Raw genomic sequence first — 72,089 nt, forward strand, 5'->3', positions numbered from 1 at the left:
GGAGTGTGTATGTGTCAAGGAATTTATCCATTTCTTCTAGATTTTCTAGTTTATTTGCATAGAGGTGTTTGTAGTATTCTCTGATGGTAGGTAGTATTTCTGTGGGATCACTGGTGATATCCCCTTTATCGCTTTTTACTGCGTCTACTGCATTCTTCTTCCTTCTCTTCTTTTTTAGTCTTGATAGTGGTCTATCTATTTTGCTGTTCTTTTTAAAAAACCAGCTCCTGGATTCAATGATTTTTTGAAGGGTTTTTTGTGTCTCTATTTCCTTCAGTTCTGCTCTGATCTTAGAAATTTCTTGCCTTCTGCTAGCTTTTGAATGTGTTTGCTCTTGCTTCTCTAGTTCTTTTACTTGTGATGTTATGGTGTCAATTTTGGATCTTTCCTGCTTTCTCTTGTGGGCATTTAGTGCTATAAATTTCCCTTTACACACTGCTTTAAATGTGTCCCAGAGATTCTGGTACGTTGTGTCTTTGTTCTCACTGGTTTCAAAGAACATCTTTATTTCTGCCTTCATTTCATTACATACCCAGTAGTCATTCAGGAGCAGGTGTTCAGTTTCCATGTAGTTGAATGGTTTTGAGTGAGTTTCTTAATCCTGAGTTCTAGTTTGATTGCATTGTGGTCTGGGAGGCAGTTTGTTATAATTTCTGTTCTTTTACATTTGCTGAGGAGTGCTTTACTTCCAACTATGTGATCAATTTTGCAATAGGTGTGGTGTGGTGCTGAAAAAAATATATATTTTGGCTGCATAGATAAGTTAATGGGTGCTGCAAACCAACATGGCACATGTGGCACATATATACACATTTAGCTAATCTGCACATTGTGCACATGTACCTGAAAACTTAAAGTATAATAAATAAAAAAGACTGTATATTCTATTGATTTGGGGTGGAGGGCTCTGTTGATGTCTTTTAGGTCTGTGTGGTGCAGAGCTGAGTTCAATTCCTGTATATCTTTGTTAGCTTTCTGTCCCTTTGATCTGTCTAATGTTGACAGTGTGGTGTTAAAATCTCCCATTATTATTGTGTGGGAGTCTAAGTCTCTTTGTAGTTTTGTAAAGACTTGCTTTATGAATCTGCGTGCCCCTGTATTGGGTGCATATATATTTAGGATAGTTAGTTCTTCTTGTTGAAATGATCCCTTTACCATTATGTAATGGCCTTCTTTGTCTCTTTTGATCTTTGTTGGTTTGAAGTCTGTTTTATCAGAGACTAGGATTGCAACCCCTGCCTTTTTTGTTTTGCATTTGCTGGTAGATCCTCCTCCATCCCTTTATTTTGAGCCTATATGTGTCTCTGCACATGAGATGGGTTTCCTGAATACAGCACACTGATGGGTCTTGAATCATTATCCAATTTGCCAGTCTCTGTCTCTTAATTGGAGCATTTACCCCATTTACGCTTTAGGTTAATATTCTTATGTGTGAATATGATCCTGTCATTATGACGTTAGCTGGTTATTTTGCTCTTTAGTTGATGCAGTTTCTTCCTAGCCTAGATGTTCTTTACAATTTGGCATGTATTTGCAGTGGCTGGTCCTGGTTGTTCCTTTCCATTTTTAGTGCTTCCTTCAGGAGCTCTTTTAGGGCAATCCTGGTGGTAACAAAATCTCTCAGCATTTGCTTGTCTGTAAAGTATTTTATTTCTACTTCACTTATGAAGCTTCGTTTGGCTAGATATGAAATTCTGTGTTGAAAATTATTTTCTTTAAGAATGTTGAATATTGGCCCCCACTCTCTTCTAGCTTGTAGAGTTTCTGCCGACAGATCTGCTGTTAGTCTGATGGGCTTCCCTTTGTGGGTAACCCAACCCTTCTCTCTTGCTGCCCTTAACATTTTTTCCTTCATTTCAACTTTGGTGAATCTGACAATTATGTATCTTGGAGTTGCTTTTCTCGAGGAGTGTCTTTGTGGCCTTCTCTGTGTTTCCTGAATTTGAATGTTGGCCTGCCTTGCTAGATTTGGGAAGTTCTCCTGGATAATATCCTGCAGAGTGTTTTCCAACTTGGTTCCATTCTCCCCGTCACTTTCAGGTACAGCAATGAGATGTAGGTTTGGTCTTTCCACATAGTCCCGTATTTCTTGGAAGCTTTGTTTATTTCTTTTTATTCTCTTTTCTCTAAACTTCTCTTCTGACTTCATTTTATTCATCTGATCTTCCATCACTGTTACCCTTTCTTCCAGATGATCGAATCAGTGACTGAGGCTTGTGCATTCAACACGTCGTTATTGTGCTGTGGTTTTCAGCTTCATCAGGTCCTTTAAGGACTTCTCAGCATTGGTTATTCTAGTTAGCCATTCGTCTAATTTTCTTTCAAGGGTTTTAACTTCTTTGCCATGGGTTCAAACTTCCTCCTTTAGCTTGGAAAAGTTTGATCATCTGAAGCCTTCTTCTCTCAACTCGTCAAAGTCATTCTCTGTCCAGGTTTGTTTTGTTGTTAGTGAGGAACTCTTTTCCTTTGGAGGAGGAGAGGAGCTCTGATTTTTAGAGTTTCCAGTTTTTCTTCTCTGTCTTTTCCCCATCTTTCTGGTTTTTATCTACCTTTGGTCTTTGATGATGGTGACGTACAGATGGGGTTTTGGTGTGGACGTCCTTTCTGCTTGTTAGTTTTCCTCCTAACAGTCAGGACCCTCAGCTGCAGGTCTGTTGGAGTTTGCTGGAGGTCCACACCAGAACCTGTTTGCCTGAGTATCAGCATTGGAGGCTGCAGAACAGTGGATATTGGTAAACAGTTAATGTTTCTGCCTCATCATTCCTCTCGAAGTTTTGTCTCAGAGGAGTACCCAGCCGTGGGAACTGTCGTTCTGCCCCTACAGTGGGGTGCCTCCCAGTTCGGCTACTTGGGGGCCAGGGATCCACTTGAGGAAGCAGTCTGTCTGTTTTCAGATCTCCAGCTGCGTGTTGGGAAAAGCACTACTCTCTTCTGGGCTGTCAGACAGGGACATTTAAGTCTGCAGAGGTTTCTGCTGTCTTTTGTTTGGCTATGCCTTGCCCCCAGATGTGGAGTCTACAGAGCCAGGCAAGCCTCCTTGAGCTGTGGTGAGCTCCACCCAGTTCGAGGTTCCTGGCTTCTTTGTTTCCCTACTCAAGCATCAGCAATGGTGGGCACCCCTCCCCCAGCCTTGCTGCCTCCTTGCAATTTGTCCTCACACTGTTGTTCTAGCAATGAGTGAGGCTCTGTGGGCTTAGGTCCCTCCAAGCCAGGTGCGGGTTATAATCTCTTGGTGTGCCGTTTGCTAAAACCTTTGGAAAAGTGCAGTATTAGTTTGGGAGTGACCCAATTTTCCAGATGCCGTCTGTCACCCCTTTATTTGTCTTTCCTTATAGGCATTAACCAGATTTCAAATGTCCAGTGGCAGATTCTACCAAAAGTCTGTTTCCAAACTGCTGAATCAAAAGAAAGGTTTAACTTTGTGAAATGAATGCACACATGACAAAGCGCTTATGCGGATAGTTTCTTTCTAGTTTTTCTCAGAAAATATAAAGTTTTTTCACTATATGCTTCACTGGGCTTTCAAATATCCTTTCGCAGATTAAAAAAAAATACTGTTTCAAACAAACTGAATCAAAAGAAACGTTTAACTCTGTGAGACAAGTGCACACATCACAAAGGGGATTCATAGATAGCTTCTTTCTGTTTTTTATCATGGATATTCAGTTTTTCACTATAGGCTTCACATGGCTCCCAGGATCCCTTTGCAGTTTTACAAAAAGACTCTTTCCAACCTGCTCAATCGAAATAATTTTTTAACTCTATGAGATGAATTCACTCATCAAAAAGTCCTTTCATGGATAGTTTCTTTCTAGTCTTTCTCTGGAGATATTCAGTTTTTCCTTATAGGACTTCAAGGCCTTTAATATGTCCCTTCACACATTCTTCAAAATAACTCTTTCAAACCTGCTAAAGAAATATTGAACCCTGTGGAATGAATGCACACATCACAAAACAGTATCACAGACAGCTTCTTTTTATTATTTCTCTGGAGATATTTAGTTTCTCACTTTAGTCTTCACTGGGCTCCTAAATGTCTCCTTGGAGATATTACAAAAAGACTGTTTCCAACCTTCTTAATCAAAAGGTATGTTTAACACTATGAGATAAATGCACATATTGCAAAGCTGATTCACAAATAGCTTCTTTCTGGTTTTTATCAGAGATATTCAGTTTTTCATTATAGGCTTCACTGAACTCCCAATGTGCCTTTTCAATTTCTTCAAAAGGACTGTTTCCAACCTGCTGAGGCAAAAGAAAAGTGTACCTCTCTCAGATGAATGCAGGCATCACTAAGTGGTTTCACATATATCTTCTTTCTAGTTTTTATCTGTGAATATTCGCTTTTTCACTATATGCTTCAATAAGCTCCATAATGTCCCCACTCAGATTCTACAAAAAGTGTGTTTTCAACCTGCTGAATGATCAGGAAGGTTTAACACTGTGAGATAAATGCACACATCACAAAGTCGTTTCTCAGATAGCTTCTTTCTAGTTTTTATCAGGGGATATTCCGTTTTTCACTACAGGCTTCACTGGGCTCCCAAATGTCCCTTTTCTGTTTCTACAAAAAGGCTGTTTTTAATCTGCTGAATCAGAAGAAAAATTTAGTTCTGTGAGTTGAATGCACACATCACAAAGAGTTTTCACAGATAGCTTCTTTCTAGTTTTTATCTAAGGATAAAAACTTTTTAATCCTTTTTATCTTTTTCAGTATAGGCTTCAATGGGCTCCCAAATGTCTTTTTGCAGAATCTACAAAAAAAGTGTTTCCAACCTGCTGAATGATAAGAAAGGTTTAGCGCTGTGACATAAATGCACACATCACAAAGCAGTTTCTCTGATTGCTTGTTTCTAGTTTTTTTCAGAAGATATCTGGTTTTTCACCACAGTCTTCTCTGTGTTCCAAATGTCCCTTTTCAATTTCTAGAAAAAGACTGTTTACAACCTGCTGAAGTGAAAGAAAGGAATAACTCTGTCTGATGAATGCACACATCACTAAGTGGTTTCACAGATAGATTCTTTCTAGTTTTTAACTGGGGATATTCTCGTTTTCCTTATTTGCCACAAAGGGCTTACAAATATCCTATCTCAGATTCTACAAAAAGATGTCTCCATCCTGCTGAATCAAAAGAAAGGATTAACTCTGTGAGAGGAATGCACACATCACAAAGTGGTTTCACAGCGAGCTTCTTTTTAGTTTTTATCAGGAGATATTTTGTTTTTCACTGTCGGCTTCACTGGGCACCCAAATGTCCCTTTGCAGATTCTACAAATAGACTTTTTCCAACCTGTTGAATCAAAAGAAAGGTTTAACTGTGTAAGAGAAATACACACATTGCAAAGCCATTTCACACATACCTTATTTGTAGATTTTATCTGGAGATATTCACTTTGTCCTTATAGGCCTCAAAAGGCTTACAAATGTTCCTTCACAGATTCTACAAAAAGAGTCTATCCAACCTGCTGAATAAAACAATGGTTTAACTCTGTGAGATATATGTACACAATGCAAAGCAGTTTCACAGATAGCTTCTTTCTATTTTTTATCAGGAGATAGTCCGTTTTTCACTATAGGCTTCACTGGGCTCCCAAATGTCCGTTTTCAATTTCTAGATAAAGACTGTTTCCAACATGCTGAAGCAAAAGAAAGGAAAAACTCTGTCAGATGAATGCACACATCACTAAGTGGTTTCACAGATAGATTCTTTCTAGTTTTATCTGGGAATATTCACTTTTTCACTATTGGTTTCACAGGCTCCAAAACGTCCCTTCCCAGATTCTACAAAAAAAGTGTTTCCAACCTCCTGAATGATGAGAAAGGTTTAAACCTGTGAGATAAATGCACTCATTGCAAAGTGGTTTCACAGATGGCTTCTTTCCAGTATTTTTCAGGTAATATTTGGTTTTTCACTAGAGCCTTCACTTGGCTCCCAAATGGCCCATTTCAATTTCCACAAAAATACTGTTGCCAACCTGCTGAATCAAAAGAAAAATTTAACTCTGTGAGATGAATACACACATTGCCAAGCAAATTCAGTTTCTTTCTAGTTTTTATGTGGGGATATTCACTTTTTCACTACAGGCATAACTAGGCTCTCAAATATCACCTCACAGATTCTACACAAAGGTCGTTTCCAATCTGCTGAAACAAAAGAGATGTTTAATGCTGTGAGATTAATGCACACATCACAAAGTGGTTTCACAGATAGCTTTTTCTAGATTTTCTCAGGAAATATTCGTGTTTTCACTATAGGCTTCACTGAACTCCCAAATGACCCTTGGAGATTTTACAAAAAGACTGTTTCCAACCTGCTGAATCAAAAGAAATATTTAACTCTGTGATTTGAATGCACGTATCACAAAACGGCTTCACAGATAGTTTTTTGTAGTTTTTATCTGGAAATATTTGCTTTTTCCTTATAGGTTTCTATAAGTTTCCAAATGTCCTGTCAGAGATTCCACAAAAAGGCTGTCTCCAGCCTGGGGAAATCAAAAGAAAACTTTAACTCTGTGAGAGTAATGCACATATCTCAAAGCAGTTTCACAGAGAGCATCTTTCTTGTTTTTCTCAGGCAATATTCAGTTTTTCATGTAGGCTTCATACACTCCCAAAAGTCTTTTCTCAGTTTCTACAAAAAGATTGTTTTTAACCTGCTGAATCAAAGGAATTGTTTAACTCCATAAGATGAATGCGCAGATCACAAAGTGCTCTCACAGATAGCTTCTTTCTAGTTTTTATCAGGAAATATTCAGTTTTTCACTATAAGCTTCCGTGGGCTTCCAAATGTCCCTTTGCAGATTTAACAAAAAGATTGTTTCCAACCTGCCAAATCAAAAGAAAGGTTTAACTCTTTGAGTTAAATTCACTCATCATTAAGCAGTTTCACGGATAGCTTCTTTCTACTTTTTATCATGATGTGTTCAGTTTTTCACTGTGGGCTTCACTGGCCTCCCAAATGTCCCTTCTCACTTCCTACAAAAAGAGTCTTTCCAAGCTGCTGAATCAAAAGAAGGGTTTATCCCTTGTGTTGAATGCACACATCTCATAGCAGTTTCTGAATCAAAAGACTTGTTTAACTCTGTGAGATGAATGCACATATCATGAAGCCGTTTCACAGATATCTTCTTTCTAGTTTTTATCTGTGGATTTTCACTTTTTTCTTATAGATATTAAAGGACTTTCAGATGTCCCTCACAGATTCTGCAAAGAGACTGTTTCCAACTTGCTGAATCAAAAAATCATATTTAACTCTTGAGATAGATGCACACATCATAAAGTGGTTTCACTAATAGCTTCTTTCTATTTTTTATTGCAGGATATTTCTTTTTTCACTATAGGCTTCACTGGGCTCCCTAATGTCCCTTCACAGTTTCTACAAATAGGATGTTTCCAATATGCTGAGTAAAAACAATAGCTCTGTGAGATGAATGCACATATCTCAAAGTGGTTGCACAGGTAGCTTTTTTCTATTTCTTACATGGGGATATTTGATTTTTCCTTGCAGGCCTCAAAGGTCTTACAAATGTCTCTGCAGATTCCACAAAAATTCTGTTTCCAACCTGCTGAATCAAAAGAAACGTTTAACTCTGTGAAATAAATGCACACATTGCAAAGTGGTTTTACAGGTTGCTTCTTTCTAGTTTTTATCAGAGTATATTCTGTTTTTCACTATAGGATTCACTGGGCTCCCAAATGTCCCTTCAGATTTTTCACAAAAAGACTGTTTCCAACCTGCTGAGTCAAAAAAAAGATTTAATTTTTGGAATTGAATGCACACATCACAAAGCAGCTTCACAGATAGCTTCTTTTTTAGTTTTTATCTTGAAATATTTGCTTTTTTCTCATAGGTCTCAAAGGGCTTTCAGATATCCCTTCCCAGATTCTACAAAAGGAATGTTTTATACTGTCTGAATGAAAAGAAAGCTTTAATTCTGTGAGATGACTGAACACATGGCAAAGTGCTTTTACAAATAGCATCTTTCTAGATTTTATCTGCAAGTACTCACGTTTTCTTTATAGGCCTCGAAAGGCTTTCAGATGCCCCTTTGCAGATTCACTATAGGCTTCACTGGGCTCCCAAATGTCCCTTCCAAGTTTACAGCCTGCTGAATCAAAAGAATTGTTTAACTCTGTGATATGAATGCACATATCATGAAGCAGTTTCACGGATAGCTTCTTTCTAGTTTTTATCTGTGGATATTCAGTTTTTCACTGTAGGCTTCACTGGGCTCCCAAATGTCCCTTCGCAGATTTTACAAAAAGACTGCTTCCAACCTGCTGGATAAAAAGGAAATTTTAACTCTGTGAGATTAATGCACACATCACAAAGTAGTTTCACGATAGCTTCTTTTTAGTTTTTATCATGGGATATTTTTTTTTCACCATAGGCTTCACTGGGCTCCCAAATATCCCTTCGCAGATACTACAAGGAGACTGTTTCCAAACTGCTGAATCACAACAAATGTTTATCTCTATGAGAGAAATGCACATATCACAAAGCAGTTTAACAGATAACCTTTTACTGGTTTATATTAGGATGCAATCAGTTTTTCACTGTAGGCTTCACTGGGCTCCCAAATGTCCCTTATCAATTTCTACAAATAGACTGTTTTCAACCTGCTAAGTCAAAATGAAAATTTAACTCTGGGAGGTTAATGCACACATGGCAAAGCAGTTTCACAGATAGTTTTTTCTAGTTTGTATCAGGAAATATTTGCTTTTTCCTTATAGGCCTCAATGGGCTTTAAAATGTCCCTTCGTAGATTCTACAAAAAGACTGTTTCCAACCTGCCGAGTCAACAGATAGGTTTAACTCTGTGAGATGAATGCAGACATTGCAAAGCGGTTTCACAGATAGCTTCTTTCTTGTTTTTATCTGGGGATATTCAATTATTTTTTATAGGCCTCAAATAGATTTCAGACATCCCTTCACAGATTCTACAAAAAAACTGTTTCCAACTTACTGAACAAAAACACACATTTAACTCTGTGAGTTCAATGCACACATTGCAAAGCAGTTTCATAGATACCTTTTTCTAGTTTTTCAGAGGGGATTTTTTTTTCATTATATAAATCATTGGGTACCCAAATGTCTTTTCACAGATTCTACAAAAAGACTGTTTCCAACCTGCTGAATCAAAATAAAGGTTTAACTCTGAAAGATGATTTCTCACATCACAATTCGGTTTCACAGATAGCTTCTTTCTAGTTTTTATCTGGGGATATTTGGTTTTACACCATAGGCTTCAATGAGATCCCAAATGTCCCTTTGCAGATTCTACAGAAAGACTGTTTCCAATGTGTTAAATCAAGAGAAAGGTTTTCATCTGTGAGATAAATGCACACATCACAAAGTGGTTTCACCAATATTGTTATACTAGTTTTTATCTACAGATATTCAGTTTTTCCTTATAGGAATTAATGGGCTCCAAAATGGTCCTTCATAGATTCTACTGTATGCAACCTGCTGAATCAAAAAACAGGTTACCATTGTGGGATGAATGAATACATCAAAAATCAGTTTCAAAGATATCTTCTTTCTATGTTTATCAGGGGATATTCAGCTTTTCCCTATAGGCTTCTCTGGGCTCCCAAATTTTCTTTTTGAGTTTCTACAAAAAGGCTGTTTCCAACATGCTGACTCAAAAGAAAAATTTATCTCTATCAGTTGAATGCACACATCACAAAGTGGTTTCACAGATAGCTTTTCTGTTTTTTATCAGGGGATATTTCATTGTTCTCTATAGGTTTCACTGTGCCCCCAAATGTAGCTTTGCAGTTTCTACCTAGAGACTGTTTCCAATCTACTGAATCAATAGAAAAATTTAACTCTGTGAGATGAATGCATACATCACAAGACGGTTCCATGCATAGCTTCTTTCTAGTTTTTATCTTGGAATATTCACTTTTTCCTTACGGGACTCAAAAAGCTTTCAAATGTTTCTTTGCAGATTCTATAAAGACTGTTTCCAACCTGCTGAATCAAATGAAAGTTTTAACTCTGTGAGATGAATGCACTCATCCCAAAGCAGTTTCACGAATAGCTGTTTTCTAATTTTTATCATGGAATATTCAGTTTTTCACTATAAGGTTCACTTGGCTCCCAAATTTCCCTTTGGAAATTTTACAGAGAGACTGTTTTCAAACTGCTAAATCAAAAGAAAGGTTTAACTCTATGTGAGAAATGCGCACATCACAAAGCAGTTTCACGGATAGCTTCTTTCTAGTTTATATTAGAGGATATTCTCTCTTTTTTTATGCCTCCAAGGGCTTTCAAATGTCCCTTCTCAGATTCTACAAAAAGACTATTTCCAACCTGCTGAATCAAAAAAAAATTTAACTCTTGAGATGAGTGCACACATCACAAAGTGGTTTCACAGATAGCTTCCTTCTACTTTATATCTAGGGATATTTGGTTTTTCACTATAGCTTCCACTGGACTCTCAAATGTCCCTTCACAGTTTCTACAAAAAGTCTTTTTCCAACCCACTGAGTGAAAAAAAATTTTACTCTGTGAGATGAATGCACATACCACAAAGTAGTTTCACAGTTTACTTCTAGTATTTCTCTGCGGATGTTCATGTTTTCTTTATAGTCTCAAAGGGCTTAGAAATGCTAATTCACATATTCTACAAAAAGACTACATACTGAATCAAAAGAAAGGTTTAACTCTGTGAAATGGATGCTCACATTGCAAAGCAGATTCACAGATAGCTTTCTTCTAGTTTTTATCTGCAGATATTTGTTTTTATCTTATAGTCCTCAAATGGATTTCAGATGTCCCCTTTCAGATTCTCCAAAAAGACTGCTTCTAACCCACTGAATGAAAAGAAAGTTTTAATTCTGTGAGATGAATGTGCACATCACAAAGCAATTTCAAAAATAGCGTTTTTCTAGTTTTAATCAGGGGACATTCTGTTTTTCACTATAGGCTTCACTGGCCTCCCACATGTCCCTTTACAGATTTTACAAAGAGACAGTTTCCTACCTGCTGAATCAAAATAAAAGCTTAAATCTATGAGATGAATGCTCGAATCACAAAGTAGTTTCACCCATAGATTTTTTTCTAGTTTTTACCAGGGAATATTCAGTTCTTCACTAATGGCATCACTGGGCTCTCAAATGTCTCTTGGAAGTTTCTACAAAAAGACTGTTTTCAACATGCTGAGTCAAAAGAATGGTTTAACTCTGTACGTTGAATACACACACTGCAAAGCAGTTTCATGGATAGCTTCTTTCTAGTTTATGTCTGGGGCTAATCTTCTTTAATTTTTATAGGCCTCACAGGACTTTCATATTTTCCATTGCCAATTCTACAAAAAGACTATTTCCATCCTGGTGAATCAAAATAAAGCTTTAATGCTTGAGATGAATGCACACATCATAAAGTTGTTTCACAGATAGCTTCTTTCTAGTTTGTATCATTTTTTACACTATAGGCTTCACTGGACTGTTAAAGATTTCTTCACATTTTCTACAAAAAAATGTTTCAAACCTGTTGAATAAAAAAAAAAAACTGTTTGAGATGAATGCACACATTGCAAAGTGGTTTCAAAAAAAAGCTTCTTTCCAGTTTTTATCTGGGGATATTTGCATTTCTCTTATAGGTCTCAAATGGCATAAAAATGTCAATTTTCATATCTAAAGAAAGACTGTTTCTTATGTACTGAACCAAAAGAGAGGTTTATTTCTGTGATATGAATCCACACATCAAAAAACCGTTTTACAGATTGCTTCTTTCTAGCTTTTATCTGGAGATATTTGGTTTTTCACTTTAAGCTTCACTGGTCTCACAAATATCCTTTCTCATATTCTACAAAATGACTTTCTCCAACCTGCTGAATCAAAAGAATGGTTTGACTGTGCAATAAATGCAAACATCACAACAGATAGATTCTTTCTAGTTTTTCTCACGGGATATTTGGTTTTTCACTATAGGCATCACTGTGCTCCCAAAAGTCACTTTGGAGATTCTACAAGAAGACTGTTTTCAACCTGCTGAATCAAAAGAATGATTTAACTCTGGGAGACGAATGCACACATCACAAAGTGGTTACACAGATAGCTTCTCTCTACTTTTTATCAGGGGATGTTCAGTTTTTCACTATAGGTTTTGCTAGCTCTCAAATATCCCTTCACAGTTTCTACAAAAACACTGGTTTCAACCTGCTGAATCAAAAGAAAATTTAACTCTGTGAGATGAATGCACACACTGCAAATCGGTTTCAAAGATAGTTTTTCTCTAGTTTTTATTGGGGATATTCATTTTTTTCCTTATATCCCTCAAAGGGCTTAAAAATCTCAATTCACAGATTCTACAAAAAGACAGTCTCCTACCTACTAATTGAAAAGAAAAGTTTAACTCTGTGAAACGAATGCACACTTCACAAAGTGGTTTCACAGATGCCTTCTTTCTTGTTATTCTCTGGGAATATTCTGTATTTCACCATGGGCGTAAATGTGCTCCCAAATGTCTCTTCACATATTCTACAAAAAGAATGTTTTTATTGTCATGTGGGAATTTGATCCTGTCATTATGATGTTAGCTGGTTATTTTGCACGTTAGTTGATGCAGTTTCTTCCTAGCTTTGAGGGTCTTTAAAATTTGCCATGATTTTGCTTTGAAGAGAGCGGTGGTTCTCCCAACATGCAGCTGGAGATCTGAGAATGGGAAGACTGCCCCCTTAAGTGGATCCATGACCCCTGACACCCAAGCACCCTAACTGGGAGTCACCCCCCAGCAGGGGCAGACTGACACCTCACACGGCCGGGTACTCCAACAGACCTGCAGCTGAGGGTCCTGTCTGTTAGAAGGAAAACTAACAAACAGAAAGGACATCCACACCAAAAACCCGTCTGTACATAACCATCATCAAAGACCAAAAGTAGACAAAACCACAAAGATGGGGGAAAAAACAGGGCAGAAAAACTGGAAACTCTAAAAAGCAGAGTGCCTCTCCTCCTCCAAAGGAACGCAGTTCCTCACCAGCAATGGAACAAAGATGGATGGAGAATGACTTTGAAGAGCTGAGAGAAGAAAGCTTCAGATAATCAAATTATTCTGAGCTATGGGAGGATATACAAACCAAAGGCAAATCAGTTGAAAACTTTGAAAAAAATTTAGAAGAAGGTATAACTAGAACAACCAATACACAGAAGTGCTTAAAGGAGCTGATGGAGCTGAAAACCAAGGCTCAAGAACTATGTGAAGAATGCAGAAGCCTCAGGAGCCGATGCAATCAACTGGAAGAAAGGGTATCAGTGATGGAAGATGAAATGAGTGAAATGAAGTGAGAAGGGAAGTTTAGAGAAAAAAGAATAAAAAGAAATGAGCAAAGCCTCCAAGAAATATGGGACTATGTGAAAAGACCAAATCTATGTCTGATTGGTGTACCTGAAAGTGATGGGGAGAATGGAACCAAGTTGGAAAACACGCTGCAGGATATTATCCAGGAGAACTTCCCCAATCTAGAAAGGCAGGCCAACATTCAGATTCAGGAAATTCAGAGAGCACCACAAAGATAATTCTCGAGAAGAGCAACTCCAAGGCACATAATTGTCAGATTCACCAATGTTGAAATAAAGGAAAAAATGTTAAGGGCAGCCAGAGAGAAAGGTCGGGTTACCCTCAAAGGGAAGCACACCAGACTAATAGCGGATCTCTCAGGAGAAACTCTACAAGCCAGAAGAGAGTGGGGCCAATATTGAACATTCTTAAAGAAAAGAATTTTTAACCCAGAATTTCATATCCAGCCAAACTAAGCTTCATAAGTGAAGGAGAAATGAAATCCTTTACAGGCTAGCAAATGCTGAGAGAGTTCATCACCACCAGGCCTGCCCTAAAAGGGCTCCTGAAGGAAGCACTAAACATGGAAAAGAAGAACCAGTACCAGCCACTGCAAAATCATGCCAAAATGTAAAGACCATCGAGACTAGGAAGACACTGCATCAACTAACGAGCAAAATATCCAGCTAACATCATAATGACAGGATCAAATTCACACATAACAATATTAACTTTAAATGTAAATGGACTAAATGCTCCAATTAAAAGACACCAACTGGCAAATTGGATAAAGAGTCAAGACCCATCAGTGTTCTGTATTCAGGAAACATATCTCACGTGCAGAGACACACATAAGCTCAAAATGAAAGGATGGAGGAAGATCTACCAAGTAAATGGAAAGCAAAAAAAGGCAGGGGTTGCAATCCTAGTCTCTGATAAAACAGACAGTAAACCAACGAAGATCAAAAGAGACAAGAAGGCCATTACATAATGGTAAAGGGATCAATTCAACAAGAAGAGCTAACTATCCTAAATATATATGCAACCAATACAGGAGCACCCAGATTCATAAACCAAGTCCTGAGTGACCCACAAAGAGACTTAGACTCCCACACATTAATAACGGGAGACTTTAACATCCCACTGTCAACATTAGACAGATTAACGAGTCAGAAAGTCAACAAGGATACCCAGGAATTGAACTCAGCTCTGCACAAAGCGGACCTAATAGACATCTACAGAACTCTCCACCCCAAATCAGCAGAATATACATTTTTTTTCAGCACCACACCACACCTATTCCAAAATTGACCACATGGTTGGAAGTAAAACACTCCTAAGCAAATGTAAAAGAACCAAAATTATAACAAACTATCTCTCAGATCACAGTGCAACCAAACTAGAACTCAGGATTAAGAATCCCCCTCAAAACAGCTCAACTACATGGAAACTGAACAACCTGCTCCTGAAGGACTACTGCGTACATAATGAAATGAAGGCAGAAATAAAGATGTTCTTTGAAACCAACGAGGACAAAGACACAACATACCAGAACCTCTGGGATGCATTCAAAGCAGTTTGTAGAGGGAAATTTATACCACTAAATGCCCACAAGAGAAAGCAGGAAAGATCCAAAATTGACACCATAACATCATAGTTAAAAGAACTACAAAAGCAAGAGCAAACACATTCAAAACCTAGCAGAAGGCAAGAAAAAACTAAAATCAGAGCAGAACTGAAGGAAATAGAGACACAAAAAAACCTTCAAGAAATTAATGGATCCAGGAGCTGGTTTTTTGTAAGGATCAACAAAATTGATAGTCTGCTAGCAAGACTAATAAAGAAAAAAAGAAGAATCAAATACATGCAATAAAAAATGATAAAGAGGATATCACCGCCAATCCCACAGAAATACTAGCTACCATCAGAGAATACAACAAACACCTCTATGCAGATAAACTAGAAAATCTAGAAGAAATGGATAAATTCCTCAACACATACACCCTCCCAAGACTAAACCAGGAAGAAGTTGAATCTCTGAATAGACCAATAACAGGCTCTGAAATTGTGACAATAAACAATAGCTTACTAACCAAAAAGAGTCCAGGACTAGATGTATTCACAGCTGAATTCTACCATAGGTTCAAAGAGGAACTGGTACCATTCATTCCGAAAGTATTCCAATCAACAGAAAAAGAGGGAATCCTCCCTAACTCATTTTATGAGGCCAGCGTCATCCTGATAACAAAGCCTGGCAGAGACACAACCAAAAAAGAGAATTTTAGACCAATACCCTGGATGAATATTGATGCAAAAATCCTCAATAAAATAATGGCAAACCGAATCCAGCAGCACATCAAAAAGCTTATCAACTATCATCAAGCTGGCTTCTTGTACACAAATCAATAAACGTAATCTAGCATATAAACAGAACCAAAGACAAAAACCACATGATTATCTCAATAGATGCAGAAAAGGCCTGTGACAAAATTCAACAACTCTTCATGCTAAAAACTCTCCATAAATTAGGTATTGATGGGATGTATCTCAAAATAATAAGAGCTATCTATGACAAACCCACAGCCAATATCATACTGAATGGGCAAAAACTGGAAGCATTCCCTTTGAAAACTGGCACAAGACAGGGATGCCCTCTCTCACCACTCCTATTCAACATACTGTTGGAAGTTATGGCCACAGCAATCAGGCAGGAGAGGGAAATAAAGGGTATTCAATTAGGAAAAGAGGAAGTCAAAATGTCCCTGTTTGCAGATGACATGATTGTATATCTAGAAAACCCCATTGTCTCAGCCCAAAATCTCCTTAAACTGATAAGCAACTTCAGCAAAGTCTCAGAATACAAAATCAACGTACAAAAATCACAAGCATTCTTCTACACAAATAACAGACAAACAGAGAGCCAAATCACGAGTGAACTCCCATTCACAATTGCTTCAAAGAGAATAAAATACCTAGGAATCCAACTTACAAGGGATGTGAAGGACCTCTTCAAGGGGAACTACAAACCACTGCTCAATGAAATAAAAGAGGATACAAATAAATGGAAGAACATTCCATGCTCATGCGTAGGAAGAATCAATATCGTGAAAAATGGCCATACTGCCCAAGGTAATTTACAGATTCAATGCCATCCCCATTAAGCTACCAATGACTTTCTTCACAGAATTGGAAAAATCTACTTTAAAGTTCACTTGGAACCAAAAAAGAGCCTGCATCACCAAGTGAATCCTAAGCCAAAAGAACAAAGCACTACAAGGCTACAGTAACCAAAACAGCATGCTACTGGTACCAAAACAGAGATATAGATCAATGGAACAAAACAGAGCCCTCAGAAATAATGCCACATATCTACAACTATCTGATCTTTGACAAACCTGAGAAAAACAAGCAATGGGGAAAAGATTCCCTATTTAATAAATGGTGCTGGGAAAACTGGCTAGCCATATGTAGAAAGCTGAAAGTGGATCCCTTCCTTAAACCTTATACAAAAATTAATTCAAGATGGATTAAAGACTTAAACGTTAGACCTGAAACCATAAAAACCCTAGAAGAAAACCTAGGCAATACCATTCAGGACATAGGCATGGGCAAGGACTTCATGTCTAAAACACCAAAAGCAATGGTAACAAAAGCCAAAATTGACAAATGGGATCTAATTAAACTAAAGAGCTTCTGTACAGCAAAAGAAACAAACATCAGAGTGAACAGGCAACCTACAAAATGGGAGAAAATTTTCACAACCTACTCATCTGACAAAGGGCTAATATCCAGAATCTACAATGAACTCAAACAAATTTACAAGAAAAAAACAAACAACCCCATCAAAAAGTGGGTGAAGGACATGAACAGACACTTCTCAAAAGAAGACATTTATGCAGCCAAAAGACACATGAAAAAATGCTCACCATCACTGGCCATCAGGGAAATGCAAATCAAAACTACAATGAGATACCATCTCACACCAGTTATAATGGCAATCATTAAAAAGTCAGGAAACAACAGGTGCTGGAGAGGATGTGGAGAAACAGGAATACTTTTACACTGTTGGTGAGACTGTAAACTAGTTCAACCATTGTGGAAGTCAGTGTGGCGATTCCTCAGGGATCTAGAAGTGGAAATTCCATTTGACCCAGCCATCCCATTACTGGGTATATACCCAAAGGAGTATAGATCATGCTGCTACAAAGACATATGCACACGTATGCTTATTGCAGCACTATTCACAGCAGCAAAGACTTGGAACCAACCCAAATGTCCAACAATGATAGACTGGATTAAGAAAATGTGGCACATACACACCATGGAATACTATGCAGCCATAAAAAATGATGAGTTCATGTCTTTTGTAGGGACATGAATGAAATTGGAAATCATCATTCTCAGTAAACTATCACGAGAACAAAAAACCAAACAGAGCATGTTCTCACTCATAGGTGGGAATTGAACAATGAGAGCACATGGACATAGGAAGGGGAACATCACACTCTGGGGACTCTTGTGGGGTGAGGGCAGGGGGGAGGGATAGCTTTAGGAGATATACCTAATGTTAAATGACGAGTTAATGGGTGTAGGACACCAGCATGGCACATGTATACATATGTAACTAACCTGTACATTGTGCACATGTACCCTAAATCTTAAATATAGTAGTAATAAAATAAAGAGAAAAGAATGTTTTTAATGCTGAATTAAAACAGAATTTTAACTCTGTGAGTTGAAACCACACATCACAAGGCAGTTTCATTAATATCTTCATACTAGTTTTTATCTGGGGATACTCTGTTTTTCACCATAAACCACAATGGGATCCCAAATTTCTGCTCTCAGTTTCTGCAAGAAGAATGTTTCCAAGCTGCTGAATCAAAAGAAAGTTTTAACTTTGTGACATGAAGCCACACATCACAAAGCAGTTTCAAAGATAACTTCTTTCTAGTTTTATTTGTGGGCATATTTGGCTTGTTATTATAGGCCACAAGTGGCTCCCAAACGTCCCTTCTCATATTCTACGAATAGAATGTTTCTAACCTGCTGAAGAAAAAGAAAGGTTGAACTCTGTGAGTTCAATACACATATCACAAAATATAATCACCAATAGCTTCTTTCTAGTTTTTATTGGGGGATATTCAGTTTTTCAACATAGGTCCCAAAGGGCTCTCAAATGATCCTTCGCAGTCTACCAGAAGAGTGTTTCCAACTTGCTGACTGAAAAGAAAGGTTTAACTCTGCAACATGAATCCACACATCACAAAGCATTTTCACAGATAGTTTCTTTCTAGATTTTATCTGATGATATTCAGTTTTCATTATAAGCCTAAATGGTTTCCAAAATGTTTCTTGCCAAGTTCTTCCAGAAAAATATTTACAACCTGCTGAATTAAAAGGAGAGTTTAACTCTTTCACCTGAATCCACACATCACAAAGCAGTATCACAGATAGCTTCTTTCTAGTTTTTACCTTTGGATATCCTGTTTTTCACCAGAGGCCTCAATGCGCTCCTAAATTTCCCTTTGCAAATTTTACTAAAAGAGTATTTTCAATTTGCTGAATCAAAAGAAAAGTGTAACTCCATGAGTTGAATTTCCACATCACAAAGCAGTTTCACAGATAGTTTCTTTCTATTTTTTATCTGTGGGTATTTGGTTTTTTAGTCTAGGCCTCAATTTGCACCAAAATGTTACTTCACACATTCTACAAAATAGTGTTACCAACATGCTGAATCAAATGAAAGGTTTAACTCTAGGAGTTGAATCCATACATCGAAAAGTAGTTTCAAAGACTGCTTCTTTTTAGCTTTTATCAAGTGTATTTGGTTTTTCACCTTAGGGCTCAAAGGGCTCTCATATATCCCTTCTGAGGATCTACAAGAAACAGTGTTTCCAACCTGCTGAGTCAAACCAGACGTTTATATTTGTGAGATGAATCCAAACATCACAAAGCAATTTCACTGATAGTTTCTTTCTAATTATTATCTGGAGATATTTTGTTTTTCACCATACACGTAAGTGTGCTTCAAATTGTCCCTTCACAGATTCTAAATGGAGAGTGTTTCCCAACTACAGAATCAAAACAATGCTTTAATCTGTGAGATGAATCCACACATCACAAAGCAGTTTTACAAGTAGCTTCCTTACAGTTTTTATGAGGGATTATTCGGTTTTTCACCACAGGCCTCGATGTGGTCCCAAATGTACCTTCACATATTTTATAAATAGAGTGTTTCCAATCTGCTGAATGAAAAGGAAGGTTTAACTCTGTTAGGTGAATCCCCTTATCTCAAAGTAGTATCACTGATAACTTCTTTCTAGTTTTTATATGGGGATATATTTTTTTTTCACCTTAGGCCTTCATGTGATCCCAAATATTGTTTTGCAGTTACTACCAGAAGAAGGTTTTCAACCTGCTGAATTAAAAGAAAGATTTAATCCTGCATCATGTATGCACACGTTACAAGGCAGTTTCATAAGTAGCTTCTTTTTAGTTTTTATGTGAAGATAATTCGTTTTACATCAGAGTTTTCAAAGGGCATTTAAATGACTCTGCAGAATCTGTGAGAAGTTTGTTTCCAACCTGCTAAATCAAAGAAAAATTTTAACTCTGTTAGTAGAATCCTTACTTCACAAAGCAGTTTATCAGATAGCTTCTCTCTAGTTTTTATCCGGAAATATTCTATTTTTCACCATAGGCCTCAATTTGTCCCAAAATGTCCCTTTGCAGATTCTGCAAAAAGAGTGTTTCCAACCTGCTGAATCAAAAGAAAGTTTTAACTGTGTGAGTTGAATCCAAACATCCAAAGGCAGTTTCACAGATAGATTCATTCTAGTTTTTATGTGGGAAAATTTGATTTTTCACCTTAGGCCTCAATGAGCTCACAAATATCCCTTCACAGATTCTACCAGAAAAGGGTTTTCAACCTGCTGAATCAAAAGAAAGATTTAACTCTGTGTCTTGAACCCACACATCACAAAGCAGTTTCACAGATAGCTTCTTTCTAATTTTTATGTGTGTACATTTGCTTTTTCACCATAGGACTCAATGTGCTCCCAAATGTCTCTTCCCAGAATCTACAAATAGTGTTTCTAACCTGATGAATTAAAAGAAAGATTTAAATCTGTGAGTTGAATTTACACATTAAAAATAGGTTTCATAGATGGATTCCTTCTAGTTTTTCTCAAGGGATAATCAGTTTTTCATCATAGGTCACAAAGAGCTCCCAAATGTCTCTTTGCAGATTCTACCAGAAGAGAGTAACCTTCACACGGAATCAAAAGAAAAATTCACCTTTGTGACATAAATCCACACATCACAAAGCATTTTCAAAGGCAGCTTCTTTCTAGTTGCTCTCAAGGGATATTTATTTTCTGACCATATGCTTCATTGGGCTCCTAAATGTCCCTTCACAGATACTACAAAGAGAAAGATTCCAACCTGCTGAATCTAAAGAAATTTTTAACCCTGTAAAATGAATCTACACACCACAAAGCAGTTTCACACATAGCTTCTTTCTAGTTTTTAACTGGGGATACTCTGTTTTTCACCAAGTCCACAATGGACTCCAATATGTTTCTTTGCAGAATTTACCATAAGAGTTGTTTCCAACCTGCTGAATGAAAAGGAAGGTTTAACCCTGTGAAATGAATCCACACTTCACAAACAGTTTCTCAGATAATTTCTTTCTAGTTTTTATCTGGGGAAATTTCCTTTTTCATTATTGGCCTTAGTGTGCTCCCAAATGTCCTTTCTTCGATTCTACAAAATCAGTGTTTCAAAACTGCCAAATCAAAAGAAAGGTTTAAACCTGTGAGATGAATGCACGTACCACAAAGCAGTTTCTCAGATAGATTCTTTCTGGTTTTTATCTAGGGATATTTGCTTTTTCACCGTAGGCCTCGATAGGCTCCAAAATTTCCCATTGCAGATTCCACAAATTGGGTGTTTTCAACCTGCTGAATTAAAAAAAAGGTTTAACTCATTTAGATTTATCCACACATCAAAAATCAGGTTCACTGATGGGTTCTTTCTATTTTTTATCTGAGGACATTCAGTTTTTTTTACCATAGGAGTCAAAGGGCTACAAAATGTCCCTTTGCATGTTCTACCAGAAGACTGTTTCGAACCTTCCATATCAAAAGAAACGTTTAACTCTGTGAGATGAATTCACACACCTAAAGCACTTTAACAGATAGCTTCTTTCTACTTTTTTATTTGAGGATACCTGGTTCTTTATTATAAGCGTAAATGGGCTCCCAAATATCCACTTGCAGAAAATAGAAGAAGACTGTTTCAAACAGGCTGAATCAAAATAAAGGTTTAAAGCTTTGTGACAAATCCACATATCAAAAAGCAGTTTCACAGATAGCTGGTTTCTAGTTTTTATCTGGGGATATTCGTTTTTTCCCCATAAGTCTCAAGGGGCCTACAGATATTTATTTTGGAGATTCTACAAAAACAGTTTTTCCAACATGCTGAATTAACACAAAGGTTTATATCTGTGAGTTGAATCCAAGCATCACATAGCAGTTTCATAGATAACTTCTTTCTTGTTTTTATCTGGAGATACTCAGGTTTTCACCATAAGTGTCATTGTGCTCCCAAGTGTCCTTTAGCAGATACTACAAGAAGTGTTTTCCAACCTGCTGAATCAAAACAAAGCTTTAACTCTTTAGATGATTAAACACATCACAAAGTACTTTCACAGATAGCTCCTTTCAACTTTTTATCTGTGAATATTCTGTTTTTCACCATAAATATCAATGGTCTCCCTAATGTTACTATGTAGATTCTACCAGCAGAGGTTTTCCAACCTGCTTAATCAAAAGAAAGGTTTAGTCCTGTGAGATGAATCCAAATATCACAAAGCAGTTTCTCAGATGGATTCTTTGTAGTTTTCATCTGAGGATATTCAGTTTCTCATTATAAGCCTTAATGGGCTATGAAGTTTCTATGAAATGGGCCTTTGAAGTTTCTAACAAAAGAGTGTTTGAACCTACTGAATCAAATAACAGGCTTAACTCTGTGACATAAATCCACACATCACAAACCACTTTCACAGATAGTTTCTTTCTAGTTTCTTTCTGGGGATATTCAGTTTGTCACCGTAGGACTCAATGAACTTTCAAATGTCCCTTCATAGATTGTACAAGGAGGGTGTTTTCAACCTGCTGAATCAAAGCAAAAATTTATATTCATGATATGAATCCACACATCACAAAGCAGTTTCACAGATACCTTCGTTCTAGCTTTTAACTGGAGATGATTCTTTTCCACCCTAGGCCTCACTGGCCTCCAAAGTGTCCCTTTGAAGATTCTATAAATAGACTATTTCCAACCTGCTAAATAAAAAGAAAGATTTAATGCTGTGACATGAAGCTACACATCTCAAAGCAGTTTCACTGATAGTTTATTTGTAGTTTTTTTTGTGGGATACTCTGTTTTTCACCATAGACCCCAAAGGACTCCCAAATGTCCCTTTGAAGATTCTACCATAAAAGTATTTACAACATGCTCAATAAAAAGAAAGGATTAAATCTGTGAGGTGAATCTACACATCAAAAAGCAGTTTCACAAATAGCTTGTTTCTAGGTTTTATCAGAAGGTATTTAATTTTTCACCATAGTCTTCAAAGGGCTCCCAATTGTCTTTTCACATATTTTACATGAAGTTTGTTTCCGACATGCTATATCAAAAGACCAGTTTAATTCTGTGAGATGAGTCCACACATCACAAAGCATTTTCACAGATAGATTTTTTTCTGGTTTTTATCTGAGGATATTGTGTTTTTCAACATAGGCCAAAAAACGGTCACAAATATCTCCTCACAGATTCTACAAGAAGTTGGTTTCCAACCAGCTAAGTCAAAGGAAGGTTAAATTCTGCATGTTGAATGCACACATCACAAAGCAGTTTCACAGATAGATTCCTTCTAGTATTTATTTTATTTTATTTTTATTTTTTTTAATTTTTTTTTCTTTTATTATTATTATTATTATTATTATTATTATTATTATTATTATACTTTAGGTTATATGGTACATGTGCCCAATGCGCAGGTAAGTTACATATGTATACATGTGCCATGCTGGTGCGCTGCACCCACAAACTCGTCATCTAGCATTAGGTATATCTCCCAATGCTATCCCTCCCCCCTCCCCCCAACCCACAACAGTCCCCGAAGTGTGATGTTCCCCTTCCTGTGTCCATGTGTTCTCATTGTTCAATTCCCACCTATGAGTGAGAATATGTGGTGTTTGGTTTCTTCTCCTTGTGATAGTTTACTGAGAATGATGATTTCCAATTTCATCCATGTCCCTACAAAGGACATGAACTCATCATTTTTTATGGCTGCATAGTATTCCATGGTGTATATCTGCCACATTTTCTTAATTCAGTCTATCATTGTTGGACATTTGGGTTGGTTCCAAGTCTTTGCTATTGTGAATAGTGCCACAATAAATATACGTGTGCATGTGTCTTTAGAGCAGCATGATTTATAGTCCTTTGGGTATATACCCAGTAATGTGATGGCTGGGTCAAATGGTATTTCTAGTTCTAGATCCCTGAGGAATCGCCACACTGATTTCCACAATGGTAGAACTAATTTACAGTCCCACCAACAGTGTAAAAGTGTTCCTATTTCTCCACATCCTCTCCAGTACCTGTTGTTTCCTGATTTTTTAATGATTGCCATTGTAACTGGTGTGAGATGGTATCTCATTGTGGATTTGATATGCATTTCTCTGACGGCCAGGGATGATGAACATTTTTTCATGTGTTTTTTGGCTGCATAAATGTCTTCTTTTGAGAACTGTCAGTTCATGTCCTTAGCCCAATTTTTGACGGGGTTGTTTGCTTTTTTCTTGTAAATTTGTTTAAGTTCACTGTGGATTCTCGATATTAGGCCTTTGTCAGATGAGTAGGCTGCGAAAACTTTCTCCCATTTTGTAGGTTGCCTGTTCACTCTGATGGTAGTTTCTTTTGCTGTGCAGAAGCTCTTTAATTAGATTCCATTTGTCAATTTTGGCTTTTGTTGCCATTGTTTTTGGTGTTTTAGACATGAAGTCCTTGCCCATGCCTATGTCCTGAATGGTAATGCCAAGGTTTTCTTCCAGGGTTTTTATGATTTCAGGTCGAACGTTTAAGGCTTTAATCCATCTTGAATTAAGTTTTTTTCATAGTAATGTAGTTAACATTTATTAATTTCAATGTAGCTTCAATCCACTATTCAACAGCAGAGTATATACTATACTTTTATTATTATTATTATTATACTTTAGATTTTAGGGTATATGTGCACAATGTGCAGGTTAGTTACATATGTATACATATGCCATGCTGGTGCGCTGCACCAACAAACTCGTCATTTAACATTAGTTATATCTCCTAAAGCTATCCCTCCGCCCTGCCCCCACCCGACAACTGTCCCCAGAGTGTGATGTTCCCCTTCCTGTGTCCATGTGTTCTCATTGTTCAATTCCCACCTATGAGTGAGAACATGCGGTGTTTGCTTTTTTGTTCTTGTGATAGTTTACTGAGAATGATGATTTCCAATTTCATCCATGTCCCTACAAAGGACATGAACTCATTATTTTTTATGGCTGCATAGTATTCCATGGTGTATATATGCCACATTTTCTTAATCCAGTCTATCATTGTTGGACATTTGGGTTGGTTCCAAGTCTTTGCTATTGTGAATAATGCCACAATAAACATACGTGTGCATGTGTCTTTAATAGCAGAAAGATTTATACTCCTTTGGGTATATACCCAGTAATGGGACGGCTGGGTCAAAAGGAATTTCTAGTTCTAGATCCCTGAGGAATTGCCACACTGACTTCCACAAGGGTTGAACTAGTTTACAGTCCCACCAACAGTGTAAAAGTGTTCCTATTTCTCCACATGCTCTCCAGCACCTGTTGTTTCCTGACTTTTTAATGATTGCCGTTCTAAAAGGTGTGAGATGGTATCTCGTTGTGGTTTTGATTTGCATTTCTCTGATGGCCAGTGATGGTGAGCATTTTTTCATGTGTTTTTTGGCTGCATAAATATCTTCTTTTGAGAAGTGTCTGTTCATGTCCTTCACCCATTTTTTGATGGGGTTGTTGTTTTTTTCTTGTAAATTTGTTTGAGTTCATTGTAGATTCTGAATATTAGCCCTTTGTCAGATGAGTAGATAGTCAAAATTTTGTCCCATTTTGTAGGTTGCCTCTTTACTCTGATAGTAGTTTCTTTTGCTGTGCAGAAGCTCTTGAGTTTAATTAGATCCCACTTGTCAATTTTGGCTTTTGTTGCCATTGCTTTTGATGTTTTAGACATGAAGTTCTTGCCCATGCCAATGTCCTGAATGGTAATGTGTAGGTTTCCTTCTAGAGTTTTTATGGTTTCAGGTCTAACGTTTAAGTCTTTAATCCATCTTGAATTGATTTTTGTATAAGGTGTAAGGAAGGTATCCAGATTCAGCTTTCTACATATGGCTAGCCAGTTTTCCCAGCACCATTTATGAAATAGGGAATCCTTTCCCCATTTCTTGTTTTTGTCAGGTTTGTCAAAGATCAGAGAGCTGTAGATATGTGGCATTAGTTCTGAGGGCTCTGTTCTGTTCCATTGATCTATATCTCTGTTTTGGTACCAGTATCATCCTCTTTTGGATGCGATCAAATGGAAGAAAGGGTATCAGCCATGGAAGATGAAATGAATGAAATGAAGTGAGAAGGGAAGTTTGGAGAAAAAAGAATAAAAAGAAATGAGCCAATCCTCCAAGAAATATGGTACTATGTGAAAAGACCAAATCTACATCTGATTGGTGTACCTGAAAGTGAAGTGGAGAATGAAACCAAGTTGGAAAACACTCCGCAGGTTATTATCCAGGAGAACTTCCCCAATCTAGCAAGGCAGGCCAACATGCAGATTCTGGAAATACAGAGAGCACCACAAAGATACTCCTCGAGAAGAGCAACTCCAAGACACAAAATTTTCGGATTCACCACTGTTGAAATGAAGGAAAAAATGTTAAGGGAAACCAGAGAGAAAGGTCGGGTTACGCTCAAAGGGAAGCCCATCAGACTAACAGCAGATCTCTCGACAGAAACTCTATAAGCTAGAAAAGAGTGGGGGCTAATATTCAACATTCTTAAAGAAAAGAATTTTTAACCCAGAATTTCATATGCAGCCAAACTAAGCTTCATAAGTGAAGGAGAAATAAAATACTTTACAGACAAGCAAATGCTGAGAGATTTTGTCACCACCAGGCCTGCCCTAAAAGAGCTCCTGAAGGAAGCGCTAAACATGGAAAGGCACAAATGGTACCAGCTGCTGCAAAATCATGCCAAAATGTAAAGACCATAGAGACTAGGAAGAGACTGCATCAAGTAACAAGCAAAATAACCAGCTAACGTCATAATGACAGGATCAAATTCACACATAAAAATATTAACTTTAAATGTAAATGGACTAAATGCTCCCATTAACAGACACAGACTGGCAAATTGGAAAAAGACTCAAGACCCATCAGTGTGCTGTATTCAGGAAACCCATCTCACATGCAGAGACACACATAGGCTCAAAATAAAGAGATGGAGAAAGATCTACCAAGCAAATGGAAAACAAAAAACGGCAGGGGTTGCAATCTTAGTCTCTGATAAAGCAGACTTTAAACCAACAAAGATCAAAACAGACAACAAAGGCCATTACATAATGGTAAAGGGATCAACTCAACAAGAAGAGCTAACTATCCTAAATATATATGCACCCAATACAGGAGCACCCAGATTCATAAAGCAAGTCCTGAGTGACCTACAAAGAGACTTAGACTCCCACACATTAATAATGGGAGACTATAGCACCCCACAGTCAACATTAGACAGATCAGCGAGACAGAAAGTAAACAAGGATACCTAGGAATTGAACTCAGCTCTGCACCAAGCAGACCTAATAGACTTCTACAGAACTCTCCACCCCAAATCAACAGAGTATACATTTTTTTCAGCACCACAACACACCTATTCCAAAATTGACCACAAACTTGGAAGTAAAGCTCTCCTCAGTAAATGTAAAAGAACAGAAAGTATAACAAACTATCTCTCAGATCACAGTGCAATCAAGCTAGGACTCAGGATTCAGAATCTCACTCGAAACTGCTCAACTATATGGAAACTGAACAACCTGCTCCTGAATGACTACTGGGTACATAACGAAATGAAGGCAGAAATAAAGATGTTCTTTGAAACCAAAGAGAACCAAGACACAATATACTAGAATCTCAGGGATGCATTCAAAGCTGGGTGTAGAGGGAAATTTATAGCACTAAATGCCCACAAGAATTAATTTTTATATAAGGTGTAAGGAAGGGATCCAGTTTCAGCTTTCTACATATGGCTAGCCAGTTTTCCCAGCACCATTTATTAAGTAGGGAATCCTTTCCGCATTGCTTGTTTTTTTCAGGTTTGTCAAAAATCAGATAGTTGTAGATATGTGGCAATATTTCTGAGGGCTCTGTGCTGTTCCATTGATCTATATCTCTGTTTTGTTACCAGTACCATGTTATTTTGCTTACTGTAACTTTGTAGTATAGTTTGAAGTCGGGTAGCTTGATGTCTCCAGCTTTGTTCTTTTGGCTTAGTATTGACTTGGCAATGCGGGCTCTTTTTTGGTTCAATATGAACTGTAAAGTAGTTTTCTCCAATTCTGTGAAGAAAGTCATTGGTAGCTTGATGAGGATGGTATTGAATCTGTAAATTAGCTTGTGCTGTATGGCCATTTTCATGATATTGATTCTTCCTACCCATGAGCATGGAATGTTCTTCCATTTGTTTGTATTCTCTTTTATTTCATTGAGCAGTGGTTTGTAGTTCTCCTTGAAGAGGTCCTTCACATCCCTTGTAAGTTGGATTCCTAGGTATTTTATTCTCCTTGAAGCAATTGTGAATGGGAGTTTGCTCATGATTTGGCTCTCTGTCTGTTATTTGTGTATAAGAATGCTTGTGATATTTGCACATTGATGTTTTATCCTGAGACTTTGCTGAAGTTGCTTATCAGCTTAAGGAGATATTGGGCTGAGACAATGGGGTTTTCTAGATATACAATCCTGTCATCTGCAAACAGGAACAATTTGACTTCCTCTTTTCCTAATTGAATACACTTTATTTCCCTCTGCTGCCTCATTGCCCTGGCCATAACTTCCAACACTATGTTGAATAGGAGTGGTGAGAGAGGGCATCCCTATCTTGTGCCAGTTTTCAAAGGGAATGCTTCCAGTTTTTGCCCATTCAGTATGATATTGGCTGTGGGATTGTCATAGACAGCTCCTATTATTTTCAGATACGTCCCATCAATACCTAATTTATTGAAAGTTTTTAACATGAAGCATTGTTGAATTTTCTCAAAGCCTTTTCTGCGTCTGTTGAGATAATCATGTGGTTTTTGTATTTGGTTCTGTTTACATGTTGGATTACATTTATTGATTTGTATATGTTGAAGCAGCTTTGCATCCCAGGGATGAAGCCCACTTGATCATGGTGGATAAGCTTTTAGAAGTGCTGCTGGATTCCGTTTGCCAGTATTTTATTGAGGATTTTTGCATCAATGTTCATCAAGGATATTGTTCTAAAATTCTCTTTTTTAGTTTTGTTTCTACCAGGCTTTGGTATCAGGATGATGCTGGCCTCATAAAATGAGTTAGGGAGGATTCCCTCTTTTTCTATTGATTGGAATAGTTTCAGAAGGAATGGTACCAGCTCCTCCTTGTACCTCTGGTAGAATTCGGCTGTGAATCCATTAGGTCCTGGACACTTTTTGGTTAGTTAGCTATTGATTATTGCCACAATTTCAGAGCCTGTTATTGTTTTATTCAGAGATTCAATTTCTTCCTGGTTTAGTCCTGGGAGGATGTATGTGTGGAGGAATTTATCCATTTCTTCTAGATTTTCTAGTTTATTTGCATAGAGGTGTTTGTAGTATTCTCTGATGGTAGTTTGTATTTTTGTGGGATCGGTGGTGATATCCTCTTTATCATTTTTTATTGCGTCGATATGATTCTTCTCTCTTTTTTTGTTTGTTAGTCTTGCTAGTGGTCTATCGAATTTGTTGATCTTTCCAAAAACCAGCTTCTGGATTGATTAATTTTTTGAAGAGTTTTTTGTGTCTCTATTTCCTTCAGTGCTGCTCTGATTTTAGTTATTTCTTGCCTTCTGCTAGCTGTTGAATGTGTTTGCTCTTGCTTTTCTAGTTCTTTTAATTGTGATGTTAGGGTGTCAATTTTGGATCTTTCCTGCTTTCTCTTGTAGGCATTTGGTGCTATAAATTTCCCTCTACACACTGCTTTGAATGTGTCCCAGAGATTCTGGTATGTTGTGTCTTTGTTCTCGTTGGTTTCAAAGAACATCTTTATTTCTGCTTTCATTTCGTTATGTACCCAGTAGTCATTCAGGAGCAGGTTGTTCTGTTTCCATGTAGTTGAGTGGTTTTGTGTGAGTTTCTTAATCCTGATTTCTACTGTGATTGCACTGTCGTCTGAGAGACAGTTTGTTATAATTGCTGAGTTTGTTAAAATTGCTTTTACATTTGCTGAGGAGTGCTTTACTTCCAACTATGTGGTCAATTTTCGAATAGGTGTGGTGTGGTGCTGGAAAGAATGTATATTCTGTTGATTTGGGGTGGAGAGTTCTGTAGATGTCTATTAGGTCTGCTTGGTGTAGAGCTGAGTTCAATTCCTGGGTATCCCTGTTTACTTTCTGTCTCGTTGATCTGTCTAATGTTTACAGTGGGGTGTTAAAATCTCCCATTATTATTGTGTGGGAGTCTAAGTATCTTTGTAGGTCACTCAGGTCTTGCTTTATGAATCTGGGTGCTCCTGTATTTGGTAGATATATATTTAGGATAGTTAGCTCTTCTTATTGAATTGATCCCTTTACCATTATGTAATGGCCTTCTTTGTCTGTTTTGATCTTTGTTGTTTAAAGTCTTTTTTATCAGAGACTAGGATTGCAACCCTTGCCTTTTTTGTTTTCCATTTGCTTGGTAGATCTTCCTCCATCCCTTTATTTTGAGCATATGTGTGGCTCTGCATGTGAGATGGGTTTCCTGAATACAGCACACTGATGGGTCTTGAGTCTTTATGCAATTTGCCCGTCTGTGTCTGTTAATGGGAGGATTTAGTCCATTTACATTTAAAGTTAATATTTTTATGTGTGAATTTGATCCTGTCATTATGATGTTAGCTGGTTATTTTGCTCTTTAGTTGATGCAGTTTCTTCCTAGCCTTGACTGTCTTTACATTTTGACATGTTTTTGCACTGGCTGTTACCATTTGTTCTTTTCCATGTTTAGTGCTTCCTTCAGGAGCTCTTTTAGGGCAGGCCTGGTGGTGAGAAAATCTCTCAGCATTTGCTTGTCTGTAAAATATTTTATTTCTCTCCTTCTCTTATGGAGCTTAGTTTGGCTGGATATGAAATTCTGTGTTGAAAATTATTTTCTTTATTAATGTTGAATTTTGGCACCCACTCTCTTCTGGCTTATAGAGTTTCTGTCGAAAGATCTGCTATTAGTCTGATGGGCTTCCCTTTGAGCATAACCCGACCTTTCTCTCTGCTTGCCCTTAACATTTTTTCTTTTATTTGATCTTTGGTGAATCTGACAATTATGTATCTTGGAGTTGCTCATCTCGAGGAATATTTTTGTGGCATTCTCTGTGTTTCCTGAATTTGAATGTTTCCTGCCTTTCTAGATTGGGGAAGTTCTCCTGGATAATATCCTGCAGAGTGTTTTCCAACTTGGTTCCATTCTCCCCGTCACTTTCACACACACCAATCAGACATAGATTTGGTCTTTTCAGATTGTTCCACATTTCTTGGTGGCTTTGTTCGTTTGTTTTTATTCTTTTTTCTCTAAACTTCCCTTCTCACTTCGTTTCATTCATTTCATCTTCCATCTCTGATACCCTTTCTTCCAGTTGATCTCATCAGCTCCTGAGGTTTCTTCATTCTTCAAGTAGTTATCAAGCTTTGGCTTTCAACTCCATCAGCTCCTTTTATGACTTCTCTATGTTGGTTATCCTAGTTATACATTTGTCTAATTTTTTTTCAAAGTTTTTCCTTCTTTGCATAGGTTTGAATTTTCTTTTGTAGCTCAGAGTAGTTTGATCTTCTGAAGCCTTCTTCCCTCAACTCGTCAAAGTCATTCTCCATCCAGCTTTGTGGCATTGCTAGTGAGGAACTTCATTCCTTTGGAGGAGGAGAGGTGGTCTTCGTTTTAGAGTTTCCAGTTTCTCTGCTTTGTTTTTCCCCCATTTTTTGGTTTTATCTACTTTTGGTCTTTGATGATGGTGATGTACAGATGGGTTTTTTTGGGGTGGATGTCTTTTCTGTTTGTTATTTTTCCTTCCCACAGACAGAACCCTCAGCTGCAAGTCTGTTGGAGATTGCTAGAAGTCCACTCCAGACACTGTTTCCTGGGTATCAGGATCTGTGGCTGCAGAACAGTGGTGGCTGAATAATAGCCAATTTTGGTGGACTGCAAATGCTGCTGCCTGATCATTCCTCTGAAAGTTTTGTCTCAGAGGAGTACCCGGCCGTGTGACGTGTCGGTCTGCCCCTACTGGGGGTTTCCTCCCAGTTAGGCTGCTTGGGGATCAGGGACCCACTTGAGGAGGCAGTCTACCCATTCTCAGATCTCCAGCTGTGTGCTGCGAGAAACACTACTCTCTTCCAAGCTGTCAGACAGGGACATTGAAGTCTGCAGTAGTTACTGCTGTCTTTTAGTTTGTCTGTGCCCTGCCCCCAGAGGTGGAGCCTACAGAGGCAAGCAGACCTCCTTGAACTGTGGTGGGCTCCACCCAGTTCGAGCTTCCTGGCTGCTTTGTTTACCTAACGAAGCCTGGGCAATGGCAGGTTCCCCTCCCCCAGGCTTGCTGCCATCTTGCAGTTTTATCTCAGACTGCTGTGCTAGCAATCAGCCAGACTCCATTTGCATAGGACTCTCTGAGCCAGGTTCGGGATATAATCTCCTGGTGAGCCGTTTTTTAAGCCTATTTTTAAAGTGCAGTATTAGAGTGGGAGTGACCCGATTTTCCGGGTGCTGTCTGTCACCCCTTTCTTTGACTAGGAAAGGGAACTCCCTGACCCCTTACACTTCCAGAGTGAGGCAATGTCTCACCCTGCTTCGGCTCATGCACGGTGTGGTGCACCCACTGTCCTGCACCCACTTTCTGGCACTCCCTAATGAGATGAACCCAGTACATCAGATGGAAATGCAGAAATCACCCATCTTCTGCACCACTCATGCTGTGAGCTGTAGACCGGAGCTGTTCCTATTCGGCCATCTTCACTTCTTTGTAGTTTTTATCTGGGGATATTCGCTCTTTTCCCAAAGACATCATTGAGCTCTCAAATATCCCTTTGCAGATTGTCCAAAAAGAGTATTTCCAACCTGCTGTATCAGGAAAATGGTATAACTCTGTGAGATAAATACACCCATCACAAATCAGTTCCATGGAATGTTTCTTTCTAGTTTTTATCTGGGGATATTTTATTTTTCCTCATAGGCTTCAATGTGCTCCAAATGTCCCCTCACAGATTCTCCAAAAAATGTGTTTCCAACCTGCTGAGTTAAAAGAAAAGTTTAGCTCTGTGAGATGAATCCACACATCACAAAACAGTTTTACATATAGCTTCCTTCTGGTTTTTATCTGGGGATATTCTGATTTACCAACTAGCATCAATGAGCTCCTAAATATGCCTTTGGAAATTCTCCAAAAGAGTGATTGTGACCTGCAGAATCATAGGAAATATTTCTTCTGTGAGATTAATCCACACATCAAAAATCAATTTCACAGATAGCTTCTTTCTACTTTTTATCTGGGGATATGCAGTTTTTCCCTATAAGTCTCAATGTGCTTCCAAATGTACCTTCACAGTTTCAACATTAGAGTGTTTTCAACCTGCTGAATCAAAAGCAAGGCTTAAATCAGTGAGAGAAATTTGCACATCACAAAGTAGTTTCACAAATACCTTTTTCTAGATTTTATTTAGGTATATTCAGATTTTTTCCCATAGGCCTCAAGTGGCTTGCAAATGTCCCTTCACAATTTCTACAAAAAGAGGGTTTCCAGCCTGCTGAATAAAAAAATAAAAAGGTTTAGCTCCATGAGATGAATCCACATGTCAAAAAGCAGTTTCACAGTTAGTTCTTTGTAGTTTTTTTTTTTTTTTTTTTTTTTTTGTGGTGTCCTGTTTTACCCTCAGGTCTCAGTGGGCTCCTAAATATCCATTAGCAGATTCTTCAGAAAAAGTTTTTCCAACCTGTAGATTCGATAGAAAGATTTAACTCTGTGAGATGAATCCACCCATCACAAAGCAGTTTCACAGAAACCTTCTTTCCAGTTTTTATCTGGGGATATTCTTTTTTCCCTATTAGGCCTCAATAGGCTCCAAAATGTCCCTTCACACATTCTACAAAAGGAGTATTTCCTACCTGCTGAATTAAGGAAAAGGTTTAACTGTGTGAGATGAATCCAACATCACAAAGCAGTTTCACAAGTAGCTTCTGTCTAATTATTATCTAGGGATATTCGTTTTTTCCCCTTAAGTCTCAATAGCTCCCTAATGTCTCATTGCAGATTCAACAACTACAATGTTTCTACCCTGATGAATCACAAGAAAGTTTAACTCTGTGAGATGAATCCACATATTCCAAAGCCATTTTGCAAATTGCTTCCTTCCATTTGTTATGGAGAAATTCTCTTTTTCCCTACAGGCCTCAGTGGGTTCCCAAATATCCCTTCATGTATTCTCCAAAAAAGTGTTTATAACCTGCTGAATCAGTAGAAAGTTTTAACTCTATGAGATGAATCCACGCATCATAAAGCAGTTTCATAGACAGATTTATTTAGTTGTTATCTGGGGATATTCTGTTTTTCCTGTAGGCCTCAATGGGATACCAAATATCCATTCACAGATCCTCCAAAAAGAGTGTTTCCAACCTGCTGCATCAAAAGAGAAGCTTAACTCCCTGAGATGAATCACAAAGCCATTTCACAGATAGCTTCTTTCTGGGTTTTATGTGTAAATATTTGGTTTTTCCCAATAGGCTTCAATGGGCTCCCCAAAGTCCCTTTGAAGCCTCTACAAAAAAATGTTTCCAACATGCTGAATCAACATAAAGTCTTAAATCTGTGAGATGAATCCACATATAACAAAGATGTTTCACAGTTAATTTCTTTCTAGTTTTTCTCTGGGGATATTTGGTTTTTCCCAATAGGCCTCAATGGGTTCCAAAATGTCCTTTTGTAGGTTCTACAAAAAGAGCTCTTCCAACCAGCTGCATCAAAAGAAAGTTTTAAATCTGTGATATGAATCCACACATAACAAAGCAGTTTCATGGATCACTTCTTTCTGGTTTTTATTTGCAGATATTCATTTTTTTTCATAGGTCTCAAAAGGCTTCCAAATGTCTTTTTTCACATTCTCCAAAAAGAGTATTTCCAAACTGCTTAATCAAAACACAGTCTCAACTCTGTGAGATGAATCCACACATCACAAAGCAGTTTCACAGATAGCTTCTTTCTAGTTTATATCAGTGGATATTCCATTTTTCCCTATAGGATTCAAAGGTCTCCCAAATATACCTTTGCAGACTCTACAAAAAGAGTGTTTCCAACCTGCTGTTTCAAAAGAAACATTTAACTCTGTCAGATGAATCCAAACATCACAAAGCTGTTTAACAGATTACTTCTTTCTAGGTTTTATCTGGGGGTATTCTTTTTTTTTTTTTTCATGTACATCAATGGACTCCCAAACGTCCCTTTGTAGATTTTCCAGAAAGAGTGCTTTCAACCTGCTGAATTAAATGAAAGCTTTAAGTCTGTGAGTTGAATACACACATCACAAAACAGTTTCAAAGATAGCTTCTTCCTAGTTTTATCTAGGGATATTCTGTTTTTTCCCATAGGCGTCAATTGGCATCCAAATATTCCTTCACTGATTCTTTAAAAAGAGTGTTTCCAACCTCCTGAATCAAAAGAAACGTTTACCACTTTGATATGAATCCACACATCACAAAGAAGTTCCACAAATTGCTTATTTCTAGTTTTTATCCAAGAATATTCAGTTTTTCCCCGTATGTCTCAATGGGCTCCCAATTGTCCCTTTGCAGGTTCTCCAAAAAGAGTATTTTCAACTTTCTGAACCAAAAGAAACGTTTATCTCCCTCAGATTAATCCACACATCAAAAGCAGTTTCACAGATAGCTTCTCTCTCGTTTTTATCTGGGAATATTCGGTATTTTAACATAGGCCTCTATTTGCTCCAAAATCTCACTCCACAAATTCTCTAAAGAGAGTGTTTCCAACCTTCTGAATGAAAAAAGTTTAACGTCATAAGATGAATGCAAACTTCACCAAGCAATTTGACACATTGCATATTTCTAATTCTTATCTAGGGATACGTGATTTTCACCATAGGCCTCAAAGGGCTTTCAAAGATCCCCTTGCAGATCCTCCAAATAGTGTTTCCAACCTGCAGAATCAAAAGAAAGATTCATCTCTGGAGGAGGAATGCACACATCACAAATCACTTTCTCAGATAGCGTCTTTCTAGTTTTTATCAGGGGACAATTCATTTTTCCTCTTAGGCCTAGAGGGGCTCCCAAATGTCCCTTTGCAGATCCTCCAGTTAGAGTCTTTCCAACCTACTGAATCAAAAGAAAAATTTAACACTGTGAAATGAATCGACACATCCAAAGCAGTTTCACAGATAGCTTCTTTCTCATTTCTATGTGGGGCTATTCAGTTTTTAACACAGGCCTCCATGGGCTACCAAATGTAATTTCATAGATTTTCCAGTAAGAGTTCTTCCAATATACTGAATCAAAACAAATTTTTAACTCTGTGAGAAGAATCCACAAGTTACAAAACTGTTTCACAGGTAACTTCCTTCTACTTTTTATCTGTAGATATACATTTTTCCCACTAGGTCTCAATGGGCTTCCAAATGTTTCTTCACAGATTCTACAAAAAGAGTGTTTCCAACCTACTGGATCAAAAGGAAAGTTTAACTTTGTGAGATGAATTTACACATCACGAAGTTTCACAGATAGCTTCTTTCTAGTTTTTATCTAAGGATATTAGGCACTACACCATTAGCCTCAGTGGGTGCTCAAATGTTACTTTGCAAATCCTCCAAAAAGAGTGTTTCCAATTTGCTGCATCAAAAAAGTAGTTTAACTCTGTGAGAGGAATCCACACATAACAAAACGGTTTCACAGACAGTTTCTTTCTAGTTTTTAATCTGGGGATATTCAGTTTTTCCACATAGGCTACAATGGACCCCCAAATGACACTTCACAGATTCCCCAAAAAGAGTGTCTCCAACCTGCTGAATCAAAAGAAAGGCTTAACTGTGGGTGATAAATCCCTCCATAACAAAGCAGTTTCACAGATAGCTTCTTTCTAGTTTTATTTGGGAATAATCAGTTTTTCCCCACAGTCCTTAAAAGACACCAAAATGGCACTTTGCATATTCTATATAAAGAGTGTTTCCAACCTGCTGAATCAAAAAAAAAATGTTTAATTTTGTGAGATGAATCCACACATCTCAAAGCAGTTTCACTGACAGCTTATTTCTAGTTTTTATCTGTGGATATTCTGTTTTTCCACATAGGCTACTTTGAGCTCCAAATGTCCCTTTGCAGATCCTCCAATTAGAGTATTTCAAACCTGCTAAATCAGAACAAAGGTTTAACTCTGTCAGATGAATCAACACATCACAAAGTAATGTCACAGATAGCTTCTTTCTAGTGTTTATCTGGGGATATTCGGTTTTTTCTTATAGGCCTCAACAGGCCACCAAATATCCTTTCACAGATTCTCCAAAAAGAGAGTTTCCAACCAGGTGGATAAAAATAAAGTTTTAACTCTGTGAGATGAATCCACATATCACAAAGAAGTTTCACAGATAGCTTCTTTCTAGTTTTTATCTGGGGATATACAGTTTTTCCTCATAGGCCTAAATGGGCCCAAATAGTTACTTCATGATTCTAGAAAAAGAGGGTTTCCAACCTGCTGAATCAAAAGAAAGGTGTAGCTTTGTGAAGTTAATGGACAACTCACAAAGAAGTTTGACAGATAGCTTCTTTTGAATTTTTATCTGGGAATGTAGTGTTTTTGCCATTAGGCCTCAATGGGCTCCCTAATGTCCTTTTGCAGATTGTTGAAAAAGAGTGTTTCCAACCTGCTGAATAAAAGAAAGGTTTAATTCTGTGAGAGGAAGCTACACATCACAAAGCAGATTCACAGATAGTTCCTTTCTCCTTTTCATCTGTGGATATTCTTTTTTTCCCAGTAGGCCTAAAATAGGCTTCCAAATGTCCCTTCGTGTATTCTACAAAAAAAGGATTTGCAACCTGCTGAATTGAGGGAAAGATTTAACTCTCAGACATGAATCTGCACATCACAAAGCAATTCACAGATTGCTTCTTTCTAATTATTTTCTGGTGATATTCTCTTTTTTCCCATTGGCATCATTGGGCTCCCAAATTTCTCTTCACAGATTCTCCAAAAAGAGTGTTTCCAACCTGCTGAATCAAAAGAAAGGTTTCACTTTGTGAGTTGAATCCACACCTCAAAAAGCACATTCATAAATACCTTGTTTCTGGTTTTTATCTGAGGATTGGGCATTTTTCCATAGACCTCAATGGGCTCCCAAATGTCCCTTCGCAGATTATCTAAAAAGAGTGTTCCCAACCTGGTGAATCAAAAGAAAGTTTTGACTCTGTGAGATGAATGCACACATCACAAAATAGTGTCATAGATACCTTTCTAGTGTTTATCTGGGGATAATCTGTTTTTCCTTATATGCCTCAATGGGCCACCAAATGTCCCTTCACAGATTCTCCAAAAATAGTGTTTCCAAACTGCTAAATCAAACAAAAGGTTTAACACTCTGTGATGAATCCACACAACACAAAGCAGTGTCACAGATAGCTTCTTTTTAGTTTTTATCTGGGGATACTCAGTTTTTAACCCTAGGCCTTAATGGGCTTCCAAATGTCCCTTCAGAGATTTTTACAAAAGAGTGTTTCCAACCTGCTGAATCTAAAGAAAGTTTTACCTCTGTGAGATGAATCCACAAATTACATAGCAGTTTCACAGATAACTTCATTCCAGTTTTCATCTGAGGATATTCAATTTTTCTTATTATAAATCAATGGGCACCCAAAGTCTCTTCACAAATTCTCCAAAAAAAAAGGTTCCAACCTGCTGAAAAAAAAATGTTTAACTCTGTGAGATAAATCCACATATCACAAAGCAGTTTCTCAGATAGCTTCTTTCTACTTTTTTTGTGGGGATATTCAATTTTTCCACATAAGCCTCAATGGGCCCCTGAATGTCCCTTCACAGTTTCTCCAAAAAGAATGTTTCCAGCCTGCTTAATCAAAAGAAAGTTTTAACTCTGTGAGATGAATCCATACACTACAAAGCGCTTTCACAGATAGATAGACTCTTTCTAGATTTTGTCTGGGTATATTCGGTATTCCACAAGAGGCCTCAAAGGGATTTAAAATTTCTCTTTGCAGGTTCTACCAAAATAGTGTTTCCTACCTGCTGAATTAAAATAAAAGTTTAACTCTGTGAGATGAATCCCCATATCAGAAAGCAATTTCACAAGTAGTTTCTTTCTAGTTTTTATCTTGAGATATTATGTTTTTCAGAATAAGCCTCAAGAGATTTCAAACGTCCATTTTCAGATTCTACCAAAAGTTTGTTAACAACTGGCTTATAGCTTCTTTCTAGTTTTTGTCTAGGAATTCATAGATAGCTTTTTACTGGTTTTTATGTGGGGATAGTTGGTTTTTCCACTTAGGCTTCAATTGGCTCTTAAATGTCCCTTCATGGATTCTCCAAATGAGGCTTGTGAACTTCTGAAACAAAAGGAAGTTTTAACTCTGTGAGATAAATCCACACATCAAAAAGCAATTTCACAGATAGCTTGTTTCTGGTTTTTATCTGGGATTATTTGTTTTTTTCTCCTTAGGCTTCAAAGGGGCCCAAATGTTTCTTCACCAATTCTCCAAAAAGAGTGTTTCCAACATGGTGAATCAAAAAAAAAAGTTTACCTTTGTGAGATGAATCCACACATCACAAAATAGTTTCTGAGATAGCTTATTTCTAGTTTTTATCAGTGGCTATTCAGTTCTTTCACCATAGGCCTCTATGAGATGAATCCACATATGGCAAAGGAGTTTCACAGATAGCTTCCTTCTAGTTTTTATCTGGAGACATTCAGTTTTCTTCTGTAGGCCTCAAAGTGCTCCCAAATATTTACAGATTCTACACAAAGAGGTTTTCCAAAAAGCTGAATCAAAATAAAGGTTTAAATCTGTAAGATGGATCCACACATCAAAAAGAAGTTTCACGGAAAGCTTCTTTCTAGTTTTCATCTGGGGATATTCGGATCTTCCCCATAAGTTTCCATGGACTCCCGAATATCCTATCACGTATTTCCTTAAAAGAGTTTTTCCAACCTGTAGAATCAGAAGAAAGTTTTACCTTTTCGAATTGAATCCACATATCAGAAAACAGTTTCACAGACAGCTTCTTTGTAGTTTTCATCTAGATATATTCTGTTTTTCCCCATAGTCCTTAAAGAACTCCAAAATGTCACTTCACAGGTTCTGTAAAAAAAAGGTTTTCCAACCTCCTTGATATGAAAAAAACTTTAAATATGTGGGATGAATCCACACTTCACAAAGCAGTTTCACATATAGCTTCATTCTACTTTTTATCTGTGAATATTGTTTTTCCACTTATGCCTTAATGGGCTCCGAAAATTCCCCTCACAGAATCGCCAAAAAGACTGCTTCTAACCTGCTGCATCAAAAGAAAGGTTTAACACTTTGAGATGAATCCATACATCACAAAACCATTTCACAGATACCTCCTTTCTATTTTTTAATCTAAAGATAAACTTTTTTCCCCATAGGCTTCATTAAGCTATTAATTGTTCTTTCTTACATTCTCCAAAAAAGTGTTTCCAACCTGCTGAAGCAAAAGAAAGTTTTGACTCTGTGAAATGAATTCACACATCACAAAGGACTTTTCAGATAGATTCTTTCTAGTTTTTATCTGTGGATATTCAGATTTTCCCATAGGCCTCAATGGGTTCATAAATGTTCCACAGCATATTCTCCAAAAAGAGTGTTTCCTGCCTGCTGAATGAAAAGAAAAATTTAAATGTGTGACATGAATCCACACATCAAAAAGCAGTTTTTCAGATAGCTTCTTTTTAGTTTTTATCAGGGGATATTATTTTTTTTCCCAGTAGGCCTCACTGGGTTGTCAAATGGCCCTTTGCAGATTCTCCTTAAAGAGTTTTTCAAATCCTTTTAATCAAAAGAAAAGGTTTAACTTTGTGAGATGAATCCACACACCACAAAGCAGTTTCACAGATAGCTTCTTTGTATTTTCATCTGGGGATATTCTGTTTTTCCCAAAATTCCTTAATGTTCTCCCAAATATCCCTTTGCAGATTCTCCAAAAAGAGTGTCTCCAACCTGCTGAATAAAAGAAAAGTTTTAACTCTGTTAGCTTAATCCACACATTACAAAGCAGTTTCACAGATAGAGTCTTTGTAGTTTTTATCTGAGGATATTGGGTTTTTCCCCATAAGCCTAAAAGGCAACCCAAATGTCCATTGACAGAATCTTTAAAAAGAGTGTTTCCAACCTGTTGATTAAAAGAAAGTTTTAAATCTCAGATAAATCCAAAAATGACAAAGCAGTTTCACAAGTAGCTTCTTTGTATTTTTTTTTTTTTTTTTTTTTTTTTTCCTGGTCATGTTGGTTCTTTCCCCATAGGCCACAATGGGCTCCTAAGTTTCTTTTTGCACATTCTCCAAAAACAGTCTTTTCAACCTACTGAATCAAAAGAAAGGTTTAACCATGTAAGATGAATCCACACATCACAAATCAGTTTCACAGATAGCTTGTTTCTAATTTTTATCTGGGGATATTCAGTTTTTCCCCATAGGCCTTAAATGACTCCAAAAAATCCGTTCCCTGATTCTCCAAAAAGAGTGTTTCCACCCTGTTGAATCAAAAGACACTTTTAACTCTGTGAGATGAATAGACACATCAGAAAGCTGTTTCACAGATAACTATCTTACAGTTTTTGTCTGAGGATATTTCATTTTTTTCCTTAGGTCTCAATAGGCTGTGAAATGTCCCTTCACAGATCCTCCAAAAAGAGTGTTGCTAACGTGCTGAATCAAAAGAAAATTTTAACTCTCTGAGATGAGTAGACACATCACAAAGCAGTTTCAGAGATAGCTACCTTCTAGTTTTTATCTGTGGATATTTGATTTTTTGCCATAGGCCCCAAAAGTCTCTCAAATGTTCCTTCACAGATTCTCCAAAAAGTGTGTTTCCATTTTGTAGGTTGCCTGTTCACTCTGATGGCAGTTTCTTTTGCTGTGCAGAAGCTCTTTAGTTGAATTAGATCCCATTTGTCAATTTTGGCTTTTTTGCCATTGCTTTTGGTGTTTTAGACCTGAAGTCCTTGCCCATGCCTATGTCCTGAATGGTAAGGCCTGGGTTTTCTTCTAGGGTTTTTATGGTTTTAGGTCTAATGTTTAAGTCTTTAATCTTTCTTGAATTAATTTATGTATAAGGTGTAAGGAAGGGATCCAGCTTCAGCTTTCTACATATGGCTAGCACTTTTCCCAGCACCATTTATTAAATAGGGAATCCTTTCCCCATTGCTTGTTTTTCTCAGGTTTGTCAAAGATCAGATAGTTGTAGATATGTGGCGTTATTTCTGAGGGCTCTGTTCTGTTCCATTGACCTATATCTCTGTTTTGGTACCAGTACCATGCTGTTTTGGTTACTGTAGCCTTGTAGTATAATTTGAAGTCAGGTAGTGTGATGCCTCCAGCTTTGTTCTTTTGGCTTAGGATTGACTTGGCAATGCGGGCTCTCTTTTGGTTCCATATGAACTTTCAAGTAGTTTTTTCCAATTCTGTGAAGAAAGTCATTGGTAGCTTGATGGGAATGGCAGAAAATTTTCACGACATACTCATCTGACAAAGGGCTAATATCCAGAATCTACAATGAACTCAAACAAATTTACAAGGAGAAAACAAACAAACCCATCAAAAAGTGGGTGAAGGACATGAACAGACACTTCTCCAAAGAAGACATTTATGCAGCCAAAAAACACATGAAAAAATGCTCACCATCACTGGCCATCAGAGAAATGCAAATCAAAACCACAATGAGATACCATGTCACACCAGTTAGAATGCAATCATTAAAAAGTCAGGAAACAACAGGTGCTGGAGAGGATGTGGAGAAATAGGAACACTTTTACACTGTTGATGGGACTGTAAACTATGTTCAACCGTTGTGGCAGTCAGTGTGGCGATTCCTCAGGGATCTAGAACTAGAAATTCCATTTGACCCAGCCATCCCATTACTGGGTATATACCCAAAGGACTATAAATCATGCTGCTATAAACACACATGCACACGTATGTTTATTGTGGCACTATTCACAATAGCAAAGACTTGGACCCAACCCAAATGTCCAACAATGATAGACTGGATTAAGAAAATGTGGCACATATACACCATGGAACACTATGCAGCCATAAAAAATGATGATTTCATGTCCTTTGTAGGGACATGGATGAAATTGGAAATCATTCTCTGTAAACTATCACAAGAACAAAAAACCAAACACCACATTTTCTCACTTATAGGTTGGAATTGAACAATGAGAACACATGGACACAGGAAGGGGAACATCACACACTGGGGACTGTTGTGCAGTGTGGGGAGGGGGGAGGGATAGCACTAGGAGATATACCTAATGCTAAATGACGAGTTAATGGGTGCAGTACACCAGCATGGCACATGTATACATGTGTAACTGACCTGCACATTGTGCACATGTACCCTAAAACTTAAAGTATAATAATAATTTTTTAAAAAGTGTGTTTCCAACCTGCTGAATGAAAAGAAATTTTAGCTCTGAGAGCTGAATCTCCACATCACAAAGCAGTTTCAGAGGTAGCTTCTTTCTGTTTCATATCTGTGGATATTTTTATTTTTCTTATAGACCTCAATGAGCTCCCAAATGTTTGTTCACATATTCTCCAAAATGATTGCTTACAACCTTTTGAATAAGAAGAAAAGTTTCACACCCTGAGATGAATCCACATATCACAAATCAATTTCACAGATAACTTCGTTCTGGTTTCTATCTGTGAATACTTGCTGTTTCCCCATAAACCTCAATGGACTCCCAATGTTTCTTCACAGATTCTCCAAACAAAAAAAGTGTTTCCAACCTGCTGAATGAGAGAAAGTTTTAAATCAGTGAGATGAATACACACATCACAAAGCAGTTTCACACATAGTTTCTTTCTAGTTTTTGTCTGAGGGTATTTGGTGTTTCTCCATAGGCATCAACGAGCTCCCAAATATCTTTTCACAGATTCTACAATTAGAGTGTTTCCAACCTGCTGAATCAAAAGAAAAATTCAGTTATGTGAGATAGCCACACATTACAAAGCAGTTTCTCAGATAGTTTCCTTCCAATTTTTATCTGGGAATATTCAATTTTTCCCCATAGGCCTTAATGGCTTCCCAAATGTCCTTTCACAGATTCTCCAAAAGAGTGTTTCCTACCTTCAGAATCAAAAAAAAAAAAAAAAAATGTAACTCTGTAAGATGAATGCACAGAAGACAAAACAGTTTCACAGATAGTTTCTTTCCAGTATTTTTCTGGGGATATTCTGTTTTTCCCCATATGCCTCAATGGGCTCACAAATGTCCTTTTGCAGATTCTCCTAAAACAGTTTCTAAACTGAGGCATCAAAAAGAATGGTTTAACTCTGTGAGATGAATCCACAGATATAAACCAGTTTCACAGACAGCTTTCTTGTGGTTTTTATCTTTGGATATTCAGTCTTTCCTGTTAGGTCACCATGGGCTCCCAAACGTTGCTTCACAGATTCTCCAAAAAGAATGTTTCCAACTTGTGGAATCAAAAGAGGGTTTAACTCTGTGAGATAAATCCACCCATCACAAAGCTGTTTCACAGATAACTTATTTCTAGTTTTCTAGGTTTTTTTTTTTTTTTTTTTTACAGAGTCTCGCTGTGTCACCCAGGCTGGAGTGCAATGGTGCAATCTGAGCTCACTGCAAGCTCTACCTCCTGGTTTCATGCCATTCTCCTGTCTCAGCCTCCTGAGTACTTGGGACTACAGGTTCCTGCCACTACACCCAGCTAATTTTTTGTAGTTTTAGTAGAGACTGGGTTTCACTGTGTTAGCCAGGATGGTCTCTCTCCTGACGTCATGATCAGCCAGCCTCAACCTCCCAAAGTTCAGGGATTACAGGCATGAGCCTCCACTCCTGGCCCTTTTTTCTAGTTTTTATCTTTGGATATTCAGTTTTCCCCATAGGCTTCACTGAGATTTCAGATGTCCCTTCACAGATTCTCCAAAAAGAGTGTTTCCATCTGCTGAATTAAATGAAACGTTTAACTCTGTGAGACGAATCCACATATTACAAGGCAGTTTCACAGATAGCTTCTTTCTATTTTTTTCTGGCAATAATCATTTTTTCCCCGTAGACCTCAATGGGCTCCCAAATGTCCCTTCGAGGTTCTGCATAAAGACTGTTTCCAAACAGCTGAACCAAAAGAAAACTTGAATTCTGTCACATGAGTCTACTCATCAAAATGTAGTTTCAGATAGCTTCTTTCCAGTTTTTATCTGGGAATATTCGGTTTTTCACCATAGTCCTCAAAGGGATCATAAATATCTCTTCACAGGTTCTCCAAAAAGAGTGTTTCAAACCTGATGAATTAAATGAAAGGTTTAATGCTGTGCTATGAATCCACACATTACAAAGTCATTTCACAGATCACTTCTTTCTCATTTTTATCACTGGATATTCAGTTTTGTCCCATAGGCTTTATAGGCAGTTTTACATATAAATTCTTTCTAATTTTTATCTGGGGATATTTGGTTTCTTTCCATAGGCTTCAAAGAATTACCAAATGTCCCTTTGCAGATTCTCCAAAAAGAGTGCTTTCAACCTGTGGAATCATAAGAAAGGTTAAATTAGTGAGATGAAATCACATGTAAGAAAGAAGTTTCACCAATAGCTTCTTTGTACATTTTCTCTGGAGATGTGTGGCTTTTCCTGATGGGCCTCAAAGGGCTCTCAAAAGTCACTTCACAGATTCTACAAAGAGAGTTTATAACATGATGAATAGCAGAAAGTCTTAACTCAGTTGGATGAATCCACACATGACAAAGCAGTTTCATAGATAGCTTCTTTCTAGTTTTTATCTGCAGATATTCGTTTTTTTCTGTAGGCCATAATGGGCTCCAAAATTTCCCTTCCCAGATTATCCAAAAATCTTGTTTCCAATCTACTGAATCAAAACGTAGTGAGATAAATCCAAGTATTCCAAAGCTGTTTCACAGACAGCTTTTTTCTAGTTTTTATCTGTGGATATTTAGTTTTGCTCCATAGGCCTCAATGGGCTCCAAAATATCCCTTCACAGATTCTCCAAAAAGTGTGTTTTCAACCTCCTGAATCAAAAGAAAGGCTTAACTCAGTGAGATGAATCCACAAACCTTACAGCTGTTTCACAGACAGCTTCTTTGTAATTTTTAATCTGGGGATTTTTGGTTTTGTCCCATAGGCCTCAAAGGACTTGCAAATGCCCCTTCACAGGTTCTCCAAAAATAGTGTTTCCAAAATCCTGAATTACAAGAAAGGTTTAAATCTGTGAGATGAATCCATACATTAAAAACCAGCTTCATATATAGGTTCTTTCTAGCTTTATTGTGGGGATATTCAGTTTTTCCCATAGGCCTCAATGGGCACAAAAATGTCTCTTTGCAGTTACTACAAAAAGGGTGTTTCCAACCTGCTGAATTAAAACAAGGTTTAACTCTGTGAGATGAAATGACACATCACAAAGCAGTTTCACAGATAGCTTCTTTGTAGTTTTTATCTGGGGATGTTTGGCTTTTTCCATAGGCCTCAATAAGCTCCCAAATATTCCTTTGCAGATTCAACAAAAAGAATGTTTCAAACTTGCGGAATCAAAAGAAATGTTTAATGCTGTGAGCTTAATTATCACATCACAAAGCTGTTTCACAGATAGCTTTCTTATAGTTGTTATCTGGGGATATTCTGTTTTTCCCCATAAGCCTCAAAGTGCTACAAATGCCCCTGAATAGATTTTACAAAAAAAGTGTTTCCAACCTGTTGAATACGAAGAAAAATTTAACTCTGTGAGATGAATCCACACATAACAAAGCAGTTTCACAAGTAACTTCTTTGTATTTTTTATCTGGAAATATTCGTTTTTTTCCCCCATTGTCCTAAAAGAATGCCCAAATATCTCCTGACAGATTTTCCAAAAAGATGGTTTCCAACCTGCTGAATCAAAAGAAAGATTTAACTTTGTGAGATGAGTAAAGAAATCACAAACCAGTTTCACAGATAGCCTCTTTCTAGTTTTTATCTGGGAATATTCACTTTTTCCCATAGGCCTCAATGGGCTCCCAAAAGTCCCTTCATGGATTCTCCTAAAATAGTGTTTCCAACCTGCTGAATTAGAAGAAAATTTTAACCCTGTGAAATTAATCCACACATCACAAAGCAGTTTCAAATATAGATTCTTTCCAGTTTTTGTCTGGGAATATTCCATTTTTCCCCATAGACCACAATGGGCTTTTAAATGTCCCTTCACAGATTCTCCAAAATGAGTGTTTCCAAACTGCTAAATCAATAGAATGATTAAATTCTGTGAGTAGAATCCACACATCACAACAGAGTCATGGATAGATTCTTTCTAGTTTCCATCTGGGAATATTCATTTTCCCCCATAGCCCTCAATGGGCTTTTAAATGTCCCTTTGCAGATTCTTCAAAAACAGTGCTTCCAACCTACTGAATTAAAAGAGAGGTTTAACTCTGTGAGATGAATCCACACATCACAAGGCAGTTTCTCAGATAGTTTCTTTTTGGTTTTTATCTGCATATATTCCTTTTTTTCCAATAGAGCTAAAGGGGATCCCATATGTCCATTCACAGATTTTCCAAAAAAGAGTGTTTCCAACTTGCTGAATCAAGAGAATGGTTTACTTGTGTGTGGTGAGTCCACATATCACAAAGAAGTTCCTCAGATAGCTTCTTTCGAGTTTTTTTTTCTGGGGCTATTTGGTTTCTCACCATAGGCCTCAATGTGCTCCAAAATGTCCTTTCGCAGATTCTTCAAAAAGAGTGTTTCCAACCTACTGAATCAAAACAAAGTTTAAATTCTGTGAGATGAATCCACCTATCACACAGAAGTTTCACATATATCTTCTTTCTAATTTTTATCTGGGGACATATGGATTTTCCCAATAGGTCCCAATAAGTGTCCAAATTTCCCTTCACTTATACTCCAAAAACAGTGTTTTCTTCTTGCTGAATCAAAAGAATGTTTAACTACGTGAGATGAATCCACACATCACAAAGCAGTTTAACAAATACCTTCTTTCTAGTTTTTATCTGGGGATATTTGGTTTTTCACAAGTGACTCATTGGGCTCCCATGTGTTTCTTCACAGATTCTCCAAAAACAGTGTTTCCAACCTGCTGGATCAGGAAAACGTTTAACTGTTTGAGACAAATTGACACATCACAGAGGAGATTTATAGATAGTTTTTTTTTAGTTTTTATCTGTGCATATTCTGTTTAGGTCCATAGACCATAAAGAGCCCCCAAATATCACCTCAAAGATTCTCCAAAAAGAGTGTTTGAAACCTGCTGAATCAAAAGAAAGGTTTAAGTCTGTGACAGTAATCCACACATCACAAAGCAGTTTCAAAGATTCCTTCTTTCTAGTTTTTATCAAGGAGATATTCAGTTTTTCCCCTTAGAGCTCAATGAACTCCCAAAACTTCCCTTTGCAGATTCTCCAAAAAGAGTGTTTCCTACCTGCTAAATTAAAAGAAAGTTTTACATCTGTGAAATGAATCCACACATCACAAAGCCATTTCACTGATAGCTTTTTTTCTCATTTCTCTCTAGGGATATTCTGTTTTTCCCCTTAGGCCTCAATGGGCTCCCAAATGTCCCTTCACAGATTCTCCAAGAAGAGTGTTTCCAACCTGCTGCATCACAAGAAAGTTTAACTCTGTGAGATGAATCCACACACCACAAATCAGTTTCACAGAGACCTTCTTTCTAGTTTTTATATAAGGCTATTCTTTTTTTTTTTCCAGAGACCTCAATGGGCTCCCAAATGTCACTTTGAAGATGATTCAAAAAGAATGTTTCCAATGTACATAATCTTAAGAAAGGTTTAACTCAGTGAGATAAATACACACATTACAAAGAAGTTTCACAGATAGTTTCTTTTTAGTTTTCATCTGGGGATATTCTGTTTGTCCCCATAGGCCTCAATGGACTCCCAAATGTGACTTTGCAGATTCTCCAAAAAGTGATTCCAACCTGCTGAATTAAAGGAAAGATATAATTCTGTGAGAATAATCCACATATCACAAAGCATTTTCACAGATGGCTTCTTTTTAGTTTTTATCTGGATATTCATTTTTTCCTCACAGGCCTCAATGGCCTCCCAAATTTCCCTTAACAAATTCTAGAAAAAGAGTGTTACCAATTTGCTGAATCAAAGGAAATTTTTAACTCTTTGAGGTGAATCCACACGTCACAAAACAGTTCAACAGACAGCTTCTTTCCAGTTTTTATCTGGGGATATTCAACTTCTCCCCATAGGCCTCAATTGGCTCCCAAATATCCCTTCACAGATTCTCCAAAAACAGCGTTTCCAAGCTGCCTAATCAAAAGAAAGGTTTAGCTCTGTGAGATGAATCCAGCATCACAAAGTAGTTTCATTTATAGATTCTTTCTTGTTTTTATCTAGGGAAATTTGATTTTTCCCCACAGGCCTCAATGGGCTCCCAAATGTCCCATCACAGTTTCTCCAAAAACAGTGTTTCCAACCTCCTAAGTCAAAAGCCATGATTGCCTCTGTTTGATGACTCCAAACATCACAAAGCAGTTTGACAAACAGCTTCTTTTTAGATTTATCTGTGGATATTCGGTATTCCACCAAGGGCTCAACGGACTCTTAATGCTCCCTCACAGATTCTTCAAGAAGAGTGTTTCCAACCTGCTGACTCAAAACACACATATAACCCTGTGAGATGATTCACACATCATAAAACAATTTCACAGACTTTTCTTTCTAGTCTCTATCTGGGGATATTTGGTTTTTCCCATAAGCCTCAATGGGCTCCCAAATGTTCCTTGGCAGATTCTCCAAAAAAAGTTTTTCAACCTTCTGAATCAATGGAAAGGTTTATCTCTGTTGCATGATTCCACACATCAAAAAGCAGTTGGAAGTTAGCATCTTTCTACTATTTATCTGGAAATATTTAGGCTTCCCATAGGCCTCAATGGCCTCCCATATGTCCATTCACAGATCTTTGAAAAAGAGTGACTCAAACCTGCTTAATGAAAAGACAGGATTCCCTCTGTTAGATGACTCCAAACATGTCAAAGCAGTTTCCAGGTAGATTTTTTCTAGTTTTTATCTGTGAATATTCAGTCTTTCCCCAAGGCCTCAGTGGGCTTTCAAATGTCCCTTCACAGATTCTTCAAAAAAAGTGTTTCCCACCTCCTGATTCTATGCATCACAAAGTAGTTTCACTGATAGTTTCTTTCTAGTTATTATCTGTGGATATTTGGCTTTTCCTCATGGGCCTCAATGGGCTCCAAATTGTCTCTTCACAGATTCTCCAAAAAGAATGTTTGCAACTTGCAGAATCAATAGAAAGGTTTACCTGTGTGAGATGAATGACACCTCACAAAACAGTTTCAACAAAAGCTTCTTTCTAGTTTCAATGTGGGGATACTTGCCTTTTCCCCATAGGCCTCAACAGACTCCAAAATGTTTCCTTGCAGATTCTCCAAGAAGAGTTTTCCAACCTGCTGAATCAACAGAAAAGTTAAATACTGTGAGATGAATCCACACATCACAAAGCAGTTTGAAGTTAGCTTCTTTCTGGTTTTTATCTGGTGATATTTTTCCCTGTAGGCCTCAATGCTCTCCTGAATGTTTCTCTGCAGTTTCCCCCAAAAGAATGTTTCCAACGTGCTAAATCAAAAGAAAAATTTAACTCTGTGAGATGAGTCCACACATCACAAAGCAGTTTCACAAATACCTTCTTTCTAGTTTTTATGTGGGGATGTATTTTTTTCCCATAGGCTTTATTGGGCCCTGAAATGTCCCTTCACAGAGACTCCAAAAAGACTGTTTTCATCTTGCTGAATGAAAAGAAGATTTAACCAAGTGAGATGAATCCACAGGTTACCAACCAGTTTCACAAATAGCTTCTTTCTAGTTTTTATGTGGAAATATTTTGTTTTTCTCCAAAGGCTTCATGGGGCTCCCGTTTGTTTCTTCACAGATCCTCCTCAAACAGTGTTTCCAACCTGCTGAATCAAAAGAAAGTTTAACTCTGTGAGATGAATTGACACATCACAAAGCAACTTCACAGATAGCTTCTTTCTAGTTTTTATCTGGGGATATTCAGTTTTGAAATATAGGCCTCTATGAGGTCCCAAATGTCCCTTCAAAGATTCTCCAAAAAGAATGTTTCCAACCTGCTGAGTCAAAAGAAAGGTTTAACTCCATGAGACGAATCCACACACCACAAATCTGTTTCAGAGTTAGCTTCTTTCTAGTTTTTAAGTGGGGAATGTATGGCTTTTTCCCATTGGCCTCATCTGCTCCAAAATGTCCCTTCATAGATTCTCCAAAAAGTGTGTTTCAACCTACTAAATCAACAGAAAGTTTTAAGTCTATGAGATGAATCTACACATCAGAAATGGGTTTCACTAATAGCTTCTTTCTAGTGTTTATGGATGTTCTTTTTCTTTCTGCCATAGGCTTCAATGGGCTCCCAAATGTCCCATCACAGATTCTACAAAACGAATGTTTCCAACCTGCTGAATCAAAACTAAGGTTTAACTCTGTGAGATGAATCCACACATCTCAAAGCATTTTGAATTTAGCTTCTATCTACTTTTTATCTGGAAATATTAAGTTTCTCTCCATAGGCCTCAAAGGGCTCCCAAATGTCCCTTCACAGATTCTACAAAAAGGGTGTTTCCAACCTGCTGAATCAAAATCAAGATTTACCTCTGTGAGATGAATCCATGCATCACAAAGCAGTTTGATGTTAGCTTCTTTCCACTTTTCATCTGGAAATATTTGGCTTTCCTGCATTAGCCTCAATGGGCTCCCAAATGTCTTTTCACAGATCCTCCAAAATGAGTGCCTCCAACCTGCTAAATAAAACAATGGTTTTACTCTTTGAGGTGAATCCACACATCACATCAGTTACACAGATAGCTTCCTTCTAGTTTCCATCTGGGAATATACGTTTTTTCCTGTAACCCTCAACGGGTTTTCAAATGTCCATTTGCGGATTCTCCAAAAGTAGTGTTTCCAAACTGATGAATCAAAAGAAAGATTTAACTCTCTAAGATGAATCCAAACTTCAAAAGGCAGTTTCACAGATAGCTTCTTTCCAGTTTATATCACAGGATATTCCGTTTTTTCACATAGGACTCAAAGGCTCCCAAGTGTCCCTTTGCAGAATCTCCACAAATAATGTTTCCAACCTCCTGAATCAAAAGAAAGGTTTAATTCTGTGAGATGAATCCAAACATCACAAAGCAGTTCATCACATAGCTACTTTCTAGTTTTTATCTGGGGATGCTCAGTTTTCCCCATAGGCCTCAATGGGCTCCCAAATATTTCTTTGCAGTTTTTCAAAAAAAAAAAGTGTTTCCAACCTGCTAAATCAAAAGAAAGTTTTAAGCCTGTGAGATGAATCCACACTTCACAAAGCAGTTTCACAAATAGCTTCTTTCCAGTTTTCTTGTGGGGATATTAGGTTTTTCCCAAAAGGCCTCATGGAGCTCCCAAATGTCTCTTCACAAATTTGCCAAAAAGAGTGTTTCCAATCTGCTGAATCAAGAGAATGGCTTAACGTTGTGAGGTGAATCCACACATAGGAGTTTTACAGATAGCTTCTTTCTAGTTTTTATCTGGTGATATTTGGTTTTTCCCTATAGGCCTCAATGGACTCCCAAATGTTTCTTTACAGTTTCTCCAAAAAGAATGTTTCCAACGTGCTAAATCAAAAGAAAGGTTTAACTCTGTGAGATGAATCCACATATCACTAAGCAGTTTCACAAATACCTTCTTTCTAGTTTTTATCTGGAGATTTTCATTTTTTTCCCACAGGCCTCAGTGGGCTCCCAAATGTCCCTTCTCAGATACTCCAAAAAGAGTGTTTTCATCTTGCTGAATTAAAAAAAGGTTTAACTATGTGCAATGAATCCACACATTACAAAGCAGTTTCACAAATAGCTTCTTTGGTTTTTATCTGGAAATATATGGTTTTTCCCCAAAGGCCTCAATGGGCTCCCATGTGTTTATTTGCAGATTCTCCATAAACAGTGTTCCCAACCTGCTGAATCAAAAGAATGTTTGACCCAGTGAGATGAATCGACATATCACAAAGCAGGTTCACAGATAGCTTCTTTCTAGTTTTTATCTGGGGACATTCCCTTTTGAACCATAGGCCTCCAGGGGCTCCCAAATGTCACTTCGAAGTTTCTCCAAAATGAATGTTTCCAAACTGCTTAGACAAAAGAAAGGTTTAACTCTGTGAGATGAATCAACTCATCACAAATCTGTTTCATAGTTACCTTCTTTCTAGTTTTTATGTGGGGATATATGGCTTTTTCCCATTGGCCTCAATGTGCTCCAAAATGCCCCTTCATAGATTCTCCCAAAAGTGTTTCCAACCTGCTAAACCAAAAGAAAGGCTCATGTCTGTGAGATGAATCCACACAACAGAAAGCAGTTTCACTGATACCATCTTTCTAGTTTCTAACTAAGGATATTCAGTTTTGTTTGTTTGTTTGTTTATGCCATAGGCCTCAATGAGCTCCCATATGCCCCATTGCAGATTCATCAAAACGAACATTTCAAACCTGCTGAATCAAAAGAAAGTTTTAACTCTGTGAGACGAGTCCATGCATCACAAAGTAGTTTGATGCTAGCTTCTTTCTACTTTTTTCGAACCTGCTAAATAAAACGAATGGTTTTACTCTGTGAGGTGAATCCACACATCACCTCAGTTACACAGATAGCTTCCTTCTAGCTTCCATCTGGGAATATATGTTTTTCCCCATAGCCCTCAATGGGCTTTCAAATGTCCCTTTGCAGATTCTCCAAAAAGTGTTTCCAAACTGCTGAATCAAAAGAAAGATTTAACTCTTTGAGATGAATCCACACTTCAAAAATTATTTTCACAGATAGTTTCTTTCTAGTTTATATCTGGGGATATTCGGTTTTGCTGCATGGGACTCAAAAGTCTCCCAATGTCCCTTTGCAGAATCTCCACAAAGAGTGTTTCCAACCTACTGTATCAAAAGAAAGGTTTAACTCTGTAAGATGAATCCAAACATCACAAAGGAGTTTATCACATAGATACTTTCTATTTTTTATCTGGGAATACTTGGTTTTTCCTCATAGGCCTCAATGGGCTCCCAAATGATGCATCCCAGCTTCTCCAAAAAGAGTGTCTCCTACCTGCTGAATCAAAAGAAAGGTTTAACTCTGTGAGATGAATCCACCCATCTGAAAATAGTTTCACACATACACACATAGCTTCTTTCTAGTTTTTATATCTGGACATTCGGTTTTTTCCCATAGGCCACAAAGGGGTCCAAAATGTCCCTTTGCAGATTCTCCAAAAAGAGTGTTTCCAACCTGCTGAATCAAAAGAAAATTTTAACTCTGTGAGATGAATTCACACATCAGAAAGCAGTTTCACAGATAGCTTCTTTCTAGTTATTATCTGGGGGTATTCTCTTTTTCCCCTTGGCTTCAATGGGTTCCCAAATGTCCATTAGCAGATACTCCAAAAAAAGTGTTTCCAACCAGGTGAATCAAAAGAATGTTTTAACTTTGTTAGATGAATCCACACATCACAAAGCAGCTTCACAGATAGCTTCTTTCCAGCTTTTATATATGGATATTGGGTTTTTTTCCATAGGCCTCAATGGGCTCCCAATTGTTGTTTCACAGATTTTCCAAGTAGAGTGTTTCCAATCTGCTGAGTCAAAAGAAAGATTTAACTCCATGAAATGAATCCAAGCAACAGAACGTCATTTCATATGTAGCTTCTTTTTAGTTTTTATCTGGGGATATTCTGACTTTACCCTAGGTCTCAATTGGCTCCCAGAAGTCTCTTTGCAAATTCTACAAAAAATGCATTTAAAACCTTCTGAATAAATAGAAAGGATTAACTCTATGAGATGAATCCACTTATCACAAAGCAGTTTAAATGATAGCTTATTTCAAGTTTTTATATGGGGATATTCTGTTTTTCCCCAGAGGCATCAATGGATTAATAAATGTCCCTTAGCAATTCTACAAAAGAGTGTTTCCAACCTGCTGAGACAAAAGCAAAGTTTAATTCTGTGAGACGAATACGCACAATGTCAAGCTGTTTAACAGATAGGTTCTTTCTAGTTTTTATCTGGGGATATTCGGATTTTCCAAATAGGCCTCAATGGGTTCCCAAATGTCCCTCTGAAGATTGTAGAAAAAGAGTATTTCTAACTTGCTGCATCAAAAGAAAAGATTAACTCTGTGAGATGAATCCACCCAATACGAAGGAGTTTAACAGATAGCTTCCTTCTAGTTTTTATCTGTGGATATTTGGTTTTATCACATAGGACACAATGGGCTCCAAAATATCCCTTTTCATCTTCAAGGATTAAAGTGTTTCCAATCTGGTAAATCACAAGGAAGTTTTATCTCTGTGAGATGAATCCACACAACACAAAGCAGCTTCACAGATGCCTTCTTTCTGGTTTTTAATCTGGGGATATTCAGTTTTCCTAAATAGGCCTCAAATAGCTCCCAAATGTCCCCTGGCAGTTTCTCCAAAAACAGTGTTTTCAACCTGCTGAATTAAAAGAAAGGTTAAACTCTGTGAGCTGAATCCACACATCACAAAACAGTTTCACAGATAGCTTCTCTCTGGTTTTTATCTGGGTATATTGGATTTTAACCTATTGGCCTCAATGGACTCACAAAGTTACCTTTGCAGATTCTCCAAAAAGAGTGTTTCTAACCAGCTGAATCAAAATAGTTTTGTCTCTTTGAGATGAATTTACCCATCACAAAGCACTTTCACAGATAGGTTCTTTCTAGTTTCTACCTGGGTATATTCAATTTTTTTCCCATAGGCACAAATCAACTCCAAATTGTCCCTTCACATATTCTCTAAAATGAGTGTTTCCAACCTGCTTAATCAAAAGAAAGGTTGACCTCTGTGAGATGAATTCACACATCACAAAGTAGTTTCACAGATGCCTTATTTCTAGATTTTATCTGGGGATATTTCCTTTCTCTTTATAGTCCTCAATGGGCTCCCAGATGATTCTTCACAGACTGTTCAAAAAGAGTGTTTCCAATCTGCTGAATCAAAAGAAAGGTTTAACCCTGTGAGACAAATCCACACATCACAAAACATTTTACAGATAGCTTCTTTATAGTTTTTATCTGGGGACATTTGTTTTTAATTATTGACCTATATGGTCTCCCAAATGTCCCTTCACAGATCGTTTAAAGGGAGTGTTTCCACCTGCTGAATCAAAAGAAAGGTTTATCTGTGTGAGATGAATTTAGAAATCACAAAGCAGTTTCACAAATAACTTGTTTCTTGTTTTTATCCAGGGATATTCTGTTTTTCTCCATAGGCCTCAATGGGCTCCCAAATATTCCTTCACAGATTGCTCAAAAAGAGTGTTTCCCACCTCCTGAATGAAAAGAAAGGTATAAATCTGTGAGATGAATCCACACATCACAAAACAGTTTCAAAGATAGCTTCTTTTGGGTTTTTATTTGGGATATTTCGTTTTTCCCCCTAGCACTCAGTGGGCCCCGAAATGTTCCACCCACATTCTCCAGAAAGAGTGTCTCCCACCTACTGAATCAAAAGAAAGTTTTAACTCTGTGAGATAAATCCACACATCACAAACTAGTTTCACAGATATCTTCCTTCTAATTTTTATCTGGGGTTATTCCGTTTTCACTTATAGGCCTCAATGGGCTCTCAAATGTTTCCTCACGGATTTTACAAAAAGAGTATTTCCAACCTGCTGAATGAAAAGAAAGGTTTAACTCTATGAGATGAATCCACTCAACACAAAGCAGTTTCACTGATAACTTCTTTCTAGTTTTTATCTTGGGACATTACGTTTTTACCAATAGACCTCCATGAGCTCCTAAATGTCCCTTCCAAGATTTTACAAAAAGTGTGTTTCCAATCTTGCAGATCAGAAGAATGATTTAATTTTATGAGATTTATCCACACATCACAAAGCAGTTTCACAGATAGTTTACTTTCTAGGTTTTTATCTGGGGATATTTGCTTTTTACCCATGGGCCTCAAATGGCTCCAAAATGTCTCTTTGCAGATTCAACAACTAGTGTGTTTCCAACCTACTAAATCACAAGAAAGTTTGAATTCTGTGAGATGAATTTACACATCATGAAGCAGTTTCACACATATCTTCCTTCTAGTTTTTGTCTGGGGATATGAGTTTTTTCTTCATAGTCCTCAAATGTCTCCCAAATATCTCTTAGTAGATTCTAGAAAAAGAGTGTTTTGAACCTGAAGAATCCAAAGAAAGTTTTAGCTCTTTGAGATGAATCCACACATCACAGAGCATTTTCACAGATAGTGTCTTTCTAGTTTTTAGATGGGGATATATGGTTTTAACCAATGGGCCTCAAAGAGCTGCCAAATATTCCTCCACAGATTCTCCAAAAAAGTTTTTTCAACCTGCTGAATCAAAAGAGGTTTCACTTTGAGAGATGCATCCACATATCACAAAGTAGTTTCACAGATAGCTTCTTTCTAGTTTTTATCTGGGGATATTCTGTTTTTCTTCATAGGCCTCAAAGAGCTCTCAAATATGTCTTCACAGATTCTACAAAAAGAGTGTTTTTAACCTGCTTAATCAAAAGAAATGTGAAACTCTCTGAGATGAATTCACACATCACAAAGCAGTTTCACAGACAGCTTCTTCTAGTTTTTATCTGGGGATACTTGGCTTTTCCCCATACTCCACAATGAGTTCCCAAATGTTTCCTCACAGATACTCCAAAAAGAGTGTTTTTAACCTGCTGAATCAAAAGAAAGATTTAAGTTTGTGAGACGAATCCACACATCACAAAACAGTTTCACAGATAGCTTCTTTCTAGTTTTTATCTGAACATATTCAGCTTTACCAAACAGACCTCAATGTGCTCCAAATGTGCCTTTGCAAGTCCTCCAAAAAGATTATTTTCAATCTGCTGTAACAAAAAAAAGGTTTAACTCTGTGAGATCCATCCACACATTACAACGCAGTTTAACAGAAAGATTTTTTCTACTTTTTATCTGGGTATATTCAGTTTTTCCCAATAGGTCTCAATAGGATTCCAAATTTCCCTTCACAAAATCCCCAAAAAGAATGTTTCCAAACTGCTGAATCAAAAGAAAGATTTAAGTCTGTAATACAAGTCCACACATCACAAAGCAGTTTCACAGAATGCTGCTTTCTCGTTTTTATCTAGGGATATTTTGTTTTTCCCCATAGGCTTCAATGGGGTCCTAAATGTCCCTTTGAAGAATATACAAAAAGAGTGTTCCCAACCTGCTGAATAAAAAGACAGGTATAACTCTGAGATGAAACCACACATCACAAAACAGTTTCACAGATAGCTTCTTTCTGGTTTTTACCTGGGGATATTCTCATTTTACATATAGGCCACAATGGTCTCCAAAATGTCCTTCCAGACATTCAACAATTAGAGTGGTCCAACCTGCTGAATCATAAGAAAGTTTAACTCTGTGAGATGAATCCACACATCACAAAGCAGTTTAACACATACCTTGTTCCTAGTTTTTATCTGTGAATATTCAGTTTTTCCCCATAGGCCTCAATGGATTCCCAAACATCCCTCCATAGGTTCTACAAAATAATGTCTGTAACCTGCTGGAGCATAATAAAGTTTTAACCCTGTGAGATGGATCCACACATCACAAAGCAGTTTCACCAATAGCTTCTTTATAGTTTTTATCTGGGGATATTTGATTTCTCTTCATAGACCTCAATGGGCTCCAAAGTGTCCTTCATAGATTCTCCAAAAAGAAAGTTTTACCTCTGTGAGATGAATCCACAGAACATGTAGCAGTTTCATAGACATTCTCTTTCGAGTTGTTTAACTGAGGATATTCTGTTTTTGCCCATAAAACTCAATGGGCTCTTAAATGTCTCTTTGCAGATTCTAAGAAAATAGTTTTTCCAACCTGCTGGAAGAAAAGAAAGGCTTAATTCTGTGAGATGAATCCACACATGAGGAAGCAGTTTCACAAACAGCTCCTTTCTGCTTTTTACTTGGGGATATACTGTGTTTCTCCATAGACCCCAATGGGATAACAAACGTTCTTTCACAGATTATTCAAAAATACAGTTGCTCACCAGGTGAATCAAAACAAAGGTTTAAATCTGTAAGATGAATCTACACATCGCAAAAGTTTCACAGATAGTTTATTTCCAGTTTTTGTCTGGTGATATTTGGTTTTAACACATAAACCTCAAAGGGCTCTGAAATGTCCTTTTGCATATACTTTAAAAAGAATATTTTCAACGTTCTGCCTTAAAAGAAAGGTTTAACTAGGTGAGATGCATCTACATGTAACAAAGGAGTTTCACAGATAGCCTCTTTCTAGTTTTTAATCTGTGGATACTCAGTTTGTCCTCATAGGTCTCAAAGGTCTCCCAAAGATCTCTTTGTAGCTCCTGCAAAGAGTGTTATCAACCTTTGAATCCAAAGAAAGGTTTAACACTTTGAGATGAATCAACACTCACAAAGCAGTTTCACAGATAGTTTCTTTCTAGTTTTTACTTAGGGATATTCAGTTTTTTCCCAAAGCCTCAATGATATCCCAAATTTACTTTCATGGATTCTCCAATTAGAGTGTTTCCAACTTGCTGAATCAAAATAAAGGTTTATCTCTATGAGATGAATCCACACATCACAAAGAAGTTTCACAGATAGCTTCATTCTAGTTTTTATCTGGGGATATTCTGTTTTTCCCCTAGCCTTCAATAAGCTCTCAATTGTCATTTCATATATTCTGCAGAAATAGGGTTTCCAACCTGCTGAATCAAAAGAAAGTTTTAACTCTATCAGATGAATTTACACATCACAAAGCAGTTTCGCAGATAGCTTCTTTCTAGTTTTTATCCAGGAATATTTGGTTATTTTCCATAGGCCTCAACGGGCTTCCAAATGTTCCTTTGTAGGTTCTCCAAAAACAGTGTTTCCAACCTGCTATATCAAAATAAATGTTTAGCTCTGTTAGATGACTCCACACATCCAAAGGATTTTCACTGATACTTTCTTTGTAGTTTCTATCTGGGGATATTTGATTTTTTTTACAGGCCTCAATGGGCTCCCAAATGTCCCTTCACAGATTATCTACAAAGAGTGTTTCCATCCTGCTGAATCAAAAGAAAGGTTTAACTCTGTGAGATGAATCCAAACACCACAAATCGGCTTTACCAATAGCTTCTTTCTTATTTTTTCTAGGAATATTCAGTTTTTCTTCCTAGCCCTGATGGGCTTTCAAATGTCCCTTCACAGATTCTGAAAAAAGAACAAATCCAATCTCCTGAATAACAAAATGTTTAAGTCTGGAAGCTAAATAACCACGTCACAAAACGCATTCACAGACTGCTTCTTTCTAGTTTTCATCTGGGGACATTTTCTTTTTCCCCATAGGCAACAATGGGCTCCCAAATGTCTCTTAACAGATTCTCCAAAAAGAATGTTACCAACCTGCTGAATCAAAAGAATGGTTAAAATCTGTGTGATGAATCCACACATCACAAAGCGGTTTGATAGATAGCTTCTTTCTGGTTTTTATCTGGACATATTCAGTTTTTCAACATGGGCCTCAATGGGATCTAAAATGTCCATTTGCAGACCCTACAAAAAGAGTGTTTCCAACCTAGTGAATCAAAAGAAAGGTTTAAGTTTGTGAGATGAATCCAAATATCACAAAGCAGTTTCACAGAACGCTTTCATCTAGTTTTTATCTGGGTATATCGGCTTTTCCCCAATAGGCATAAATGGGCTTCCAAATGTCCCTTTACAGATTCCCCAAGTAGAGTGTTTTCAACCTGTTGGATCAAAAGAAAGGTTTATCTAGGTGAGATTAATCCACATATCACAAAGCAGTTTCATAGCTTCCTTCTAGTTTTTATCAGGAGATATTAGGTTTTTCTCCATAGGCCTCAATGGGCTCCCAAATGTCCCTTTGCAGATGCTACAAAAATAACATTTTGAACATGCTGAATGAAAAGAAAGGATTACCTCTGTGAGACAAATCCACACATCAAGATAAACTCATTCTAGTTTTTCTCTGGAAATACTCGGATTTTCCCTATACTCCTCAATTAAATCCCAAATGTTCCTTCGCAGATTTTCCAAAAAGAATGTTTCCAACCAGCTGCATCAAAAGAAAGTTTTAATCTTGTGAGATGAACCACACATCACAAAGCAGTTTCACCAATAGCTTTCTTTCTAGTTTTTATCTGGGGATAATCTGATTGCCACATAGGTCTCATTGGGCTCTGAAATATCACTTCTTAGATTTTCCAAAACGAGTGTTTACAACCTGCTGAATCAAAAGAAAGATTTAACTCTGTGAGATGAATCCACACATCATGAAGCAGTTTCACAAATGCTTGCTTCTAATTTTTTTTTCTGGGGATATTCACTTTTTCCCCCATAGGCCTAAATGGACTCCAAAATGTCTCTTTGCAGATTCTGCAGAAACACTGTTTGCAAACTGCTGAGTCAAAAGGAAATTTTACTCTGTGACATGAATCCATACAACAAAAAGCAGTTTCACAGATACCATCTTTATAGTTTTATCTTTGGATATTCAGTATTACCCCATAAACCTCAATGGGCTCCAAAATGTCCCTTCAGAGATTGTTCTAAAAGACTTTTTTCAACCTGGTGAATCAAATGGAAGGTGTAACTCTGTGAGATGAATCCACACATCACAAAGCAGTTTCATAGATAGCTTCTTTCTAGTTTTTTTCTGGGGATTTTCTGTTCCTTTTATAGGACTCAAGGGACTTAAAAATGTCCCTTTGCAGATTCTACAAAAAGAGTGTTTCAACCCCGCTGAATAAAAATAAAAGGTTAACTCTCTGAGATGAATCCACACATCACAAAGTAGTTTCATAGATAGCTTATTTTTAGTTTTTAACTGTGGATATTTGTTTTTTTCCAATAGGATTCAATAGGCTCCCAAATGTCCCTTCACAGATTCTACAGAAAGAGCGTTTAAAACCTGCTGAATAAAAACAAACGTTTAACTCTGTGAGATTAATCTACACATCACAAAGCAGTTTCACAAATAGCTTCTTTCTCGTTTTCACCTGGGGTTATTTGTTTTTCCTAATAGGCCTCAAGGGGCTCCGAAACGTCCCTTCACAGATTCTCTAAAAAGAGTGCTTCCAACCTGCTGGGTCAAGAGAAAGGTTCAATATGGTGAAATGAATCCACACATCATAAAGCTGTTTCACAGGGAGATGTTTCCAGTTTTTGTCTCTGGATATTTGTTTTTTTCCCATAGACCTCAATGGGCTCCCAAATGTCCCATCGCAGGTTCTGTAAAAAGAGTATTTCCAACTGCTGAATCAAAAGAAAGGTTTAACTCTCTGAGATTAATCCACACATCATGAAGAAATTTCACAGATAACTTTTTTCTTGTTTTTATCTGGGGATGTTCAATTGTTCCCCATAGGCCACAAAGGGCTCCAAAATATCCCTTTGCAGATTCTACAAAAAGAGTGTTTCCAATCTCATGTATTAACAGAATGGTTTACCTCTTTGAGTTGAATCCACACATCACAAAGTAGTTTCACAGATAGCTTATTTCTAGTTTTCAATCTGGGGATATTCAGTTTTTCCCCAGAGACCTCAATGGGCACTGAAATGTCCCTTCACAGATTCTACAAAAGAAGTGTTTCCTACCTACTGAATCAAAAGAAAGTTTTAACTCTGTGAGATGAAACCATCCATCACAAAGCAGTTTCACAGACAGATTTTTTTCTAGTTTTTATGTGGGAATATTGTGTTTTTTCCATAGACCTCAAAGGACTTCCAAATGTCCCTTCACATATTCTGCAAAATGAGAGTTTCCAACCTACATACACAAAGGAAAAATTTAACTCTGTGAGGTGAATCCGCATCATAAAGGAGTTTCACAGATAGCTTTTGTCTAGTTTTTATCTGGGGTTTTTCTGTTTTACTCATAGTCCACAGTACACTACAAAATGTCCCTTCACAGATACTCCAAATAGAGTGTTTCCACCCTGCTGAAAGAAAAGAAAGGTTTAACTCTGTGAGATGAAACCACACATCACAAAGTATTCTCACAGATAGCTTCCTTCTTGTTTTTCTCTGTAGATATTTTGTTTTACCCCATAGGCCTCAATGGACTCCCAAATGTTCCTTTCCAGATTCTCCAAAAATAGTTTTTCAACTTGCTGAATAAAAAGAAAGGCTTAACTCTGTGAGATGCACCCATAAATCACAAAGCAGTTTCATAGATAGCTTCTTTCTAGTTTTTATCTGGGGATGTTGGTGTTTTCCCAACAGCCATCAATGGGCTCTCAAATGTTTATTTGCAGATTCTATAAAAAGAGTGTTTCCAACCTGCTAGATCAAAAGAAACGTTTAACTCTGTTGGATGACTCCACACAATGCAAAGTAGTTTCACAGAGAGCTTCTTTCTAGTTTTTAATCTGCAGATATTTGGTTTTTCCCCATAGGAATCAATGGGCTCCAAAATGTCCCTTCATAGATTCCACAAAAATAGTGTTTACAAACTGCTGGATCAAAAGAAATGTTTAACTCTGTGAGATGAATCTCACATCACAAAACATTTTCGTAGATAGCTTCTTTCTAATTTTTATGTGGGGATATTCAATTTTTCCCCATAGGCTTCAAAGGGCTCACAAATGTCCTATTGCAGAGTCTCCAAAAGGAGTGCTTCCAATTTGCTGAGTCAAACGAAAGCTTTACCACTGTGAGATGAATCCACACATCACAAAGCAGTTTCACAGAATGCTTCTTTCTAGTTTTTATACAAAGATATTCAATTTTTCCCCAAAGACCTCAATGGGTTCAAAAATGTCCCTTCTCAGAGTCTCCAAAAGGAGTGTTTCCAATATGCTAAATCAAACGAAAGATTTAACTCTGTGAGATGAATCCACATATGACAAAGCAGTTTCGTTCATAAATTCTTTCTAGTTTTTCTCCGTATATAATCAGTTTTTCCGCATAAGCCTCAATGGTCTTCCAAATGTGCCTTCCCAGATTCTCCAAAAAGAGTGTTTTAAACCAGCTGAATCAAAAGAAATGTTTAAATCTGTGATATGAATCCAAACGTCACAAAGCTGATTCACAGGTAGCTTCTTTCTAGTTTTTACATGGGGATATTCTGTTTTTCCCCTAGGCCACAAACAGCTACAAAGGTCGCTTTGCAGATTCGACAAAAGTGTTTCCAACCTGCTGGATCAAATAAAAGGTTTAACTCTGTGAGATGAATCCACACATCAAAAAGCAACTTCACAGATAACTTGTTTCTAATTTTTATCTTGAGATGTTTGGTTTCTCCCCATAGGTCTCTATAAACTCCCAAATGATCCTTCACAGATTCTACAAAAAGAGTGTTTCCCACATGCTGAATCAAAAGAATGGCTAAACTCTGTGAGATGAACCTGCACATCACAAAGCAATTTCAAAGAGTTTCTTTCTAGTTTTTATCTTGGTTATATTGTTTTTCCTGTAGATGTCAATGGACTAAAAAAGTCCCTTCCCAATTACTCCAAAAAGGGTATTGCCCACCTGCTGAATCAACAGACAGGATTAGCTTTGTGAGATTAATTCACACATCACAAACAGTTTCACAGGAAGCTTCTTTCTAGTTTCTATATTAGGATGTTGGGTTTTTCCCCAAAGGCTTCAGTGGGCTCCCAAATGTCCCTTTGCCGATTCCACAAAAAGATTGTTTCCAACTTGCTAGATTAAAATAAAAATTTAAATTTGTGAAATCAATCCACACATCACAAAGCAGTTTCACATATACTTTCTTTCTACTTTTTATCTGGGGATATTCGAGTTTTTCCCAGAGGACCCACAGGACCCCCAAATGTCTTTTCATGGATTATTTAAAAATAGTGTTTTCAGCTTGCTGAATCAGAACAAAGGTTTACATCTATGGGATGATTTTACACGTCCCAAAGAATTTTCACAGCTAGCTTCTTTCTAGTTTTTATCTGAAGATATTTGGTTTTTCCCATAGGCCTCCATGGGATCCCAAGTGTCCTTATGCAGATTCTCCAAAAACAGTGTTTCCAACCTCCTGAATCAAAAGAAATTTTAACTCAGTGAGATGAATGCACATATCAAAAAGCAGTTTCACAGATAGCTTCTTTCTGGTTTTTATCTTGGAATATATGGTTTTGCCCCATAGGCTACAGGGCTCCCAAATGTCCTTTTGTAGATTCTCCAAAAAGAGAGTTTCTAAACTGCTGAATCAAAAGAAAGGTTTAACTCTGTGAGATGAATCCACACCACAAAGCAGTTTCACAGATAGCTTCATACTACTTTTCACTTGAGGATAATCTGTTTTTCCCCACAGGCCTTGATGGCCTGGGAACTGTCCCTTCACAGATTCTACAAAAAGAGTTTCCAACGTGCTGAATCAAAAGAAAGTTTTAACTCTGTGAGATAAATCCACCTATCACAAAGGTCTTTAACAGATAGCTTCTTTCTGCTTTTTATCTTGGGATATACGGTTTTGCCCCATAGGCCACAGGGCTCCCAAATGTCCTTTTGCTGATTCTCCAAAACGAGTGTTTCCAAACTGCTGAATCAAAAGAAAGGTTTAATTCTGTGAGATGAATTCATACATCACAAAGGAGTTTCACAGATAGCTTCTTTCTAGTTTTTATTTGAAGATATTTGGTTCTTCCTCAAAGGCCTCAATGGGTTCTCAAATGTCCCTATGCAGATTCTACAAAAAACGTATTTTCAACCTGCTGAACTAAAAACAAATGCTTAACTCTATGAGATGAATGCACACATCACAAGGCAGTTTCAAATATAGATTCTTTTTAGTCTCTATCTGAGAATATTCACTTTTTCCACATAGGCCTCATTTGGCTCCCAAAGTTTTCCTTACAGATTATCCAAAGAGAATATTTGCAACCTGCTGAATCAAATAAAGGTTTACTCTGTGAGATGAATCCACACATCACAAAGCATTTTAACAGAAATATTCTTTTTAGTGTTTATATGGGATTATTCCATTATTCTCCATAGGCCTCAAAGGGCTCCCAAATGTCCTTTCACAATTTGTACAAAAAGAGTGTTTCCAACCTGCAGAATCAAAAGAAAGATTCAACTCTGGAAGAGGAATACACACATCACAAAGCAGTTTCTCAGATAGCTTCTTTCTAGTTTTTAATCTGGGGATATTTTATTTTTACTTATAGGCCTTATTAGGCTCCCAAATGTCTCTTTGTGGATTCTACAAAAACACTGTTTCCAAGCTGCTGGATCAAAGAAAATTTTAACTCTGTGAGATGAATCCACACATCACATAGCAGTTTCACAGATAGCTTTTTTCTAGTTTTTGTCTGAGGTTATTCTGTCTTTTTTCCCCCTTAGGCATAAATGCGCTACCAAATGTCCTTACACAGATTCCCCAAAAAGAAAGTTTCCAAACTGCTGAATAAAAAAAAAAAGTTCACCTCTGTTAGAGGAATCTACAGGTCACAAAGCAGTTTCACAAATAGCTTCTTTCTAGTTTTTATTTGGGGATATTCTCTTTTTCCCCAAAGGCCTCAATGGCCTGTGAAATGTCCCTTCTCAGATTCTACAAAAAGAGAGTTTCCAACCTCTGTGAGATGAATCCACACATCACAAAGTAGTTTCACAGCTAGCTTCTTTCTAGTTTATATCTAGGGATATTCAGTTTTCTTTCTTAGGTCTTGATGGGCTCTAAAACGTGCCTTTGCTGAGTCTCCAAAATGTGTGGTTCCAATCTGCTGAATCAACAGCAAGGTTTAACTCAGTGAGATGACTCCAAACATCACAAAGCAATTTCACAGAAAGCTTATTTACAGTTTTCTTTATTGGGATATTGTTTTTTCCCATAGGCCTCAATGGCTCCCAAATGTCCCTTCACACAATATCCAAAAAGAGTTCTATCAACCTGCTGGATCCAATGAAAGTTTTAACACTGTGAGATGAGTCCAGCATCACAAAGCAGTTTTACAGATAGCTTCTTTCTTGTTTTTATCTTGAGATATTCTGTTTATCCCCATAAACTCAATGGGATCCCAAATGTTCCTTTGCAGATTCTAAAAAAAGAGTGTTTCCAACCTGATTAATGGAAAGAAAGTTTTCAGTCTGTGAGATGAATCCACAGATCACAAAGGAGTTTCACAGATAGCTTCCTCCTAATTTTTATCTGGGGATATTCCGTTTGTCCCCATAGCCCTCAAAGCTCTCCCAAACTTCTGTTCACAGTTTCTACCAAAAGAGTGTTTCCAAACTACTGTATCTAAAGAAAAGTTTAACTTCATGAGATAAATCCATACATCACAAAGCAGTTTTACACACAATTTCTTTGTAGTTTTTACTTGTGGATGTTCAGTTTTTCCCCATAGGCCTCAAAGGGCTCTCAAATATCCCTTTGCAGATTCTCCAGAAAGAGTGTTTCCAACTAGATGATTTAAAAGAAGTTTAACTCAAGAGCTAATCCAAACATTGCAAAGCAGTTTTAGAGGTAGAATCTTTCTTCCTATTATCTGTGGATATTTCATTTTTTCTTATCAGCCTCAATGGGCTCCCAAATATCCCTTCACAAATTCTACAAAAAGATTGTTTAAAACCTTTTGAATAAGAAGAAAAGTTTCACACTGTGAGATGAATCCATATATTACAAATCAGTTTCACAGATAGCTTCATTCTAGTTTCTATCAGAATATTCAGTGTTTCCCCATAAGCCTCAGTGGGCTCCCAAATGTTTCTTTGCAGATTCTCCAAAATGTTTGTTTACAACCTGCTGAATCAAAAGAAAGTTTTACCTCTGTGAGATGAACCCATACATCACAAAGCTGTTTCAATGATTAATTCTTTCTAGTTTCAATATAGGGATATTCAGTTATTCCCCATAGTCCTTAAAGGTTTCACAAGTGTCCCTTTGCAGATTCTCCAAAAAGAGTGTTTCCAATGCTGAATAAAAGAAAGGTTTAATTCTGAGAGTTGAATCCACACAACAAGCAGTTTAACAGATAGCTTCTTTCTAGTATTTATCTGGGGATAATCTGTTCTTCCCCTTAGGCCCCAATGGGCATCCAATTGTCCCTTAGCAGATTCTCCAAAAAGAGTGTTTACAAGCTGCTGAATCAAAAGAAATATTTAAATCTGTGAGACCAATCCACACATCAAATTGCTGTTTCACAGAGAACTTCCTTGTAGTTTTTACCTAGGGTTATTCAGTTTCTCCCCATAGGCCTCAACTGGCTCCCAAATATCCCTTTGCAGATTCTACAAAAGGAGTGTTTCCAGCCTGCTGAATCAGCACAAAAATTTGCACTTGAGAAGAATCCACACATCACAAAGCAGTTTCACAGATACCTAATTTCTACTTTTTATCTGGAGATATTCAGTATTTCCCCATAGGCCTATTTGAGTGCCCAAATTTCCCTTCACAGATTCTACAAACAGAGTCTTTCCAACCTGTTGAATAAATACAACAGTTTAACTCTCTGGTATGCATCCAGCAATCACAAAGCACCTTCACAGTAACTTTCTTAGGCCCCAATGGGCTCTAAAATGTCCCTTCACAGAGTCTCCAAAAAGTGGTTTTCCAATATGCTGAATCATCAGGAAGGTTTAACTCTGTGAGATGAATCCACACATCACAAAGGAAATTTTGGAAATATGTTTCTAGTTTCTATATGTGAATATTCCATTTTTCCCCACTCTCTGTAATGATCTCCGAAATGTCCCTTTTCATATTCTACAAAAAGAGTTTCCAACCCACTGAGTCAAAAGAAATTTTAAACTCTGTAAGATGAATTCACACATCACAAAGCAGTTTCACAGATAGCTTCTTTCTAGTTTTTATATGGGGATATGTGGCTTTACTCCTTTGGCCTCAATGGGCTTCCACGTGTCCCTTTTGAGATTCTCCAATCAGTGTGTTTCCAACCTGCTGAATCAAGAGAAAGGTTTACCTATGTGAGATGAATCGACATATCAAAAAGCAGATTCACAGATAGCTTCTTTCTCATTTTTATCTGGGGATGCTCCATTTTTCCCCCATTGGCCTCAATGGGCTTTTAAATTTTCTTTTGCAGATTCTCCAAAAAGAGTGTTTCCAACCTGCTGACTCAAAAGAAATGTTTAACTCTGTGAGTTGAATTTACACATCACCAAGCAGATTCACAGATAACTTCTTTCTACTTTTTATGTGGGGATATTCCATTTCTCCCCATAGGCCTCAGTGGGCTCTGAAATGTCCCTTAGTGGTTTCTGCAAAAAGAATGTTTCCAACATGGTGAATCAAGAGAAAGTTTTAACTCTGTGAGATGAATCCACACATCACAAAGCAGTTTCACCGATATCTTCTTTCTGGTTTTTATCTGGGGTTATTCAGTTTTCCCCAATAGGCCTCAAAGGGCACCTAAAAGTCCCTTCACAGATTCTCCAAAAAGATTACTTTTAACCTGCTGAATCGAAAGAAAACTTTAACTTTGTGAATTGAATACACACATCACAAAGGAGTTTCACAGATGTTTTCTTTTTTATTATATCTGTGGATATTAAATATTCCCCCATAAGGCCTCAAACAACTCCCAACTGTCTCTTTGCAGATCCTTCAAAAAGGGTGTTTCTAAACTGCTGAATAAAAAGAAAGTTTGTTTCTGAGAGAAGAATCCACACACCACAAAGTAGTTTCACAGATAGCTTCTTTCTAGTTTTCATCTGGGGATATTCCGTTTTTCCCCATAGGCCTCAATGGGCTCTCAAATGTTTTTTCAGAGATTCTCAAAAGAGAGTGTTTTCAGTCTGCTGAATCAAAAGAAAGGTTTAACTCTGTGAATTTAATCCACACATCACAGAGCAGTTTCACAGATAGGTTCTTTCTAGTTTTTATCTGGGAATATTCAATTTTTCCTGTAGGCCTCAGGGGATCCAAAATATCTGTTGGTAGATTTAGGAGAAAGAGTGTTTTTAACCTGCTGAATCAAAAGAAAGTTTTACCTCTATGAGATGATCCACACATCCACAAAGCAGTTTAATAAAATCTTCTTTGTAGTTTCTATCTGGGAATATTCAGTTTTTGCACATAGGCCTCAATGGTCTCCTATATGTCCCTTCACAGATTCTCAAAAAAGAATGTTTCCAACCTGCTTAACCAAAAAATAGGTTTAACTCTGTCTGATGAATCGACACATCACAAAGCAGTTTCACAGATGGTTTCTTTCTAGTTTTTTCCAGGGATAATTATTTTTCGACATAGGCCTCAGTGGGCTCCCAAATATCTGTTACTAGATTCTAGAAAAAGAGCGTTTCAAATCTATTCAATGAATAGAAACTTTTAACTCTGTGAGAAGAATCCACATATCATAAAGTAGTTTCACAGATAGCTTCTTTTTAGTTTTTAATCAGGATATATTAGGTTTTTCTTGATAGGCCTTGATGGGATCCCAAATGTCCCTTCACGGATTCTACAGAAAGATTGTTTCCAACCTGGTGAATCAAAAGAAAGGTTTAACTCTGTAAAATGAATCTATGAATCACAACGCAATTTTACAAATATCTTCTTTGTAGTTTTTATTTGGGGATATTCTGTTTTTCCCCATAGGCCTCAATCAGCTTGCAAGTGTCCCTTAGCAAATTCCCCAAAAAAGTTTTCACAACCTGCTGAATCAAAAGAAATTTTTAATTCTGTGAGATGAACCACCCATCACAAAGCAGTTTCACAGATACTTACTTTCTTGTTTTAATCTTGGGATATTCCTATTTTTTCCATAGGCTTTAAAGGGTTCCCAAATGTCCATTTGCAGATACTCCAAAAAGAGTGTTTCCAACCTGCTGAATAAAAGAAAGCTTTAATTATGTAGGTTGAATCCACACATCAAAATCAGTTTCACAGATAGCTTATTTCTCCTTATTATCTGGGGATATTTGGTATTTCCCCATAAGCCTCAATAAGTTCCAAAATGTCCCTTCACAGATTCTCCAAAAAGCGTGTTTCCAACATGCTGAATCAAAAGAAAGGTTTAAATTTATGAGATGATTCCACACATCACAAAGCGTTTTCACAGGTACCTTCTTTGTAGCTTATATCTGAGGATATTCCATTCTTCCCCTTAGGGCTCAATGGGCTCTCAAATGTCCCTTTGCAGATTATCCAAGAAGAGTATTTACTACCTGCTAAATCAAAAGAAAGTTTTAACTCTGTGAGATGAATCCACACATCACAAAGCAGTTTGACAGATAGTTTGCTTTTAGTTTTAATCTTGGGATAATCTGTTTTGTCCCATAGCCCTCAAAGGGTTCCCAAATGTCCATTCACAGATTCTCAAAAAAAGTTTTTCTAACTTGTTGAATAAAATTGTTTAACTCTGTGAGTTGAATCCACGCATCAAAAAGCAGTTTAACAGATAGCTTCTTTCTACTCTTTATCTGGGGATATTCCGTTTTTCCCTATAGGCCTCAATAAGTTCCCAAATGTCCATTTACAGATTCTACAAAAAGAGTGTTTCCAATGCTCTATCAATAGAAAGGTTTAACACTGTGAAATGAATTTACACATCACAAAGCAGTTTCACAGATAACTTCTTTCTGGTTTTTATCTGGGGATATTCAGTGTTTTCCAATAGTCCTAAGTGGACAACCAAATGTCCATTCACAGATTCTTCAAACAGAGTATTTCCAACCTGCTGAATCAAAAGAAAACTGTACCTTTGTGAGATGAATCCACACATCACAAAGCAGTTTCACAGAGAGCTTCTTTCTTCATTTTGTCTGTGGATATTGGGTTTTTCCCCATGGGCCTCAGTGGGTTCCCAATTGGCCTTCTGCAGTTTCTCCAAAAAGAGTGTTTCCAAAGTGCTGAATCAAAAGAAAGGTTTCTTTCTGTGAAATGAATCAACACATCACAAAGCAGTTTCACAGATAGCTTCTTTCCAGTTTTCATCTGGTATATTCAGCTTTTCCCCTTATGCCTCAATGGGCTCCCAAATGTTTTTTTATAGATTCTCCAAAAAGAGTGTTTTCAACCTGCTGAATCAAAATAAAGCTTTTATTTTATTTTATTATTATTATACTTTAATTTTAGGGTACATGTGCACAATGTGCAGGTTAGTTACATGTGTATACATGTGCCATGCTGGTGTGCTGCACCCATTAACTCGACATTTAGCATTAGGTATATCTCCTAATGCTATCCCTCCCCCCTCCCCCCACCACACAACAGTCCCCAGAGTGTGATGTTCCCCTT

The sequence above is a fragment of the Pongo abelii genome, chromosome 8 (assembly GCF_028885655.2).
Source record: "Pongo abelii isolate AG06213 chromosome 8, NHGRI_mPonAbe1-v2.0_pri, whole genome shotgun sequence".
In the NCBI taxonomy this organism is placed as follows: domain Eukaryota; kingdom Metazoa; phylum Chordata; class Mammalia; order Primates; family Hominidae; genus Pongo; species Pongo abelii.